We start from the raw sequence: 72089 nt of genomic DNA on the forward strand, positions 1-72089 counted from the left end.
GAAATAACCTTCTAATAAATAAAATAAATAAATAAATTCACCTGCATACACCCCAGCGTCAGTGGGTAGGGTCTGACACATCCCACTCTGATGAGTCTAGTGTCAGACCTAAGACAAAACGCTGGTTAATAGAGCAAACGCCTGAAAAGCCTTACACCTGATCTGTTTTTTGACATGCTCTATTGGTGGAAAAATATCTAATTCCCTCCTTGGGAACTTAGAATTTCCATTATTATTTTTCTCAGGAATTTCTGTTGCTGCACTTCCAGGGCTCTCAGTGGGGTCTTTTTAGTTAGGGATAGGCATTCTGCTGCGTAGAGGACTGAGGTCTGACTACTGCATTATAGTGTCTCAGTTTTACATTCTTTGATAAATGCTTTGAGGCATACAGTTTTCTGCAGGTGTGATAGGCCTTGTCTATTTTGATTTTCCTTTGTTCAAAAGCCATCTTTTCACTTAGGTCCTCTGATATCCACCCTTCGAGGTACTTCACATTTTAGCTCCCTTGATATGCTTTGTATCACCGACTCCCATTGTTGTAGGGGCATCTTTGATGTTGGTGATAAACTCGGTCTTTCCAATGTTGATCAAGTGACCTGCTTTAGCTGCTATAGAATGCAGTGTTTGAAGCTGTGTAGTGGCCTCATGCATGTCGTTTGCTAATAAAGTAAGGTCATCAGCAAAGGCCAGGCATAGAATCCTCAAGTTCTCTGCTTTAAACCCCATCCTTAATCCGGTGTTCTCAGGTAATGACCTGGTCCATTCTCTTGTGATCTTTTCCAGGACACAGTTAAATAATATGCATGATATACCATCTCCTTGTCTCAGCCCTGTTTAGATTGTGAAGATCTCTGATAATAGACCTCTAAACTAACTGTGGAAGTGGTGTTGTGAAGGGTAGCTTGCACCAACCTATTAATTTTTTTGTTTAGTCCCAGTTCTCTTAAGGTGTTTGAAGGCTTGGTTTCTCAGAACCGACGCATGCGAGGTGCGAGGCCCGCCTCGCACAAATCCAGACTACACAAGCTTATGCAAATGGTTTCTCAAGCTGCGCGGTGCGCAGTGTGCGCAACCTCGCAGTGAGACCTCGCAGCGTCACCGCGCACTGATTCGTCCGGCCAGATTTGTGCGAGGCGACAGCAGTGCGAGGCAACATTATTTCTGTTCTTGTTTTTACTGTTTTAAGCAACACGATGAGCTTTATGGACGAAGTGGACGAAGAACTGATTGAAGAAGTTCGAATGCACCCAGTGTTGTATAACTTACAACACAAGAGCTACAAAAACAACGTTGTGAAAGACAACTTATGGAAAATGATATCACTGAAGTTGGATAGAACAGCTAATAAATGTTGCTAGTTTTATGTATTATACGATGATCTTGAGAAGGAAAGAGTTCGTAAAATTAGAAACTAAAAAAAACGGAGGTACCAGATGATTAAAGTTAATTTACTGTCATTTGGAACCTCCTTTCTTGGGATTCTTTGCTTTTTTATTGATGTGGTAGCTGCCTCTGTGGATTGGTGGTAGGGTGTCTATTATTATTATTATTATTATTATTATTATTATTATTATTATTATTATTATTATTATTATTGATGTTACTTATAACAAATATAATGAGTTCAGTTTCAAAGGATTAAATAATTAACAGATTTAGAAATGATATATCAACCAATAAATCCATTACTTTAATATCAAATATGCCAATATATATAATTTTACAAAATGTGACTTCAGTATTGTTCATTTAATAAAATCACGTGTTTTATTTTAATAACGGTGTTCATTCTGTTATTATGATAATTGGGTCACAGAAAAAGTAAACTATAGGTAAACAAATACATGTTTGTCCGTTAGAAAAAAAACTTTCACTCCACCCTGTTAGCATATTCTCTTTGTCATGCCGATTCTCTCTCCCTGCTACAAAAATATTTCTTGAAGCTGTCTCTTATCATGAAAGCATCATGTGTAGAATTACCTCCGTTGTCAGCTGCCAGAGGAATCGTGTTTTCTTCTGTTAATTCCAAATTGACAATAAAGTGTTCATTTGGGCAAGGAATTGCGGAGAAGGTTGTGGACGATACAGGCTGACATCACAAGATCATCAACAGTTTCCATTGATACTGCTATAGGGGTGAAGACAACCCTCCAGTACTGACACATAATCCGCTTCCTCTTCCAACATTAGCGCACAGGTTGCGAGACATATGCTCGGCAGCTGATCTGCTTTGCAGCCTGGGAAACCACGAGCCTCGCAGCATCATTGGGATGAAAGTACGCAACGTCGGCCTCGCACCTCAAACCTCGCATGCGTCAGTTCTGAGAAACTAAGCCTTTAGAGTGTGATTCTATCCATGGAGTCATATGCCTTCTGAATGTCGACAAAGCTAGCTACACATTGTCGGCATCTTGTCTTGGTATATTGAATGATGGTCTTCAGATTTTGTATCTGTTCAGCACAGACTTTGGAGTTCTGAACCTTGCTTGATATTCTTCTAATTCTTTATACAGTTACCTTGTTATGTGCTGTTCCAGAATCTTGGAAAAGACTTTATACGATACTGCAAGGAGTGATATTCCTCTATAGTTGCTGGGTTCTGTTTTGCTTCCCTTCTCGTGGATTGGGTGGATAACGGCTGATGTCCAATCATGTGGGAACCTTTCCTTAGCCCATATGTCTAGGATTAGTGTTTGTATGTGCCTGAATGTTTTCTCACCAGCTTGTTTCAACATTTCTGCTACTATTCCGTCTTCTCCAGGGGCTTTGTTGTTCTTGTGAAGTTGAATGATTTCTTTTACTTCTTCATAGGTGGGAGGAGAAATGTCTGTGGTGTCCAGGTTAGTTGGTTGTCTAACTGGGAGGCACTGCACAGGTTCTTCAGCATTCAAAAATCCTTGAAAATAATAAGCTAGAATCTTGATGCAGTCATCATCATTGAGGCACAGTGATCCATCTGTTCTCTGGAGGTGTAAAGTTTGGGGTGTAAACTGGGTTGTCTGTTGTTTTAGACCTTTGTATAAGTCTCTGAGTTGCTTCTTCCAAAATCCTTCTCGGCTTGCTTAATCAGTTCTTTGTTGTATTTTCTTTTCACCCCTCTTATGATGCTGGAGGTGTTCTTTCTTTGTGTAATAAAGGCTTGTAGGTTGGCTTTGTTTTTATGATGGTTCCCTTGGAGTCATGTTAGTCACCTGGGTTGTACTGTATAGCCTCATCACGTTCATTAGACCACCATGGGTGCTTGTTTCCTTTAGGTCTGTTGGGGATCGTCTTCTGAGCCGCGTCTGTTGTAGCATCCCGAAGTGGGTCCCATTTTGTAGTGGTGTTAATCCTATTGATGTGTTTGTTCAGACTCTCTTGGTAACTTGCATTGTCTTCTTTAAGTTTGGTGATATCAAACTAAGAATCTTCTTTTTCTTCATAAGCATAGCCTTGGTATTATACAGTGGTTTCAGATTCGTCTTAACCATGGACCATGGACTCGTAAAACCTTTATGTTCATAATGTCGCAGTGGTGCTTCCTGTCTATTGCTATGTGGTCAATTTGGAACTCGCCCATCATGCTGTTTGGGTTGCATCATGTCATAGCCTTCCTAGGTAGGGGTGTAAAAGCCATAGACTTCGAGAGTAATCCATACTTGGTGCACAGACTGATTAGCCATTCCCAATTCTTGTTGGTTCTCTTATGGGCATCTTCCTATAATCTTCCGGTATTTCTGTTCTCTCTTATCTGAATATTGAAATCTCGTAGCAATATCATCGTATGATGATGTGGGATGTGGTCTAGGGTTTCCTCAAGGGTGTCCCAATACTGATCTGTACTCTCTGGGTTTTTCTTATTAGAGTTATTGGTAGGAGCATGGAAGTTAACCAGAGAGTATCCCCTATTGCTAGACCTGAAGGATAGTACTGAAGTTCTATCATTGGGTTAAGAGAAGCCAAGTATGCTAGCAATTAGTTTGTGGTGTACTGCGAACCCTGTCCCCAGGAAGGGTACATTCATCATGACTCTCTTAGCAGGCTTTGTTCTTGAGTCTCCATGGCATCTTCTTCTCTTGTAAGGCTGCAATGCTGATGTTTTGTCTTTCAGGATTTCAAGAGTGTGTTTAAGTTTCCCAGTCTCGGTCAGGGAGTTAATATTGATCGTAGCTAGGTACGTGATGTTCCTTTTTTCTTTTAGTTCTGACTAGGTCACATGAAGGCATAGGTCCCCCAGAATCTGATGACCTATGTGCCCCGTCATGAACGGCGGTGGATTGGTTACCACCTGAGAATCTAGCATTATAGATTTGTTCTTCATGTTTAATACAGTCTATCACACAAGTATGTATAGTTGGTCACCCGAAAGTAACAAGTTGTTGACTATCAAGGTTGTAAGCCTTGAAGCCCCCAGCAATGATTGGCTCGCTGACCCAGCTTCCCGCTGAGATTGGTTACCCAACCTTCCACTGGGTTGCTCAGTTTAACAGGGTCACCTCTTGTAGGTTACATGCTGGAGTTGGAGTGAAAGAGGCTAGTTGGATTCTGTTGCTGAATCCAATATTTTATGCTGCAGATACCTGGCAATGACGCATTTCACTCCCATTTGCCCGGAGCCACAAAGACTCCTCCCAGGTTAATTCCTTGGACCTTTATTCCTTTTATTAATTATTTCTTCTTTTTTACAATAAAGTGCTTTTGGATTATGTTTGTACCAATTTCCTGTGCATCAGACACACCCATAAATACCAGTTGTGCTGTGAGTTATTTCTAACATTATATTGTTTAAGATATTTAGGACCATGGTTAATGCTCATCAGCCTATCTGGATTATCAGTTTTCATTTGTCTTGGTGAAGAATGCATTTCTTCACTATTTGGACCACCTGAATGGTGTTTCGAACACAAGCAGACTGGCTCTCAGGACAGATTGTTCCAGTTCCTTCACACAGAAGTTGACGCACACAAGCATTCAAAGTTGCGGTAAAATTATTTTTCCTAGCTTGTGACTTGAGCCCAGATCCTTTCTGTGTGGTTTAAATTACGGTGAGATGGAGGGAATTACAACTCTCTGTATGTGCATGAGGCTGCTATCGCTTCTACAGCATACCTTTTAATGATATTGGTGGATTTGATATCCTGCAATGTGACTGCCTTGATGGATATAGGTTTTGGCACGGAAATTTCATTGTATCCATAAACTTAACTGTCTATAATATTTCTGTTCAAGGAAGGAAACCAAATCATTCGCCGCAAATGACAGCTTGCATTCTCCATCATGATTAAACATTTTCAGTCACGTGATAGGTTCTCTACAAGATGTACTGTAGTATGCTTGCCTTATGACGTTAGTGCCTTCAGCATGCAAATCGGTATGAGCCACTCCAGGTAGAGCAACAGAGGGAAGATGAGGAACAGGGAACTGTTGCTGAGATGTGTGAAGTAGGAGGAAGGGAAAAGGTAGGAAAGGGAAATAAAGAGTAGAGGATAGGAAAAGACAGGTGGAACAGGGTCATGGGAGGGAGAAAAGAGAGGAGGAAGTAGCTTCTGCTGCAATCAGGAAAGATAGGGCTGACCAGGAGCAGAGGGGATCAAAGGAGATGGGTAGGGTTGAGGCTCTGATCATAGGGGGATTCCATCATTAGACACATGGGGGAAGTGTGTGGAGGAAACGGAACCAGGGTAGAGTGTCACCCAGGAATTAGGTTGAGGCAGATGCTGAGAAAAGTACAAGAGAAGGAGGAGGGGAAGGAGAAAGTGGTAGTGTTTCATGTTGGTACCAACAATGAAAGGCAAGCTGATATAAGTACCAACATAGCTGGGGATGTGTGGGATCTGCTAAATGCAGCACAGGTAAAGTTTAAGAAAGCGGAGATTGTTATCTGTGGAATACTATGTAGGAGGGATACTGACTGGAGGATGATTGGAAATTTAAATGAGACTATGGAGTGGGTATGTGAGAAACTGGGAGTGAAATTTCTAGATCCTAATGGGTGGGTAGGAGATAGGGATCTGCGCTCAGACGGACTTTACTTAAACCACAGTGGCATGTATAAGTTAGGAAATTTGTTTGGAAGGGTAATACGGAGGTACGTTCAGGTAAACGGGGTTGTCTAGGGAGCAGTGGTAAGGGTACACAGATCTGGAAGTCAAGTAGGGATGACATAAAAATGTTAGTGTTGAACTGTAGAAGTATTGTAAAGAAAGGAATAGAATTAAGTAATTTAATAGATATATATTTACCAGATATTGTAATAGGAGTTGAATCACGATTGATAAATGATATAATGGATGCAGAAATTTTCTCACGGAACTGGAGTGTGTATTGCAGAGATAGAATAGGAATGGTGGGAGGGGGAGTATTCATTCTGGTGAAAGAAGAATTTGTAAGCTACAAAAAAGTTAAAGATGAGAAACATGAAATACTAGGTGTAAGGCTCATTTCTAAAGATAATAGGTAACTAACTTGATGTCTTTGGAGTGTACAGACCGGGAAAGGGTAGTGCTGACACGGTTTCAGAATTATTTGATGAGATAATCAGCTATGTGGAAAACAATAAGGAAAGGAACGTGATTGTAGCAGGAGATCCAAATTTACCAAATGTCAATTAGGAAGGAAATGTGAATGACAAGAACAGGACCAACAAATGGCAAATAAGCTAATATGGGAAGGACAGCTGATTCAGAAAGTGATGAAACCAACTAGAGGGAATAATATCCTGGACGTTTTGCTGATAAAACCATATGAGCTCTATAGAGAAACCAAAGTAATAGATGGTATTAGAGATCACGAAGCTGTTTTTGTGGTTGATATGGTTCATAAAGCAGGCATGAGGCAGTTTTTAAAAAGTAATTATAAGCAGTGGAAAATGGTAAATAAGGATATAAATAGATTCTGGGATGGGTTTAAAGAAATTGTTCAGGAATGGAGGGGCTGCCTGGCCGAGGCGGTAAAGGTGTGCTAGGTTCGCCCGGAAGGACGTGGGTTCAAATCCCCATCAGGAAGTTGTAAAATTTAAGAAATGAGATTTCCACTTCCAGAGGTGCATATGGCCCTGAGGTTCACTCAGCCTGCACCAAAAATGAGTACTAGGTTAATTCCTGGGGACAAAGAGGACCAGGCGTAGAGCTAACCACTCTACCCCATCACGTGCCGAGGTTAACAATGGTGGAAGCCTTTACCTTCCACTCCTCCAAGGGCCTTCATGGACTGTACGGAGGTGACTTTGCTTTGCTTTGCTTTTTTGTTGAGGAATGTGAAAACAGGTTTGTACCTTTAAAGGTGGTAAGGAACGGTAAAGACCCATCTTATTATAATAGAGAAATAAAGGGACTAAGAAGGAGGTGCAGATTGGAAAGAAATAGAGTTAGAAATGGCTGTGGAAGAAAGGGGAAATTGAAGGAACTTACTAGAAAATTGAGTCTAGCAAAGAAGGCAGCTAAGGATAACATGATGGCAAGCATACTTCCCAGTCATACAAATTTTAGTGAAAAATGGAAGGGTATGTATAAGTATTTTAAAGCAGAAACAGGTTCCAAGAAGGACATTCCAGGAATAATTAATGAACAAGGGGAGTGTGTATGTGAGGATCTTCAAAAGGTAGAAGTATTCAGTCAGCAGTATGTAAAGATTGTTGGTTACAAGGAAAATGTCCAGATAGAGAAGGAGACTAAGGCTAAAGAAGTATTAAAATTTACATATGATAACAATGATATTTACAATAAGATACAAAAGTTGAAAACCAAAAAAGCAGCTGGAATTGATAAGATTTCTGGGGATATACTAAAGACAATGGGTTGGGATATAGTGCCATACCTAAAGTACTTATTTGATTATTGAATGGAGAGTTGCCATAGTAGCTCCTGTGTATAAAGGAAAGTGTGATAGTCATAAAGCTGAAAATTACAGGCCAGTACATTTGACATGCATTACATGTAAGCTTTGGGAAGGTATTCGTTCTGATTATATCAGACATGTATGCAAAATTAATAACTGGTCCAATAGAAGGCAATTCAATTTTAGGAAAGTTACTCCACTGAAGCTGAACTTGTAGGATTCCAGCAAGATATACAAGATATCTTGGATTCAGGTCAAATGGACTGTATCGCGATTGACCTGTCTAAAGCATTTGATAGGGTGAATGATGGGAGACTACTGGCAAAAATGAGTGCAATTGGACTATAGACAAAAGAGTTACTGAATGGATTGCTATATTTCTAGAAAATAGATCTCAAAGAATTAGAGTAGGCAAAGCTTTATCTGACCCTGTAATAATTAAGAGGGGAATTCCTCATGGCAGTATGATTGGACCTTTATGTTTTCTTATATATAAAAATGATATGAGTAAAGAAGTGGAATCAGAGGTAAGGCTTTTTGCAGATAATGTTATTCTGTATAGAGTAATAGATAAGTTACAAGATTGTGAGCAACTGCAAAATGACCTCGATAATGTTGGGAGACGATCAGTAGGCAATGGTATGATGATAAACAGAGTTAAAAGTCAGGTTGTGAGTTTCACAAATAGGAAAATTCCTCTCAGTTTTAATTACTGCATTGATGGGGTGAAAGTTCCTTTTGGGGATCATTGTAAGTATCTAGGTGTTAATACAAGCAAGATCTTCATTGTGGTAATCACATAAATGGGATTGTAAATAAAGTATACAGATCTATGCACATGGTTATGAGGGTGTTTAGGGGTTGTAGTAAGGATGTAAAGGAGAGGGCATGTAAGTCTCTGGTAAGACCCCAATTAGAGTATGGTTCCAGTGTATGGGAGACTCACCAGGATTATTTGATTCAAGAACAGGAAAAAATCCAATGAAAAGCAGCTCAATTTGTTCTGGAAGTTTTCCGAGAAGAGACTAGCGTTACAAAATTGTTGCAATGTTTGGGTCGGGAAGAACTGGGAGAAAGAAGACGAGCTGCTCGACTAAGTGGTATGTTACAAGTAATAAATCTCATTGTAGACCATATTGGACATCAATTATGAACATTAAAACAAGAATAATAGTTAACACCACCTTTCCAATACTTATCTTCCCTTATATGTAGGAAATAACGGCTGATGTCTCCAGTCAATGCTCATCCAACATAAGATGTAAGCAATCTTAGACTCCCATTTTGAACACCCTATTTTCAAGGCCCGAGTATATCTTTTTCCATTTTTCAGACTTCAGGACATGCACTTTGCATCCTTCTTTTCCAGTTTGATCTTGAACTCCTAGTAAAAATAAAGACACCTCTTATTCAGCTTTAACCATTGTTTTGGATGAAGTGGATATTGGCCTCCACCTTATAAGCAGCTTTAGGCATGATCAATCCAGTTTGAAGTGTTACTACTCCATGTCTGCTACAATATGTGATTTTTCTTGCCCGACTCACGTATCTATACAGGAGAGAGATTTAATTATTTCTTCATTCAAAAGAATATAATAATCATTTTTGTTATGTATGAACATTCTTATTAACTGACTGGTAGCAATGCGTATGATTATTACACTGCCAGCTCTGTGTTGTACCTTATGTTTTTAACCTCTGGCAACACGATTACATGTTTTTTTCACTTAGCCATGATGAACACACTTATATATTTTCACTCTTGTTTTATGTTTGAACATTATGATTGACTGACTGGTAGCAATGATATCCAATGATTTTAATTATTTCACTACCAGCTCTGTATTGTATTTCTGTTTTTATTCTCTGTTTCAACTCGATTGTGTTTTTCTCTTAGCCATGTTGTAACATTCTATGTTTTTTTCACACTAGCTTTAAGCCTATTTGATTTTCTAAGTGTAAATGTTGATTGTTAGGGTAGCATATATTTTTAAGGACAGTAGGTTCGGGGCCCTGACCGAACTTTAGGCTAAGATTTATTTCGGCTGATGATGCTTATGACAGTTAAGCGAAACATGTCCCATCTTACAATGCCTGTTATAATGTTTATTTCCTAAATATAAGGAAAGATAAGTATTGGAAAGGTGGTGTTAACTATTGTTCTTGTTTTAATGTTCATAAGTGCTATGTTCCAAGCTGTCAGCGGAGACATGGCGTGGAAAGGCATTAGTAGGCGAATAAGTTTGAGTGGCGTCTTTAAAAGTAGGAAAGATCACAATATGAAGATAGAGTTGGAATTCAAGATGTCAAATTTGGGCAAATATTAATTTATAGGAAGGGGATTGGGGATTGAAATAACTTACCAAGGGAGATGTTTGATAAATTTCCAATTTGTTTGAAATCATTTAAGAAAAGGCTAGGAAAACAACAGATAGGGAATCTGCCACCTGGGTGACTGCCCTAAATGCAGATCATTGATTGATTGATTGATTGATTGATTGATTGACTGATTGATTGATTGAATACAAGTTCCATCATCCCACAGTCTCTTCACAATGTCATGAGTACAGGACTTGCTGCCCTATGTGCTTGACGTGGAAAGAACCGATAACGATGATGAACTCAGTTTGTAAAACCCTTACATGAGGATGATGCTGTAAATGAGCAGTCATCACCATCATTACAATTCGTACGTGAGTCAGACAATTAACAAGAGACCAACCCTTGACTCAGAAGCACGAAAATAAATGTTGGTGGAGAGCACCTCTAGCCCGAGGAAAACCCAGCAGATGCGGGTCACTTTATCACGCCATATGCCCTATTCATTAGAGTTACTTTTGCAGTAAATGAATTGAGAAATGAAGCAAACCAATGCGACAAACAGTTCCAGAGAAGACTTGGATTAAAAATATGTGTTTGTGATTGATCAGAGCGCCACTGCATTGGCGCTACGCCACTTCCTGGGGTTGTTTATATCGGGAGTGGTTGGGCACCTTCTTGTGCATTCGGGTGAGCGAGTGCGGGACTAGAAAGCAGCATGGCTGCCGGACTATGGTGAAATGTACTATGCGGACAAATTCTGTAAATATCTAAACCATCGCGATGTGTAGATAGTGTAATAAACCTAGTATATGTATATTTAAGTACATTTCACCTTTCTATGTGTACGAACCAGCACGTGGTTCCTTGCACCACATGTTCTCAGGGACCTGTCTGAATGAGGTTGGAACATGGTCATACCAGGCCGGATTTGTGAAAGTGCCGTAATGTTACAATATTACGTGGTCCTCCGGTGTTTGTGAGCATATGTTTCGAGTGCTAACAACCTGTGGAGATAATATTGGACCACGTGTATCATCATCCCTGCGGCATGCTGAACTAGATGAGGCGACAAAGGATACGTGCACATCAGAACCTTATACCAGAGGTCAGTCATACATTTCGTTTTTCCTTTCTTTCCTAACTCATATCATGGAGTCTAATGATAAAAACCTGTTAGTGAAACAACGAGCGATCATTAAAGGGTCACTGACACGTATCAGTAAATATGTAGACAAGTTTCTGGCAGGCTCCAATATGAATGCATTACATAGCAGGTTGAAACAATTGCCTTCACTCTGAGAAAAATATAAGCACGTTCAATGTAAACTCAAGATTAATGACGACATGAACTACCAAAATCATTAACGGGATATGGAACAGTTCAAAGAAAACTATTACAATTTAGAGGTGAGAATGATTACACTGATAGAAAAGAGTGCAACCCCCGAGCAAAATATCGATCAGTTATCTCAGCATTCTTGCGGTAATTCCCAACAGAATTCCATGTAAATACGATTGCCAGTCATTAATATCCCTACATTTCATGGGCAGTATGGGACTTGGACTCGCTTTCAAGACACTTTCCAGGCTTTAATTGTTGATAATTTAAAACTATCACATGTTCAGCGTTTTCATTATCTACTTTCAGTACTGAACAGCGAGCCTCATCAATCAATTCAGAACATTCCTGTTTTTAACCCTAATGTTTTAGTAGCTTGCAAAATCGTATGCACGAGGTACAACAACAGAAAATGATAGCAACTCAACTTATCAAGGCTCTATTGCCATTACCTACATGTCACAAAGATACAGATTCAGACCTTAGAAGTTGAACAACCACTTAGCAAGCAATTTAAATGCTATTCAGAACCTCAACCTTTCAGTGCCTTTACACAAAGCCTTATTCCAGCAGCTGATGTTAAACAAGTTAGATCCCGCTACCGGTAAAGAGTTTGAAATGAAAGCTCCCAGCGATGATTTTCTGAGACTCGCTGAGGTATCTTCCTTTTTGGAAAAGAGGGAACAAGCATTGGAATTGACGATGGCAACACGGGAACAAAGAGGGAGCACAGCAAATCCACCTAAGCACTAGTATGTGAGAAACAATGAAAGCCCAATTCGAGTTAACTCATACGTACCTACAAGCGGTTGTGTTACTTTTGTGACTTACATCATCCATTACAACAGTGTGAAGGATTTCTGCAAGCTAATGCAAGACAACGGTATGATTTTGTCAAAACGAGGGGTTTATACTTTAACTGTTTTAGACATCATAGTGTCAACGTGTGCAAATCTGATAACTGTAAGACTTGACAATGTAGACATCACACTTTCATTCACTTCGACAGTGCCACACACATTCAAACGACTACAAACAAGGATACCCAAGCTAGTAGAGGTACCGGTATTAGAGACGACAAAAAGGTCAGAGTAATGCTAGTTACTGCACACTAAAATTCAAACCACAGTCTCAAGTAATGCTGTCCACTGCAATAGTAGAAGTTGCAGACAACAATGGTTGCATTCACCCGTGCTGAGCTCTACTTAACAATGGATCACAATCACATTTCATAACCGAGTCGTTTGCGAGTAAGCTGAAGCTGAATTGACATAGAAACTGTATTCCAATTAGTGGTATAAGTAACACCGCTGTCACTGCATCTCAAAGTGTTGACGTTCGTATCATTTCTAATGTGTCCATATTTGAAACTGTTATATCATGTTCTATACTCCCTCACATACATACACCCATAATCATTATAGACTGTTATGCCTTTCAGCGTTCAGTCTGCAAGCCTCTGTGAATTTACTAAACGTTGCCACAATCCTCGATTTGCCACTAGTCTTGTGGCCTCATTTAGTTCTATACCTCTTATCTGTAAATCATTAGAAACCGAGTCTAACCATCGTCGTCTTGGTCTCCCTCTACTTTTCTTACCCTCCAAAGCAGACTCCATTATTCTCCTAGGTAACCTATCCTCCTCCATTCGCCTCACATGACCCCACAACCGAAGTCAGTTTATGCGTACAGCTTCATCCATCAAGTTCATTCCTGAATTAGCCTTTATCTCCTCATTCCAAGCACCCTCCTATCATTGTTCCCACCTATTTGTACCAGCAATCATTCTTGCTACTTTCATGTCTGTTACTTCTAACTTATTAATAAGATATCCTGAGTCCAGACAGCTTTCGCTCCCGTAAAGCAAAGTTGATCTGAAAACAGACCAATGTATAGATAGTTTCGTCTGTGAGCTGGCTTCCTTCTTACAGAATACTCCTGATCGCAACTGTGAGCTCACTGCGTTAGCTTCACTACACCTTGATTCAATCTCACTTTCTATATTACCATCCTGGGAAAACATACGACCTAAATACTTGAAATTATCAACCTCTTCTAGCTTTGTATCACCAATCTGACATTCAATTCTGTTGAATTTCTTACCTACTGACATCAATTTAATCTTCGAGAGGCTAATTTTCATACCATACTCATTGCACCTATTTTCAAGTTCCAGGATATTAGACTGCAGGCTTTCGGCACAGTCTGCCATCAAGACCAAGTCATCAGCATAGGCCAAACTGCTTACTACATTTCCATCTAAGTGAATCCCTCCCCGGAATTTAATACCTTTCAGCAGATGATCCATGAAAACTACGAACAGCAAAGATGAAAGATTACAGCCTTGTCTAACCCCTGTAAGTAACCTGAACCAAGAACTCATTCTACTATCAATTCTCACTGAAGCCCAATTGTCAACATAAATGCATTTGGTTGATTTTAATAATCTACCTTTAATTCCATAGTCCCCCAGTATAGTGAACATCTTTTCCCTCGGTACCCTGTCATATGCTTTCTCTAGATCTACGAAACATAAACACAACTGCCTATTCCTCTCATAGCATTTTTCATTTACCTGGCGCATACTGAAAATCTGATCCTGACAGTTTCTCTGTGGTCTGAAACCACACTGGTTTGCATCCAACTTCCTCTCAACGACTGATCGCACCCTCCCTTCCAAGATGCCAGTGAATACTTTGCCTGGTATACTAATCAATGAGATATGTTGATAGTTGTTGCAATCCTTCCTGTTCCCTTGCTTATAGATAGGTGGAATTACTGCTTTTGTCCAATCTGAAGGTACCTTACCAACACTCCACGCTAATTTTACTACTCTATGAAGCCATTCCATCCCTGCCTTCCCACTATACTTCACCATTTCAGGTCTAATTTCATCTATTCCTGCTGCCTTATGACAATGGATTTTTTTTTAACCATCCTTGCCACATCCTAAAGCATAATTTCACCAACATCATTTTCCTCCTCCCCATGAGTTTGGTTGTTTGCAACACCTCCAGGATGATTTCCTTTTACATTGAGAAGATGTTCAAAATATTCTGTCCACCTCTCCAGTGATTCCCTGGGATCTACTATGAGTTCACCTGAATTATTCAAAACACTGTTCATTTCGTTTTTCCCTCCCTTCCTAAGATTCTTTATTACTGTCCAGAAAGGTTTCCCTGCTGCTTGACCTAGCCTTTCCAGGTTGTTACCAATATCTTCCCATGACTTCTTTTTGGATTCAACAACTATTTGTTTCGCTCTGTTTATTTCATCTACGTACAAATCCCTGTCTGCCTCGGCCCTTGTTTGGAGCCATTTCTGATAAGCCTTCTTTTTACGTTTACAGGCTGCTCTCACTTCATACTCATTGCACCTATTTTCAAGTTCCAGGATATTAGACTGCAGGCTTTCGGCACAGTCTGCCATCAAGACCAAGTCATCAGCATAGGCCAAACTGCTTACTACATTTCCATCTAAGTGAATCCCTCCACCAAGATGTTCGTCTTTTCCCATCTTTATACACAGTTGTTCCTAGGTATTCCCTTGCTGTTTCTACTACTGCATCCCTGTATGCCACCCATTCACTTTCTATATCCTGAACCTGCTTACTGTCTACTGTTTGAAAATTCTCACTAATCATATCCATGTACTTCTGTCTAATTTCCTCGTCCTGCAGATTTTCTACCCTTATTCGTTTGCAGACAGATTTCACTTTCTCTACCCTATGCCTAGAAATACTTAGTTCAATACAGATCAGATAGTACACTTTATAATCTCCTACTTCTTCCTCATTATCTCCCCTTACACGAATATCACTTACTCCTAGCACATCCAGATGCATCCTCTTTGCTGACTAAGCCAGTTCTAACTTCTTTCTTCCATAAGCCCCATTAATATTGATAGCTCCCCATCGAATTCCATTTCATTCGCCAAGTTGTTTCCAAGGAGTCCCTCGCCTGTCAAATGGGAGTTTGACACCATTACTCCCATCGGTCCGAGGCTTCCTTAAAATTTTCTGAGCTCGGTAAATTCATGAAGCAGGATGCTACTCTACTTGCACATAGTCCAAGTGAGGATCTCTCCTCTAACGGGTTATGGACCACCGGTGAATTGTATAGTCCTAGCCGCCTGAGTACAAGGAGGGCCACGGCTCAGAATATGTCCGAGATGCCCACTCCCATTCCATAGCAACTGGTATCCTGACTCTCAGGACCACTTACTAGGCCACTCAGCCATTGCCAATGGTTCACGAACTAGGACGTGACTACAGTAACCCACAAACATAAACCATACTCCCTCACATAACAGGCGATATTACAGCAAAGCATATTGATCGTAAATCGTGGATCCTGCCTGAGGATATCACATTGGTGGATCCTTACTTGAACAAGCCAGGACCAGTGGATATGATTGATCGATCGATCAATCAATCAATCAATCAATCTGATCTGCATTTAGGGCAGTCACCCAGGTGGCAGATTTCCTATCTGTTGTTTTCCTGGCCTTTTCTTAAATGATTGCAAAGAAATTGGAAATTTATTGAACATATCCCTTGGTAAGTTATTTGAATCCCTAATTCCCCTTCCTATAAACGAATATTTGCCCCAATTTGTCCTCTTGAATTTCAACTTTATCTTTATATTGTGATCTTTTGCACTTTTAAAGACACCCCTCAAACTTATTCATCTGTTGATGTCTTCCCACGCCATCTCTCCACTGACAGCTCGGATCATACCACTTATTACAAACCATCACTCTCATTTTTGTTCCGTATTGAAAACAGTGATCTCACTTAGTTTACAAAAGGAATATATTTATTACCCCACCTATTCAGTACAATTAATACCTCGTAATGTGGTTAAATAAACATAGTAATTTTTTTTTTTTTTTTGCTATTGGCTTTGCGTTGCACCGACACAGATGGGTCTTATGGCGACGATGGGACAGGAAAGGCCTAGGAATGGAAAGGAAGTGGCTGTGGCCTTAATTACCTTAATTAAAGTACAGCCCTAGCATTTGCCTAATGTGAAAATGGGAAATCACGGAAAACCATCGTCAGGGCTGCCAAGAGTGGGGCTCGAACCTGCTATCTCCCGAATACTGGATACTGTAAGTAAACTCTTTCAAGATTAAAATTATTGTGTCCACTTTTCATTACAGATATATTTAATCACTGAAAACTATATTTGTATTGAAAAGGTGGACACAATAATTTTAGTCTTGAAAGAGTTTACTTATTGTATCTTCAATACGGAATAAAATGAGATTAGTTACTGGATACTGGCCGCACTTAAGCGACTGCAGCTATCGAGCTCGCTATTTCTAAATTTTAAGGGGACATGTTTTGCCCTTCTTTCATTGGGCATCATCAGCCTTATTTAATAAAAAACAAGCATTGTTTAGAGGACATTGACATTTATAATTTATAAAAATTGAACTGTGATTTCTTAAGGTAATATAACAGTAAAGAATGGTAGTTATAAAACATGATGTTGAGACATAACATATACAACACATGTTAAAATCATTGTAAACAAATTTAAAATATTTGTCCAAAAGAAAATTTGTGTCATATAAAATTCTAAAAACAGCACATGTCTGACACTGAAGTGGATCCTCTTGTTAAGAAAATTCAAGCATATGCTTGCTTGGAACAGTTGTCAACACAAATCTTCAATAGACTAGAATGGTTGAAACATTGAGGATGAATTATGTTAATTTTTTGTGAAATGGCGCTAAAAATATTGGCCACGAGAAAAGGCGAATGTTTTGAATTATTAAGTTGATTGATCCAAAAATTATTGTAATATAACCAATGCAAAAAGACGTTGATGTGCTGGCTGAAGCTGCTTTTGAGACGAGTATATCAGAGTATTTAACGGGTATGTTTGACTGTCTCGTGAAAGTGTAGTCCCTCTAGAAGATGTAGAACATGGAGGAAAAGAATGTGGCTATATCATTCGGCATAACTATGCCTATCTTAATGTATTAGCAGCGTTGGTCCAACGCAAACAATGGATTATGGAACACTGTTCTTCCTTGGTGCAAACAAGGAGTGGCGCAGCCATCTTTACGTCGCAAAAGCGCAACCTGAACTGATCTGATAATGCAGAAACCTACCACAGACGTAGACAAGGGTGCCATCTAGTGGCTGGTGAGCACACAACATAAAGACAATTACAGCAAAATTGCAGATGCTTATTGATTCTTATTGACTTGCCCTCGTAGATCAACTGGAAGAGTGAAGTGGCATAGAGTAAGGCGTGAATGTATCCCACCAGTCTAAGGACTGATGTGTGCGTCAAACTCTTGCCCTGTTTCTCTGGGGGGATGTCTATGAAGTGAGATGAACCTCCGTAGCGACTGTTAACAACTGGATACCTTTCCTAACATCAACCTCATCAGAGGATTTAATGAGATGAAATGAATCATGTGATATATGATAGTAGCAAGGGAGAATGTGAAACCCGGTGCCAGCACATAGCCCACTCGTCTCGAATAGTACTTAGGAGTCTGCTCAAGGCTTAACATCATCATCTGATAGCAGTGTCATATGCCGTCACTCCATATGAATGGAGCAGAGAGATTTGCAATTGAATCAAGACTATTGACATGCAATCTAGTGATTAGAAATTGTATACCACCCCCTACCATCCATCAGTCTACTGGTGAAAATGTCTTCAGCCTACAGAACTCAAACTGGCTAACGATGGTCTTAACAGTCAAGGCCATTAGGCAGGCAATTACACCAAAAATATATTTTTCAAAAATTATCTTGGTGGAATGAAGTAGAATGTTGAATTTTGTTTTCAGTTCAAATGAGTACCAGGGCAGCTCCATAGAATATTTCCATGAGCATGTGATACCAGTACGTTGTTTTTTTAATCAGTTGAATTTTTTTTTTTTTTAATTTTGTGTAAGACTACTGTATTCTGAAAATTCATGCATACTGTTTCATCAGCGGACAGAAATTGTATGACATTGGGTGTGGATACAATCTAATATTCAACAGTATCCATAGAACAACCCAGTGACCATGTACATTGCAGATACACCCTACAGACAAGTCCATCTGCGAGATACTTGAAAGAAGACTGCGGAAGTACCTCTAGAAGAGTAGCTCCTCAACAAACATATCAGTCGCAGAAAGGAAGATCATGTAACGCACGGTGGACAAAGTTTTTGGGAAAAGAATGACAGTGACCAATGAGTCCTTAATTATAAGAAAGTCCATAGTATCGAATAGATGTGATACACTTTAGGAGTCATTGACAGGAGACCAAAGAGACAACCGAAACAGCAATGGACCGATACTTTTCATCAAGATCTGAAGTGCATCAGTCTACAACCAGACATGGCCCAGTAAAGAACTAAAAGTAGGCACCAAATCTATGAAGTCGACCTTGCCACCAGGTGGGACAAAATGCTGAATTAAAGAATAAGATGCAATGTATCATTCTAATAGACAAGACAATGTAACACATAACCAGGTGTATGCATAAGTCTTTTCCGGTTTCACTAAGAGATGGCACCAGTGAACAGTACACAGCGCATGAATTTGACACATACGTCAGTTTGTTTATCCAACATTAACCTACCAACACACACAAGTTGAGTCCGCCAAACACTAGCATCTGTGTTGTATCGTTCGGTGATCATGTTTTGCGGACGATGTTATTCTGTATAGAATAATAAATAAGTTACAAGATTGTGAGCAACTACAATGTGACTTCGATAATGTTGTGAGATGGACAGCAGGCAATGGTATGTTGATAAACGGGGTTAAAAGTAGACTGTGAGTTTCACAAATAGGAAAGTCCTCTCAGTTTAAATTACTGCGTTGATGAGGTGAAAGTTCCTTTTGGGGATCATTGTAAGTATCCAGGTGTTAATATAAGGAAAGATCTTCATTGGGGTAATCACATAAATGGGATTGTAAATAAAGGTTACAGATCTCTGCATGTGGTTATGAGGGTGTTATGGGGTTGTAGTAAGGATGTGCAGGAGAGGGCATATAAGCCTCTGGTAAGACCCCAACTAGAGCATGGTTCCAGTGTATGGGACCCTCACCAGGATTACTTGATTCAAGAACTGGAAAAAATCCAAAGAAAATCAGCTCGATTTGTTCTGGGTGATTTCCGACAAAAGAGTAGCGTTACAAAAATGTTGCAAAGTTTAGGCTGGGAAGAATTGATAGAAAGAAGAAGAGCTGCTCGACTAAGTGGTTTGATTCACAATTAAGTATTTATTTATTTTCCACCTAGTCGATACAATGATTGCTTAAGGCAATTTTTAATGGTCAAAAGTGCGATACGGACCATGAAGCTGATTTTATAAGTGGTTTGATTCGAGCTGTCAGTGGAGAGATGGCGTGGAATGACATCAGTGGACGAATAAGTTTGAGTGGTGTCTTTAAAAGTAGGAAAGATCACAATATGAAGATAAAGTTTGAATTCAAGAGGACAAATTGGGGCAAATATTCATTCATAGGAAGGGGAGTTAGGGATTGGAATAACTTACCAAGGGAGATGTTCAATAAATTTCCAATTTCTTTGAAATCATTTAGGAAAAGGCTAGGAAAACAACAGATAGGGAATCTGCCACCTGGGTGGCTGTCCTAAATGCAGATCAGGATTGATTGATTGATTGAATGATTGAATAACATTAATTATTTTGTTAATAAATGAATAAACAATAAATAATCGTACCAAAACAGTCCTTGACACACACAAATAAATGCTGAATGAAATCTCCTCGACATCACAGTTAAATTCAAATTGGTCAAGAACTGACCTTATTCTAACAGTCTGGCACTGGTTCATTGTTCATAGTGTGGTAGAGAAAATCTAGCACGAAATGTGAATATCTGCTCAAAAGAGAAGAATTGTGTGCAACGTATTCAAATACCGTTTCACACAGCAAAACCAGTGAAAGACACCTTGAAATCGCTTGGATGAGACATCCTTCCGCACCTGCTGTACTGTCCTGACCTGGTGCCATCAATCACCTCTTCCATCAATGGGGCACATGCTTGCAAAGCACCACTTCAGCAGTTTCGAGGAAGTTGAAAAATGGCTCGATGAGTGGTTTGCCTCTATCAGAGGGTAGAGAAAGGTCCTCCTATTCAATACCATTAGTTTAATATAGTGTTCTATAGCATTGGTACTGGTTTCAACCCTACATGCATTGAGTCATCTTCAGACATGGTCTAATTCGAAACATATTTATATACAACCAATAATAGAGAATATAATTTAGAATGTCTTAATTTAAAATCTAAGTTGGTGAAGACTGACTACACATTTAAAATTGAAACCAAAATTACACATGAAAACTGCTGCAGTTGGTGTTTAACCTTGTTGTCGTTCTTATACGAGTTGTAACCAAATGGTCTTGAGTCGATCTGGGAGTTGGTGTTCCTTATTTGTATAGTTGAACCATTTGATTTATAAATGATGTCTTTTTGAATAGTAACATGAGTAATGGTTTATATGTAGCTTGAAGGGGATCATTCACAATTTGAATAAGTATTCCTTTTCATGAGATATAGTGATCTATTGTTTAATTTGGTTGGAAGTGAATGTCCCTCATAAAATTGTGTGCACTTGGTACATACACCAAAAGGCGGATCTTTCTCTACCCTTTGGTAGTGATCAATTGTCAGTACGGACCACGAGAATGGTTTGCCGCAAAAAAACAAGCAGTCTTTCTGGCAGTTTTTCTCACCTGAAAGATTGGGAGAAGTGTGTAGAAGATGAAGGCCAATATTTTGAATAAACAAGAAATGAATTTTCCTTTTAAATTACATGTTTTCTTTACCACAAAAACCAGCAAAAACTTATGCATACACCTGGCCCCTGTAATACATATGTTCCTTCATTCTTTTCAAACTTCTTCTTCACTCGACAATCCACCATAAAATATCTCTGACTACTTTTCATTACCATAACATGATTCCATTCTTAAAAGTCACGCTGCATTACTTGTGTGTGGGAACGTGACAAGTTCTCAATCAGCTCGATTTTGTTTCCCAGATTGAAGGGCCATGTTGACAGATCTTCAATCTTGATGTATGAAATATAGGGTAAGAATAAAGACAAATGAAGAAAGGAAAAGGGAGGGGACTAAAAGATAAAGATTAATACAGATAGTAAAGTACTAGAAGCATAGAACAAAGACTGGAGGAGAACATGTTGCGGGGTTAGAATCTTTCAGTTAATGAGTTTTGTTAACTTCTTGATAACTATGAATGTTATGTGAAAAATACCAGCGTGAGAATGGCTGATGAGTTTTGTTTTTGTTTTTGTGTTTGATGTAATAAAGATGTGGAGATTGTTCTTGTTGTTTTACGTTTTCATGTTTGTGCGTATTTCCTCTCTCTATTGCTTCCTTTGGCCATACTGACTTGTCACTGTAATAAAAAGGAACAAACAAGTGAGATGTCAGCTCTTATATAAAGAGATGGGAACATGAATTTGCTTTACGTTGCACAAACACAGATAGCTCTTATGGTGATGATGGGATGGAAAAGAGCTAGATGTGCTAAGGAAGTGACCCTGGCCTCAATTTAAGGTAAGCTCCAGCATTTATCTGATGTAAAAATGGGAAATCACGTAAAATTATTTTCAGGGTATCTGATGGTGTTTAAAGAAAAGATCTAGGTAAGTAGAGAAGAGTAAATGTTAGTGTTACATACCCGATGTGCCGCTGAGAAGCTAATTGTTCGTGTTGACTAACTATGAAGGAAGCTCAGCTGGTATTCTGCGCATATGTTTGTGCATTTGGCGGAGGGGGAAGCAACTGGGAGGGTGGAGCATGGGCGAAGTTCATGTGCAGAGGAGAATTGACGGAAAGGTGGGGGGTAGAGTGGAGGGGCGAGCTTGTAATGTGTTGGAAGTGTTGGCTGATATGGCACCAATTTAATAATAACATCTCGATTACACGTAACTTCCACTCCATCCACCACAGCTTTTAACAACACGCTAGAATCCAGCACCAACATGGCGTGCCACTACAGCTCCACTTCACAAACAGAAATGAGGATGTCTCGTCCTAGCCATGACGCTCCGACTCTGTAGTAGTGTACTTTCTCATTTAATCCCTCCACTGCGGATTATGCCAAAAAACAACTCCATTCTATTTCACCAGGCTAGCATCACAAAAACAAAAACAAAACTCATCAGCCATTCTCACACTGGTATTTTTCACATAACATTCATAGTTATCAAGAAATTAACAAAACTCATTAACTGAAAGATTCTAACCCCGCAACATGTTCCCTGAAAATACAATTATCAACAAATAACTGCTATCATTGTTGCCATTCAAAATGCACCATGAACTCAACGACCCTCCATTTCGACTACACCGAAATTATGCCTAAAGATTATGACACCCAAACAAGTTTCCTCCCACGCCAGCCAAATTCACGTTGCTTTTGGAGCCATATTCATGAACCTGGGATTTCAACCAGACAGCTTCCAGTATGACTATTGGCAATCTTAAAAAAAACGTTGGAATATTTTTCCTAGCATTACAATAATTATGAACTGAGATCAAACCACACTGCATATTACTGTGTAGTTGCCTTGTCAATACTACAATCATCAGCCAACGTGATGCACATTGGTGCCAGATATTTTGTATCCTTTCTCCCCAAACTGATTCCTTGTAAATATGTATATATATATATATATATATAAGCTTTATAATTTCCCAAGATTTTCTAATAGAGTAGCGTTACTGATTCTTCAGACCACCACTACTGGACACTGCAAAAATACCCTGTGGATTTACACAATGGTGCCGACTACTGTGTCTGTAAAAAAGTTAATATAACCCCTTTTAACTCCATATATTAATGAGCATTGGTTTCTCAATGAACATGTTTCTTAATGAAATTTTAGTAACATTTATCAACATTTCTGGTAATGTAATGTCAATTCCTCATATGGGCCACTGCTGGCAGACACTGTCAAATACCCTATGGTCTTACCTATTAGTGCAAGTCACTTATCTTTCCCTTAGACTGTCCCATGTTAATATGTTAAGTCATCCTTTGTAGGATATACCCTAACATTTTGAAGCTGTTATCCTTCATAGCTGGTAATTTACAGCCAACGGCTGATATATTGTTATTTATATCATCAATGAACATCGTTTTTCTCTTGACTATCCCTACTGTAATATGTCAATATTATATCTTAGTATTTACAATTTCATTACAAATCAGGTACCTGATTTATGCTTTGACGTAATATTATGACTGATGATGCTTTCAAAGAAGGGTAAAACATGTCTCATATGGAAATAAAGATAAATTCCTAAATTTTTAAAATTTCTAATGTATTGAATAGGTGACATAATAAACTATTTAGCATCCTACAAATGTATGTCTGCCATTAGAACTGACTGGGGACAGAAGCTGGCAGCCATGCCTCCGCTTATATCATTTAACCCGTCAAAGCCCAATATCACCTACAGGTAACAGTTAATATTAATATCATTTCCTGCTCATCAGGCTGCTTTAACTTCTCTGCCTGTTGGAAGTATTTAAAGAAATGTCTTACAATTTGAAATGGACCATTTTTGAACTCGCAGCCTGTACTGGTCAGTCAGCTGTTGCTGAGTTAAAAGAGGAAACCGACTGGATTGGAGTGGAGAAGCAACTGCAAGTTATTATGGTATACAAAGCGTGTGATAAACGGTAATTTTATTTTGTATTTTATGCAGGTAAATTGCTTAATTTTTCAGTAATGAAACTGGCACAATATTATAATTTAAGGATATGTTATTGCCATGAAAAAGCATGGTGTCACTTCTAGGTGGCATTGGTCACATGAAGTAGGCCTTTTTGTCCAGTTTCAATTAAGAATAGTATTCGATATTCACTTCGAGTTTTCACCCTCTTTTCAGTCACACTGGATGAGGTACTAGAAATGTTTGAAGATGGCAGTAATAATGCACCATCTATACATGTCACTATGTTTCCTCCAAATGACGGACATTTTTTGGATGAGGAAAGTGGCGATGAAGCAACTAATTCTGTCGATCTCAATCCCCTTCCTGATAGAATTTTGAGGTTGACAGTGGAAATAAATGAGATATCAGCAGGACAAAGTTGGACAATATCTAGGACAAATAAACCAGCATCTTCTAGGAAAAAATACAATATGTTTTGGGCAGCTACAGAGGGAAATTTTATTTTCCGATTGGGTGAGGTGACGTGCATGAGGAAACTTCTGAATTTGACACACCGCAACTGTCTCCAGTTGTGTTTTGTGTTACTGTTCATTGAAGACGAACAATCTCATTGTGAAAATGTCCAAACTATGTGCTCTGCTCAGGAACCATGTGTTAGATATAAATTTAGATGATATAAGTATTCATTACAGTAAATTAATCAAAATTCTTTCAAGGTCCACCTATTCAATACAATGACATTTTATTGTGATTCAATCACATGTCATATGGTCAAATGGTACTAGTTTCAGCATCTATGTGCCATCATCAGCCTTAAGTACAAATGAAACAATTATATATGTTCCTAAAACACATTTTAACACATAATAAAATGCATTAGATTAATGATACATGAGATAAGTTAAAATTATGTTACAAATGATTGCTGTAATATAACATTCTTAAAATTCCAGCTGTTCGTCAAATAGTTCAGTCTGTGTACATTCGAGATAAGTGAATTTGTGCTGTTGTATGCTGTCTATGTGAGTGACACTTATTCACTTGATGTTAGGTGGTTCTGGGGAAGTTTACTTTAATCATGTAAGATCATGATATAAATAAAGATGAATTCCCACTTCAATTTAAACGTTGAGCAGCGTGTTGAATGTGTTGTTACACAGATGGAGCCGAACGAAGTGACATATGGTATGACCAGCTAAATAAATTTGCAAATCTATAAGAATGTTTTGAGAATTAAAATCAGATGTTTTAAATAACTTACTTTCCAACAGCATGAGAAGAAGTAAATTTCCAGAAATTCATCAGTATTTGCATCCTTCAGGTAATATAAATAACCCCTCCCCCTCCCTCAATGACAAACTTTGCAAGGTATGAGAGCATTTAAAATTTCTAAATCAAAACTTTGGACAGTGATTTGAGGATATCTATTCAACTGATCTTGCAGTCATTCAGTATCAAGCAACATATCCACGTAAAACCTCTAGGCCTACGCTTCGGCCATAAACTGTAGACAATTGCTACACGATAGCCTTCAATTCTTACCGAGGCTCTAAATGGGCTCAGCGTCCGGGACAGCCCGAATATGCGTTAGGGGCAGCAGTTGTCTTCGCACTTGAAAGTAGACTACTAGAAAGCTGCAAACAGTAACTATACTGACCAATGTCACCTACAGGTGACACCCCTGTATTTCGTTTCTGGAACACGTTTCCTGTAGATTTTTAGTTTTGCATTGTTTTTTGTAATGTACCTAACATAATCTGAAAGGAAATACATAGATTTATTTTGTACATTGTGTTTGGGCTTTGACAGGTTAAAATAAACGGTGATCCTATTGGAATAGGATAATGTGGTTGTATAAATCACTTTTAGGGATCAAACTTGGTATTTATTTATTTATTTATTTATTTATTTATTTATTTATTTATTTATTTATTTATTTATTTATTTATTTATTTATTTATTTATTTATTTATGAAAATGTAAAATGTAAGATTGTGTAAAGTATAAGTTCCGTTGGGTGACAGTGTTACAGGCACATAGGTCAGTATTGGCAAAATGCAATAGTTTTATCTTTACTTCTGTAAGTACCTTATTTTCTTATTTGATTGTGGGCACATATTTATCTTTATTTGTGTGTTTGGTGAATTTTGCTGTGCACATTATGGTGAGATTAGATTTATGTTCTACGCATGTTCGTAATTTGGACTTTATGTTGAAGCTGTTTACATGATATCCTATTGCTTGTCCGGTATGGCGTATGCATATATATCACGTATTTCGAGTATGCATGGATTTGAAAATTATTTAAAGGTCGTTCGAGGCCCGATGGAATTGTACACGATTCATAAGAAGCGGTTTCTTACCAGTAGAATCGTTGGCGAGCGCTCGGCGGTCTTGTCTTGTCTTGTCTTGCGGATATTTATTTGGGATTCAAAAAATTCTTTCCCAGTCACAAGATCATTAATATATTACACTTATATCACAAAAGCACACGAGTACATCACTAATGCCCTATTTTAGCATGATCACACTTAGATGGATGCACTTAAAGAAGAAAAATTATATCGGGTATGAGGATGTTCATGGAGGTATTACATTCGATACTGAGCAGGGACACAAAGAACTTAGTAAGCTGGAATAGGAGTAACGTGTTACACTGTACAAGATCGGAAAGTATCTACTCACCCTGGACATTTAGAAGTGCCACCTCACAAACATGTCGGAACAAAACAATTGAAAAACTAAATCATAATTACAATTTGATGTGAGTGTTATCAAGGTACTCGTTTAAAATAGTAATGATCGTAGGCGAAGGTTGGTGCAACAAAACTGAAAGTCGTGTGGGAAAAGATACTTGAACTTTGCGTAGTTTCTGCATTAAAATAGTCTGGTGATGTGCATATTGGGGGCAATGAAAAAACAGGTGGTCACTATCGCCTTCAGATTCTCCACAGGAACAAGTGGGGTCGTTCGTAATGTGAAATCGAGTTAAATATACTGGGGTTAAGGCATGATTAAAACGTAGTCGGATGATATTAGTAATGTGACGTCGTGTATACGTACCATTTGCAAACCACGGCAGTGTGGGAATACTCGGTTGAATTTGATAGTAATGTTGGCCTTTCGTACGAGCAGATAATCGCCATTGTGTGCACCATGTGTGTTGAGCTGCAGTTTTGATATGTGGAAAGAAGTCGGGAATCGGAATTTTGATTTGTAATATATTCGCGGTATCTGCACTGGCGTCTTTCGCTGCTATATCGGCCATATCGTTGCCTACGTGCCGATTATGCCCTTTAATCCATATTAGCGTTATAACAAAACCGGATGTTTCAAGTCGAAATAGAAGAGACTTGACTTCGTAGACATATGTATTTGTATGAGGGGCGAATGAATGCAGAGCTTGTAAAACACTTTGAGAATCGCTGAATATATTTATTTTTTTGGATTGCAACTGTTGAACATATACGAGGGCTTGGTATATGGCATATAATTCTGCTGTAAAAATAGTTAAATTATTAGGTAACGGATATTTAAAGCTAATGAGTAGTTGTGGATCGTAAAATGCTGCTCCGACTCCAGTATTTGATTTTGACCCATCGGTAAATAGGTGGTAATCTGGTGTAGTTATGGGACTTTTAAATTTCTTATGAGCATATAATGTGGGATAAGGTGCAGACAGTGATTGGGTTGATGCATCAGAGGGGGCAATGATAATAGAAGGACGGAATGTTTGAATATCATAGTGGTATGAATACGTATTAACACGTGGTGTACGAAATATAGTCTCAGTAAGATGGTGGATTTCAGCATAAGCCATATATATGGCGGGATACCGATGATTGGGAGGAGGACGCTGCTGATAATATTCATATAATAATTGTAATTTAGGGACAATAAGGGAGTTCGTTCTACTAATATGTTTAAGTAGGAATTTTTGGGAAAGTTTTATCCTGCGAATGTACAGTGGTTCTTCCGTAGTTTCTACTAATAAAGCATTAGTTGGTGTTGTGCGAAGGGCACCCACACTGATACGTAGTGCTGAAAATTGGAGACGATCCAACGCTAATAAACTATGTTTAGAGGTTAAATCAATAATATGGGCGCTATAATCAAGTATGGACCGAATGGTTGCATGATATAGCTGTAGTGCTGACAAGGGGTCAGCACCCCATGCACGTTTCGTTACCGTTCGTAAAATGGTGATATAACGATCAGATTTCCTAATAAGGTGTTGTATATGAGTTTGCCATGTGAGTTTTTGATCGATATATATTCCTAAATATAAGTGTTGTGAAACCAAGGGAATGCTATAGGTGTCAAAGTTAATAGGGCTTTTATCAAAGGTTCGTTTATGTGTAAAGATCATCGCTGCACATTTAGGTATAGAAAGGGAAAGTCCATGGGCCGTTAGCCACTGAAAGACTAAACTTAAAACCCGAGATATTGTGTCTCTACAAAGGTCAATGTGGGAGTCAGCACAATAAATAACATAATCATCCGCGTAAGCTAGAATACGGGCGTGTGGTAGCACAAGAGATTCGAGCTCTTTCATGTAAAGGGCAAACAAAATTCCACTGAGTATCGATCCCTGTGGTAAACCTTGTGATGTGTAACGGCTATCAATTGTGTGTTGGGGAGATTTAATAGTTAGCCGGCGGTTAGTAAATAGTTGATTTAAAATAGAAATGAATTGGATGGGGAATCCAGCACTAAATAATTTCTCCCAGAGAATATGCAATAACACAGCATCATAGGCACCTTTAATATCCAAAAAGACTGCTACGATAGATTGTTTCCGCCATTTTGCTACTAAGATGTCGAGTAAGAAAATAATGATAGGGTTTTGTGTACTATTACCCCGTCGAAAGGCAAACTGATACTTGGGTAATAGCGAGTGATATTCCAATACCCACGCCATTCGTTTCATAAGGATTTTACAAAAAACTTTGCGTATACACGATCCCAGAACTATGCCTCGGAAATTGTCAGGTTCAGTAGGTCGTTTTGTTGGTTTCAGGATGGGTGTGATGAAAAACTCGTTCCATGATGCTGGTACATGCAATGTCTCTAAAATACTATTATAATATTTGAGTAAATAAATTTTGACATGGGGGGGTAAGGCCTTGAGCATTTGATAAGTAATTGCATCAGGTCCTGGTGATGAGCTATTGACGGTACATAATACAAAGTGTAATTCATTATATGTAATTGGATTCAAAAGGGAAATAAAAGAACAAGAATTATTCTGTGAGGTGGGTAGAAAGAATGGATGTACGGTAACAGGGGCAAGGGTGTATAAAAAATCTTCTAGAACTTGTCGCGGATAAGCAGAAGAAGTTTGGTATTGGAAAGTTCTCGTGATCATGCGGATCGCGTTCCAAAATTTCGTTGCTGGAAGCTGTGGAGTTAATTGAGAAATAAAAGATTGCCAAGCTTTTCGCTTTTTTGCATTAAAGACGAGTTTTGTTTTCGCGATATGGTTTCGCAATTGAAAATAATGCTGCTGCGTCATCGATTGGCGATATTGTTTGAATAATTGTTTGCGCTTATGAATAAGATCGTGACATTCTTTGTCCCACCATTTTAGTTCGTATTCCTGTGGATGGGTCGTCACTTTTAATGGTCGGCACGGATGAAACATGTTTAAATATTGGGTTAAATAAGGGAGTAAGAGGGAAAAGGAAAGAGGGGATTTATGTTTCTGCTGTAAGATATAATTGAGGTATGATTGATAGTTAGAAACATTGAAGTTTTTATAAGATCGGACGTTACTTATACAGGAGGGTGTCTGAAACTGGGAATGTGGTGGGTGAATACCATATGTGATGAGAATTGGGAAATGGTCACTACTGTCGGAGTTTTTATTATGGACACTCGAGTTTAGCCTTTAATTACAAACGAACCAATAGGCCTATTGCAATGTGAGTTATACCAATATTTTCCTTGTTTAATCCTACATTAGCGTATATAAGACACATTGTTTTTGACTTTCATTAAATATTTTTTATTTGTGGTTATAATAAATATTGCCCGGGTTTTTGGCTTCTTCTCTAGGAAGCGCTCACTTAGGAATATATACAAGGAAAACTACTTGTCTGGTGGTAATGAAATTTTTATATGTTATAACCACATGTATTTGTAGTGTAATACTAACGTTTTAATTTTTTTCAACCACCCCGAAAAAAGTTCTTATCATTTTTCTAAAGCAACTCTTTCTCAGCTCAGGATGAACGTACAACAGCAAACTTGGGCTTGTTTTGAAACACTCAGTCATGGTTATCAGAAACTACAACAACTGTAACCGTACAGTTTGGTACCGATTTTATGAAGAGCAATATTGAAAGGAGGTTTTGTGTATGCCGAACTGTGCGATTAACAGCAGGCCGGGTGGTGAAAATGGGCGCAGTGTTGCCGCGTTCAGTAGGAATCATGCGCGCAACGAACACAGCTTTTCGTTTACTTTCAACCTTTAATTATTTTATTTCCTCTTATAAATTCCACTTCCCATCACCTTTTCTCATAAGGGCTTTGGACCTTCAAAGGCAGGTTTAAAAGTGGTTGACTTCCTAATTTAGAAATATCACACTGTACAATTTTTACAAGAGTTATTTGCATTATTACTTACAATATTTAATTCTATCAATTTTCTTCATCTGAAAAATCACTGTGTCCCGATGAATCGGTGCTGCTGTCATTCATGTTGATTATGACTGGCTCGAAATAAGGGACGTTTTCAGTCAGTCCATTTTTTTCCCAGTAGTTGTCTTCAGTTTTCTTAGCGTTTTTAATGCATTGTTTCCAGAGTTCGGGGGGTCACTGGTTTCCTGTTTAGTTTTTTGAATCGGAATCCCAAGCTTCGAACTACTTTCAAAAGCGTAGAAATTGACATATCAGGAAAATCCGGCATATTTTCTAACAGTTTCATACGGAGGCTTTTAATTGTGGGAAATATCTTATTCATATAAAACTCGTGCATATTTCTTCGTATTATGCCCAAAGTAAAATCATCGAGATGGATTTTCGGACGCCCCTGTCTCACACACTGCTTCTTTCTTGACCTGGATGGCGTATTTCCATCATTCTCCTTTGAAGCGGCTCCTACTCCCTTCATTGACGACAGCGATAATCCAATACACTCTGCCACCTTCTTGTAGACAGGGAACCTCTTGTCCTCTAGTTTTTCCCCCTCACATTGAAAGAAACAAATAACACCCAAAATCATTGCAAGTTCACCCTCTGATAACGGCGGTCTCGGAGGCATCTTGAAGTGACGTGGCCAACATGCAGAACATAGGACAACTGAAAGTAGCTTGCGGATAAACCAAGGTCATGGGCATTCCATTGCACAACTGCCCGGGGCGAGTGTACTGTGTTCGTTGCGCGCATGATTACTACTGAACGCGGCAACACTGCGCCCGTTTTCACCACCCGGCCTGCTGTTAATCGCACGGTCCGGCATACACAAAACCTCCTTTCAATATTACTCTTCATAAATTCGGTACCAAACTGTACGGTTACAGTTGTTGTAGTTTCTGATAACCATGACTGAGTGCTTCAAAACAAGTCCAAGTTTGCTGTTGTACGTTTATCCTGGGCTGAGAAAGAGTTGCTTTAGAAAAATGATAAGAACTTTTTTCGGGATGGTTGAAAAAACATTTAACTTGAGTATTACACTACAAATACATGTGGTTATAACATATAAAAATTTCATTACCATCAGACAAGTAGTTTTCCTTGTATATATTCCTAAGTGAGCGCTTCCTAGAGAAGAAGCCAAAAACCCGGGCAATATTTATTACAACCACAAATAAAAAATACTTAATGAACGTCGAAAACAATATGTCTTATATAAGCTAATGTAGGATTAAACAAGGAAAATATTGGTATAACTCACATTGCAATAGGCCTATTGGTTCGTTTGTAATTAAAGGCTAAACTCGAGTGTCCATAATAAAAAATCCGACAGTAGTGTGAGTATCAGATAATGTATGCCAGGTGGTGACAGGGGCCATAGTGGTGCGGCAGAAAGTAAGGTCTACTGCGCTGGGTGGAGATCCAGGCGGAGTTAAACGGGTCGGGGAGCCGTCATTTAAAAGAAACAAATTCTGATGAGTTGAAGTAGTAAGTAAATTGGAACCTTTGATTGTATCCACCATACATCGCCATTCAGTGTGGTGGCAATTAAAATCACCGAGAAGAAAAAGATGTGGAAATGTGTCAAATTGTTGGATAAAATGCGTCCATTGATTCTGAGTAATGTAAATGTGGGGAGGGCAATAGATGTTGATGAAACAGGTATTATGGTGTACTATTCCTACAGCATAAGTGTGCGGGATGATATATTGTAAAGAGAAATGTGTAACTGATAAGGAAGTATGAACACATGTGGCAACTCCATCAAAGCCGTTACCATCATGTCGGAAAACTTGATAACCTCGTAATCGAAAAATGAAATGTGGTTGAAACCACGTTTCTTGTAAACAGATAAAATGAGCTCGTGTTTCATTCAGCAAAATTTGTAACTCATGTCTTTTAGAGGCGGCACTTCGACAATTCCATTGGAGTAAGGTAATCATGCTAGTATGTTCATGATAGAGTCTCGTAGCTTATATAATACATGGTGAAGTTGAGGCTCATGACGCATACTTTGGATTAACATTACCAGCAATTGCTGGATTTCTTGTTGAAGGCGTTCCTTGGAAGGAGGATAATGTATATCTTGAAGGGTTGTAGAGGGTTGCTGCCTAGCAAATGTGGGTGCACTTGAGGGATATGCTAGTGGCAGAGGTTGTTGCATGGCACTCGTTGACGGAATCGAATGTACTGGAACTGAAGGTTCGTTTCGCAGAATGGCCATGTATCCTTGACGGTCGAAACCGTGTTCGGGTGTAGGAGGGGGAGATTGCATGATTACTTGGGTGAACGTACGCTTACGCGGGTTGGGAGTCGAAGGGGATGGGGGATTTGACGATAGAGGAGGGAATTGAAGGTCTTGTTGCTCGGAATGATAAATGGGAAGGGCGATGCGGGCTTTAGCTTCGGGAAAAGATATGTGTTCAGTGCTCATTAATTTTTAATGGTGACCTGATATTTATGTTCTGGACAAATTGATGAACCTGTGACATGGTTTTTTTTACAGTACGCACATTGCGTAAATTGCTCCGTGCATGCCTGGGTTTCATGTTGTTGCGCACATTTCCCACAACGAGCGTTTTTCGCTTGACATTGTCGAATTGTATGCCCATATCGCTGGCATTTGCGGCAGCGAACGGGTGAAAAGATATAAGGTTCAACTTCCATGTACACCTTATATAAGGCGACATGGGAGGGTAATGTTTGTGATCTGAAAACAATTTTTACTGAACCCGTAGGCAGGTATTGGGTTTCCCCATCTTGAATTGCACGGCGATTAAGTCGTTGCACGCTTTTAACTGGTGCCTCGGATTCCAGGTACTGTAGTATGTCCTCATTCGATAAACCTTTTTCAACTCCACGAATAATGCCTACTCTTAACACTTGTGATGATGGAATGTACGCTTTAATTTTGAGGGTTTCAAGCATAGGATTACTCAGAAAGACGTTTGCTTGAGAAGCCGTATGAAAGGTAACTTGTAGTCGATTACGTCCTTTACGTTGGATCGATTTGACATTGAGTTTGGTTTCATAAAATCGGCGACCAAGTGCCATAGGGTGTAAATTGGCGATGTTTTGCTCGTTTATGGATTCAACAAATACAAAGAAAGGTCCATGATGAAAACGATTATAATATTCCGGGGTAGAAGCCACTTGGGATGCCTCGGATTGATTGTTAGATTGTTCAGAATTAGAACGGTCTACCACTTCGGTATTACGCCTCTGTACATCAGACTCAATGGACTGAGAACCTTGCTGTCGTGTCGTATTGCTGGATGAATTGGTTATGGGTTCCTCTTCCATAGGTACTACAATTTCACGCTCCACTCGTAAGGAATTCCCGGTTACCGCCGACGTTCCTCCACTGTCGGTCTCCATAGCTTGTCACTCCCGCACCACACGTGAACGAAAACACAAGTGGTTACCACTACCGCGCACCTCTAACTCGCACAAGTAGAGTAGTGTACCGTACCACTATCACTGCGTGACTGAATAACACTCACTACAGTCACCAGTCACTACTCGTGGCTCGTTCTGAGCGCTCGGCGGTGATTATCAGACTGAGTGTTCATCTGAACTGCGTTCTCCTGCCATCTGTGAGTGCTCCGTGAAGTACTGAGCAAGACCGACTACAATATATCAGACCGTAATATCAAAACCAAGATGGTGGACGTCGTGGGCGCAGTAGCTGCCGACTGATGAAGGTTAGAGTAGCACGCAATAACTTCATTTCGACGATAAACCAACTCACGATTTTCGGAGATGTCGGAATTTAGTGCCGCAGGAGTTGTTTTACCTGCCAGTAAATTTACCGACACGAGGCCGACGTATTTGAGCACCTTCAAATACTACCGGACTGAGCCGGAATCAAACCCGCCAAGTTGGGGTCAGAAGGCCAGAGCTTCAACCGTCTGAGCCACTCAGCCCGGCGTCACATTAAACTATTGTGTTGATACCATCGAAAGAGCTACACAATATCTAGTTCAATCAGCCAGAAATTACGAAAAGATCACGAACATATTTTGCAAACGGTGGTAGATAATTTAACATGATAAATGTAACATCATAGGGAAAATCACTGTTGCACCGATGAAAACGCTTCGCGAGCAAGTACTCATCACATATAAACAACTAGAATCACACATACTGTGCTAGAATAGATGGACAACCCCACAGCAAAAGAGAACAACAAGCTGATTATTTCGAAATTTCATTTAGTCAAATAACGTTTTCTCTTAGATTACACTTCGCTGGATAGATGGAAACACATTATAAAACTGTTAAAATGATATTTATAACATCATTTGGAATGTTTAAATATAATTTAAGGTTCGAAATTCCTCAATTTATTCACTCTCATAAGAACTATGAAACATAACGTGTTGCCTTAGTTTCGAAATGGTGGACAATTTCTAATGTTCAGCACTCGATGAAAATGAAGTACACCCGAAATGATTACGCCAGCTCAATGAACAGCCCCGGTGATGTTAAGCCTTCCTTACTGGAAACTCTTAAATCGTATGTTGACATACGATAAAGTAGCACTTCCAACCATGATGGTAAACTTAGCAATGAAGCGTTCAGACATGGAAAATATAATAGGATTTTCCCCATTGAAGAATATGAGTAAAACAACTCTATTGACTCTAAACAATGATGTCTTTAACCTACATGGACGAGCTACAATTTGGTGTAGACTGCTTGATAACAGATATCCACAGCATGAATCGGAAGGTATTGGTACAATAAAACCCCTTAGTTACAAACAAAGCTAATCCCTGCAAGTCCCCCTGTGGGTGGGGGCGGTAGAATAACACCCACGGTATCCCCTGCCTGTTGTAAGAGGCGACTAAAATGGCCCCAGGGGCTCTGAACTTTGGAGCGTGGGTTGGCGACCACGAGGCCCTCAGCTGAGTCCTTGCATTGCTTCCACTTACTTGTGCCAAGCTCCTCACTTTCATCTATCCTATCCGACCTCCGTTGCTCAACACTTGTTCTTTTCAGACCCCAACGGTATTACGTATGGATTCCTAGGGAGTCTTTCATTTTCATGCCCTTCGTGCCCCTTGTCTTCCTTCGGCCGATACCTTCATTTTTCGAAGTGTCGGACCCCTTCCATTCTTTCTCTGTGATTAGTGTTATATAGAGGATGGTTGCCTAGTTGTACTTCCTCTTAAAACAATAATCACCGCCACCACTATCCCTGCAAGTCACTATTTCTTCTGTGTAACAGTCTACAGATTGCTCCATCTGTCACACTATAAGTTTTGTTATACACCAAGATCTAGCCAAATGTTCCCGCAGGCAAGCACAGATTCTTTCAAAATACAATTGCATCTAAATCACACGACACTTTGAAGCACATAGACACCATATCAATTATCACTATTAATTTTTTTTTTAGGAATACGAATAGGTCCACCATTTAGAATTAGAAAAATAGTTTTCCCTAATCTCAGATTTACTGTCAGATGACATATGCACACTACTGTTTTGTAGAAATATTCACGATGTATGTTCCTGATCCACTTCTCTCTTAATGTTAAGTTATTTTATATTTGTATAGGCTACTAAAATCATCGTACTTCTTTGTACGATTTGCTATTGAACTATTGAACGCTTTGTACCATTTTGTACACATGACAAGTAATGAGTGTGTCTTATCTGATTTACTATACGATGTTAGTGTGAGAAACACAAGAAATCTTAAGGTCATTCATATCAATTCTCAGTCTCTTGTCGACTTCTCCCATATATCTGAGTTCCGGCACATTTTTGGCAAGAGTTCGTTTGATATTATCGCAGTCAGTGAAACATTTCTTAAACCTTCAGTACCAGATTCTGCCATCTGTCTCGATGGGTATAATATTTTCCGTAACGACAGATTAAACAGAGCCGCTGATGGTGTTGCAGTTTATTTGAAGAATAGCATAAAATGTAGTGTACTTAGTAAATCTCCTGGAGAGTACAGTAAGAAACCTGAGTACATAATCCTTGATATAGCCCTTTCAGATACTAAAATTCTTTTCGCTTGTATATATCGTCCACCAAAAGTAGGGTTCATGAATACATTCCTGAATGATATGTATTCTCATGTTATGAATTATAAATATATATTCGTTGTGGGCGATGTTAATGCTCGGTTCGGAACTGGGGCGTTTGAAAGCGAAAAAATACGTGATGTGCTCAACGCTTGTAACCTCGACTGCCTTCCATTCAATCCAACCTTTCATACTGCCACTTCCGATAGCACTCTCGACATAATCTCATCGAACTGCAATGAGTTGGTAGTAAAATACGGACAGGAACCAGCTGCCGGTTTTTCTGGTCATGACTTGCTGTATGCTGTATTCACTTTATCCACGCCAAAACAAATTCCTAAAACTATTCTTGTTCGAGACTTCAGTAAATTTGACGTGAACAATTTTCGTGCTGACGCTGAATTACTACCCTGGTATATGTTTTTTCAGTCTAATGACGTAGATCAAAAAGTATCTCTCTTCAACAGCTTTGTACCTTTACTCTATGACAAGCATGCGCCACAAAAAAGAATTCTCGTAAAACACCGGTCATCACCATGGTTCAATAAGCGTATTAAGGAATTGATAAGGAAACGGGACAGAGCTAGGAAGAAATTTATTAAAACTAAACTTCCAGATGATTACGAGCAATTCAGGATCTTACGTAACGAGACAAAACAAGTAATTAGGAACACTAAAGTGAAGTATACGTACAACATCTTCCGTAATTGTAAGAGCACCTCAGCTTCTTGGCGTGCTGCAAAATCTCTTGGTATTAGAGTCAGTCACTCTCTAGATAGCCAGATGCCTGTTACTCCAACTGAATTAAGTGAATATTATATGACATCAGTCTCTAACTCCAACACTCCGAAAGTATCAGAGACTGCCAAACATTATAGACATCTCACTCCAAGTAACAGAGATAAATTCTATTTCCTGTACGTACACCCTTCACATGTAGAAAAAGCAGTCAGATCAATACGAACTAAAGCTAAAGGTCCAGATAATATTCCAATATCCATGATTTCTACCTGCATGGACATATTTCTTCCTGCCCTTGTGCACTTATTTAACTTCTCTCTACAGAATGGAGTTTATCCCTCAGAGTGGAAGCGTGCCAATGTACGTCCTGTGCCCAAAAAGAAAATACCAACAGTCTGTAGTGATTTTAGGCCTATCAACATCCTCTTTGCACTTAGTAAGGCACTAGAAAAAAATGTTCATGAGCAGATATGTGAATATTTGTCTAAATACAACATTCTAAATCCCTACCAATCTGGCTTCAAGAAGGGCCATAGTACTACTACTGCTCTTCTGAAGGTTACAGATGATATACGCGCGGCCACCGATAACAGGCAGCTTACTATCTTATGTCTCTTTGATTTCTCTAAGGCATTTGACTCTGTTAATCATGAGTTGTTTCTTGCTAAGCTCAAGTCAATTGGCTTCTCCCAGAGTGCTCTGTCGTGGTTTGAATCATATCTGTCAAATAGATCACAAAGAGTCACGTTCGTTGACGGTCGATTCTCTAGCTGGGAATCAGTAAACTGTGGCGTACCACAAGGATCAGTCCTCGGTCCTTTATGTTTTTCTATTTATATTAATGACATATCTGAAGTCTTTAAAAGCAGTAGCTTTCACATGTATGCGGATGACTTACAAGCTTACTTCCGCTTTTGTCCCACTAACGCATCCTCTTCTATAACGCATTTTAACCATGACATCTCTCGATTGATTGAATGGAGCGCAAATCATAACCTCCAATTAAATGTGGCTAAGACCCAGCTTATTTGCATAGGTTACACAAAACTCCTGAAAACTGTTGACCTCAAATCCCTCCCAGCAATAAAAATTCTAGAGACAGATATTCATTACAGTGACACCGTTAACAATCTAGGTCTAATTTTCGACAGAACCTTATCCTGGTCTGATCATACGTCAAATGTAATCCGAAAAGTTGTGTCATCCATGCATATTTTGAAACGTAACGTGTCATGTACACCACCTTTCATGCGAAAACTACTTGTTCAAAGTCTTATATTTCCAATAATTGACTATGGTTCAGTCGTATACAACGACTTATCTGAAACTTTGAACATAAAACTACAGAGGGTACAAAACGCATGTGTTCGTTACGTTACAAATGCCAGGCGTGATGAACACATAACACCCTATTACATACAGCTACAATGGTTGAAACTCCATGAACGTCGGGAAATCTCAGTAGCTGTTGCTACGCAGAAAATTCTCAAACTGAAGACACCATCCTACCTTTATAATGCATTTAAACCTATGGAGTCGGTACATAACAGAGATAATAGGTTTACAAAAACCACCCTTCAAATTCCCCTTCATCGTACCACTAAATTTAACAAATCCTTTGTTTGCACTGCATCACGTATCATTAACGTCTTTAATCTTCTCCGTTTCGCAAGTAACACTAACTGTACCCAACTAAAGCAGTTCTTAACATCTGTCTTTCTGGAGGAGTACGCAAGAGGCTGAGATCAGGCATTCTTGTGTCGAACAATCAGGAATATGTATATTTCGAAGAAAATTGTTTCTCTGCTTTAGCTTTATATTCTTTAAACCTGTGTAGTCCAGAATAACAGAAGGGCTTAATGATTTACTTTCTTACTTATTATATAATGTATGTCTTAACCTTACTGGATTTGGTATCTGTATTTTCATTTTTTTAAGTTTCTTGTTTAGTTTAATACTTTAATATTATAAAAATGTAGTTACTGTTTTCATAAATCTGCATTGTATTATAAGAAGACGCTGCATAAAGGGGCTTTTCAGTCTCAGTGGCATGTAAATGATGATCAATAAATTCAATTCAAATTCAATTCAATTCAATGTTTCATTCCTTAGCGAACTTAAGAATAGATGTATGAGAGGCATTGCCATAGTTCGATTTAAATCTGGTTCACAACACGATCAAAACAAACATATTCTCACATGACTGCGTATAATTACAGATCTTAGTGACCACTGACCCATATAAATACACTCACACACTTATATTCTACATAGAAACTAATACTTATCGTCAACTTACATGAAATTACTCCGACTGAATAAGAAAACAAAGACGAATAGGATCACCATTATCGGTTGGAAAGAGATCTTCCCTAACCACAAATTTTGGTTACACACATAGCCTACGATAGTTTGGTCTTTGACTTCCAAATTTTCCCGGTGAATATTCCTTATTCATTTTTCCTGTAGAGATCTATCTTCAGGGAATTTAAAAGCTTCAGCAACGGTATAATTAGATCTACAACCACGAACGCAGCAGGAACGACCCACTTTGTGCTATGTTACAGCACGGCAATATAAACACTCAATAAACACTATTATACATTAAAAATACCATCAAATAAACGTCTAGCAAAACACCATACTGATAAACCGTTATAGATTACTATTTTACCAAACATATACTTTATACTTCAATAACTGGATCAAAATAAGACTCTTTAACAGAATGTAAACACAGATATGAACCAACCACATGTCTCAAAAGCTCGCCCACGAAGTCGCCATTTTCCTCCCAATCGATAGTAACATTAAGGTCTGATATATTGTAGTCGGTCTTGATGTGTGGTTGTGTTTTGTTTTTCTAGTTGTTGTTTGAGATCGGTGAAGGAAAACTCTTGGAATCTGGTCACAAATACTTGATTTTAGATAAACTCAATCAATAAAGAGAAAAGACGGGCGAGATGAGGCTGATTTTCGACCCCGGTTAAGTTTGTTGCCAACCGGCCACAGATTCTGGTTGGACTTGTGGTTTGTTTAAACATCTTATATTTACTTCAGAGAAATTGTAAGTACCCTGCATGATGAAATCTGCATGAAAACCCTTTCCTACCGAGGCATCTCCAGAATGCTCAAGATATATTGTTTGGACTGAATAAGTTAAGATTCGAACTGCGAGTATATTTTAAACTACGTTTATCAAGAGGAATTTCTTTGATCACGCGGTAGCCCTTAATCTGGCGTTAATAAGATGTAATTTCTCCTAAAATCGGGACGCAGATTTCTTATGTATATTGTAAATTTTCATTTCAAAACTCTTCTTGTAACACCAAGTTAAGCGTTATTTGGTGGATCACAGATGAAAATCGGTAAGTTGGAGTTGTTTGGTAGATGTCTATCTGATAAAATTTGGAAGCCATATTTTAATCGTCACACGTGATCCGTTTCTATGGGAACTGTGGTAAACAAACATGTACTCCCTGTATTGATAAAAACAGCTGATGGCTGCTGATTGTATCTTTGATTCGATATGACGACTCGTATTGTACTCCAATTTACTAACCCTTAAATTGAAACACGTCTTCCTGTTCCTGTGGTTTAATTTATTGATGATTTTGTTCTATTTCGCCTAAAACTTGGTAACATTAATTTACCCTTCGGTTATTTCAGTAAATTCTTATTAGAAGTGTAGAGAAACAAGTCTCAACTTACCGTTATTTAATTCACTGCTACTCATCTAATTTAATTGATTGATAATTTTGGTTTTCAAGGATTCTGATCCAAAGGATTATTTCTTATATTTTCAAGGGTCGACCCAAGTTATATTATCTTTTCTTTTAGTGTGATGATCATTTTCTTCATTTCCTTTAATCATCGTATTGTAAGTCCGAAAGTTATTACTGTTCTTTGAGAATTGAAATCCTGTTTCATTAAAGTTAGTTTAAATTTTTAATCTGTCTTTTCCTTATAGTCAGTACATTCTCTTGGTTTTGATTCACATAGCCTCTAGGACCGAGTGTTTGTTTTTCACGCTTCTTCTTCTTAGGACCTAGTGGTAAGTAATTCATTTCCGTAGTTTACTTGAGAGGCCCAGTGTTGTCCAGCTGCTACGGATTGGGAAGGTTTTGGAGACACCAAGGTAGAGTTGGCTCCTATACTGTAGTGTTGTTACACCGGATACCTTATGGTTGCTGTGGTTCTTTCTCATTTTATTTTACCCTGTGATATATTTCATTCTGCTGATTTTGCATGTGTTTCACAGTACGTTTTCCTTCACGCTGGTGTTTATTGCCACTTATTTTATTACTGATCGTTTCTTGTAAATTTTACCAGCGTTCGTGTTAAATTTTTATTTGGTCATTTTGTCTTGATTTATTTCTTTTCATTCGGTAAGTTTAGTCTTCATTTTGGGCGGTATGTTGAACTATGCTCCTCGTAAGGACTGGTGTCAACAGTTTTTTACTTAATATTATTATTGAATGAATTAATGAAAACCTACAACCTGTTTTCCAGTCATTGACCGGGTCAGGGATGTAATGAATGACGCAGATAAAGGCTATTAGTACGATGAGGTCGCCACTCCCAAAGTGTTAATATTATTATTAATATAAATTTTAAGCTAGTTAGTTTATATTTAAAGCTTACAGTTAGTATGAACTCATTTCATATGGTAATATTATAAGGTAATTATATCAAGAAATTATTCATTTAACGCATAATGTTTGGTAAGATAGATAAATTAAAAGGGTCCACCTTTTCAATACAAATTACGTTCTTAGTTCAATACGGACAAAAACTGAAATTCTTAGATCTAAATTAATGTTTGGTAGAATTTTAGGCAATTCTTCGTGGAGGATTTTATAACGTTGGGTTTGTTATCTTTGCATACATTGTCGTGGTATCTTATCTTGCCTCATGCTATTCCGTAACTGTGCCATTGTTGCTTATCTTATGTCTTCCTGGACTTTACGTAACTGATTTATTACTATTACCTTATGTGGTGTATGGAGTCTGCTCTTGTGTGCCGTCGCTAATTGAGGACGGTAGATTGTTTGCTCTTTACGAGAATGTGTGTTGGACACTGGGTGTATATTGACGCGTCAGATTACCTGAACAGACTATGAATCTTGATTTTTCTTGTTTCCGTTCTGGTGGATTTTAATTTTGGGTTGACTTTTATTCTGTTATATGTTAATATTATTCTTTTGGAGCCTGCTTATGTGTAAAATATGTTTTCCTTCTTCGAGGTATTGGTTAATTAATTTTAATTTGGTCTGATGTGTTACGGAACGTGTTTTCTATCTGCGTTCGGGGGTAAAATTCCTCCACTAGGAATTGTCCTAAGAAACGCTTTTTTATATAAATAGGTGGTAAAATGTAATACATTTTCAAGTTAGGAGCTCCTTACGTAGTTCTGTGAAATTAATATAATTATTTGAAATATATATTTATTTTAAACCTCCTTATGTAGTTATTCAGTAAAATTTATATATTTATTTGAAAGATATTACATTTATTTTAAATTTCTTACATAATGGTTCTGTGAAATTAATATAATATTAATTTCAAAAATTCGACATTTATTCAGATTTCATCGTTTTCGTTCTTGTTAAAACAAAAAGGAGTTTATTATGTGAATTAAGATTTGGTTTCTTCATATTTTAAAATATGTTCTATTGCCTTGTTATATAGCAAAAAACTTTATGTTACTCAGTTGGCAATTGCTACATTTCCTAATTAAATTTGTAGCGTTATTAACAAATACGCTACCTGTGATATACATGTATATATATAACCATCTACTGTCTACGCGACATATATTTATATGGTGTCTCTCATCGGAACTGGCATTTTGGTAAATTACTAATTCCTCTACGGACATTATGTTCACCGGCTAAGTACTGTATTGAGCCGTGATTTTCCCGTTCATATGGAACTGTTATTCTACTCTATGGAAAGACTAAAACCTTGAGTCTGGTAGACTTGGTGATTTTAAAGCGTGAGCGCTGTGAACTGTTGGAATATTGGTCATATTTCCTGTCTAAACGTGGCTATTGTGACCTTTCGGAACACTGTTTATTGCTGGGTAATACTTCTGCATGGTATTATTGCATAGTGGAACGATACATGGACTCATACGCCATCTGTGAGAGTGGCTAGGAACTTATCTTGGTGGTTCAGCGGTCTCCGCCAGAGCGTGTAGCGGGGTCGAGACTGTGTCGCGCCTAGTGACAGTGTGTGAAAGGGTCTTTTAGCTGTTGGACTCGCTCGTGGCTGGAAGCCAAGCCATGTTTAACGGCTACTCTGTAACCAAAATGTTTATAAGGGAATCTGTAGGTATCGGATGATTAAGGGGAGTACACCTCGCCTAACGAGGAAGTATAATGCTGTACCGTAGTTAAGTATATTCGTTTTTAGTATGTAAGTTATTCTTTAATTTCTTATTTGTGAAGTGCCGTGGTAGTGGGTTGTAGCACGAGGATGTTACCTGAGCATTACTGATCACCACAAAAGTTCGCCTTTTGGTCTTATTAATGTGTATATATCATTTTGGTGTAGTTTTCTGTATTCTATAAGTGTATTTATTGTAAGTGTAGTTAAGCTTCTGCTTGATTATGGTGTTCATATTTGAAGTGTGTGCTGCGTAACGGCGAAGTGCAGTGTTGCCCTAGGTAACAGTCAAAATTCGTTTCTGCCTTTTCTAAATTTGGTGATTCTTTTTGTTTATTCTTGTTTCAGATGTATCTACGCGTGTTTTCGTGTGTTATTTGATTCGTGTGCTGTTTCTTTTGATAAATTGCATCTTCATTTTACCGTGTTTTTTGTGGTGTACACTATCTTCTGTTCTCTCTGGTATTTTGTTCCCCTTCTGTTGTTTGTGATTCGGTTCGTGTGATTCGGCCTCCCGTTACTCGTGTTACGACCTAACTACTACGATTGCACTGAACACCACCCATTTCTCTTAAAGGGCATCATTATTATTATCATTATTTTTATTATTATTATTAGTTGGATTTTTCATAGATTTTTATTTAATTCATACGTATGACTAGGGAATAGGATTGTATATTTCTTGCATTTCTGCGGGTGGTTTTATTTTATTATTGCCCTATAATATTAGGATAACTACATTTATTACTACGATGAAATTCTTTAACAATGTAAAAATTTGAAGATTTAATTGAGGGTTTTGGGCACCCCTAGTGTGGAGTGATTGTTGCTTGGGCTTATCTACTCTTCTCTGTATTGTTGCCTATCTTATCTTATCGCCGTGTGGCAGTTACGCAACTGTCATAAGTCATTATTGTCTTGTGGGCATTAGCATCGGCTGTCGCATGCCACTGTCATTAGTATGATGTTTTGTTTTGCGGTATTGAGGCAAAATCGTGTGTTTTTCTATCTTGTAATGTGGGTTCCGCCTCATTAAATTGTGCTTTTCAGGTCGTGTTGTTACCGATTACCACATCTACTATGTGGAGTGATTTAATTTATATATATTTGTGTTGATTTTATTTTAACTATTGTACGATATGTGTTTTCATATTGGTCGATTGTAGTGTAAAGTCCCGTTATTTTCTTGCATTGTTTGTTTACGTTATGTGAGTTTGTGAGAAATGATCCTTCCGCTGGGACGTGTCGAAGCCCTCTATTAAATAATTCATTGTAAATTTTATTAATATTTTATGTTTGTTCACGAACACTTATAGTAATTTATTTAGTTAGCTGACTGGTGCACCAGAATTTTATTTTACAAAGAAGAATTATTTTAAAGAATATTAATTTTATTTATATCTAGATTTGTTACCTGTTTTATGTTCGTGGATGCCAAAAGGAACATAATTTTATTTTTTTTAATTCATTACGTTAATTGGGGTCTAATGATTTTTCTTTTATTTTTAAATAATATGTAAGAATGAATTTTCTTTTAAGTATAAATTAATTTAAAATTTTATGTTGGTGTTATTTGGGCGATGTCTGTCGCAATTCCTAATGATCCCATCCTCTAAAAATTTTTTTTCTTTGGGTTTGGTCCTGCATACTTCCATTTTGCCTTTGGTGATGTTGTTTACTGTTATCTTATATGAGCACGTCCGAATGACGCTTGTCATTTTCTTGTATTGTTTGCGGGCGTTGCAAATTGAATGTAAATTTTATTGTGATACTTATACTGTTCCTTTTTTTAAAAAATAAGGTGTTATAATTTTTTGGAGCGTAGCTTGTCTGGAATCCCCACAGATCGTAGTCCTCTTGTTTTGGGGTATGGGTCCTTCAGCTCAGATATCATACTTCCACGAGTGTGTTTGGTAAGCCATTTTCAGTGATGCTGTGTTATATTATTTTGTTGTTTCCTTGTAGTGCTACGTCACCCTATGGCGTTTACTAGCCGAACTTAATTTCATCTCAAGTGTAGGGTCGCGTTGCACACTTTAGGAACCTGAGTTTGCCGCTCTTTAAATTGACAATTTCCCAGAGTACGTTTGCTGCACCACAACGTTACCGCCTTCCAAAAGGCAGCATTTACCCATCAAAAGATAAAGAGCGTCTTAGTTCTATAAAAACTTTACCATAGGACATCGAGTCTACAGAAAGTTCCAAAACAATTAATAGAGCGAGTTTTTCGAAGGTCCAGGCCTATCAAAGGCACCACCTTCATATTACAATTCACACAGTATTTACTGTCTTAGACACACAACAATCAGAATACTTAACCTAGAAGAAAGAAATTAAATTATACAGAATACCCATTCTACCGGGCCTTGGTGGTAAGAAAAAACACAGGTTAAATTTACTGGCCCAAAAATCAAAATGATGCGAACGCAGTCATTTGCTCTCCTTGAAATTTGCATACAAGATTAAAAACAAATTTGGGCTTCTGACCCGAAGTCACAGAGGCTAGTCCTACTCTACTTGAGGTGACTATATAGAGAAAGTTTAAGTTACAAGGTTACAGGTAGAAAACGGTTACAAAACATAGTCACCTCAAATACAAGTTATCAGGGGAGTTGAGAGGGTGTCACACTCTATATTCCCGAATTTTGGCCACGTTTCTAGGCTAGTTTTGGGATTTACATTTGAAAATGAAGTTTACATGATATAAGATTGGAAACTAAACGTTACATAATTAAAGACAGGAAGCCTTCCCCTCGAGCTAGCTGCCATTACCTCATCGCACTGGACTGCTGAATGAAGGGCGAAACGTGTACTATTAGCACACTCAGTACACTGGATGATCATGAAAACAAGTTAGCTCGAAAAATTGCCAGCTTTTGTACCCCGAGAGGAAGGTTCTAGAGGGATCCGGACTAAGTCCTGACACACACACAATTTTTATTGGCAGATCAAATAAGTAGAGGAAAGCTCTGACAAGTTGAAAATTAACTACACCAATATCTATTTAGTTGGTTACATTTGAAGTTCGCGGAAAGAAATCGAATTGGTGACAACTGTGATACACCAAAAAACAGACAACAATCAACTCAGTATTGTAAACTTTAGAAATAAAAATTACTTCAGAATATTAATAGTTCCTCTTCACACTAGAGGGCATAACATTCGTTCTTTTGATAGAGACATCTATGAGGAAAAGTCCAAGCTCCTTGCACAAGAGGTTGAACGTTTATAATGAAGATGGCATTCTTCAAGGCGCTTGATTTAAATGAACGGAGCGGGTGTACCCTCGCGGTACAGACGTCCTTCCCTTAAAGCCTGTCCTCACAGTTTTTATGATCGGGTGCCCTTCCTAACGTTAACTACATCAGAGGAGTCAAAGAGATGAAATGAATGACGTGATATTTTATAGTATGAAAGCCTATGCCGGCACATAGCCTACTCCTGTCAAATAGCACCAAATGATCTGCTGAAAGCTGAATGTTCCCATCTGACAGACGAATCACCATCAACAGCGTCATATTCCCTCACTCCATATGAGCTCTGCGGAAAGGTTTCGAATTCAATCTAGGCTTCTGGCAAGCAAACTAGTGATAAGAAATTGTATACCACCACTTCCCCAACCCTGCCGGCCAACATTCTGATGGTGAAAACTTTTTCGACCAACGGGACTCGAACCGGGTAACCACGGTGTCAGACCGTGTAGACTTCAACGTCTTTAACGATCATTGCCACCAGGCGGGCATTTATTTCTCTTTAAATTTGTTTGCAAATATTCGATCATGTCATATTGTTGTGTGCCTTTTGGTACTTCAGACAGGGAAAGGAGCAAAGGGATACCTTATATCATTTCACGAATTCCTTGTAAACCAAGATAAAACTAAGGAGAGGCTCAAAGCAGTTTCTCACGATAACCCTAACTCTGCTTCCTGTGTTATCTGTAGCCTTCAATTCAAAGAACATGGTCTTTCATTTGTAGGCAAAAGTAGTAGAGTAGTTAAGAAAGGTTCTGTACACCAGTGTTTTCTAACTATCCTAGTTATAAGGTGAATAGTACCAAGAGTACTAGAAGGAAAAGACTAAAACAATACTACCAGAGACATGAATGAAAACCTACAACCTGTTTTCCAGTCATTCACCAGGTCAGGGATGAAATGAAATGAATCTTATATAGGCTATTAGTACGATGGGGTCGCCACTCCCAAAGTGATTTACTAAATCAATCAAGCAATACTGATTGCATTTAGGACAGTCGCCCAGGTGGCAGACTCTCTATCTGTTGCTTTCCTGGCCTTTTCCTAAATGATTTCAAAGAAATTGGAAATTTATTGAACATCTCCCTTGGTAAGTTATTCCAATCCCTAACTCCTCTTCCTATAAATGAATATTTGTCCCACTTTGCCCTCTTGAATATTGTGATCTTTCCTACTTTTATAAACGCCACTCAAACTTATTCGTCTAATAATGCCATTCCACGCCATCTCTCCGCTGACAGCTCGGAACATACCACTTAGTCGAGCAGCTCTTCTTCCTTCTCCCAATTCTTCCCAGTCCAAACTTTGCAACAATTGTGAGTGATAGATGAAATGAAATGATATAGGAGAATGTTGCTGGAATGAAAGATGACAGGTAAAACCGGAGTACCCAGAGAAAAACCTGTCCCGCCTCCGCTTTGTCCAGCACAAATCTCACATGGAGTGACCGGGATTTGAACCACAGTATCCAGCGGTGAGAGACCGACGCGCTGCCGTCTGGGCCACGGAGGCTCCACTACCAGAGACATAAGTATGTTGTTGTTGCTGATGGAGGGGGGTTTTGAATGTTACCCAGTCGCAGAATTATGGGGATTATCAGCCCTTTTGTTGTTTAAAACACTTTCCAGACGAAACACACTTAATATTATCTGTCTCACTTGTGTACTTTTAGCACTCATGTATACACATGTGGATGTCTATAAACCATGTACGAAATCGAAGAACAGTTGTTGTAATGTTGATAACAAAAGGATGTAGGAGTGTGAGACCAGTGATGAAACTAACAAAAGATCAATTGTTTACAAAGTTAATTTTGTATGATCCAGAAACTGGTTTAAAAGTGTAATTATACTGGGAGAAGGTTCGAATAGTAAACAATGAACGCTTGTTGGCAAAGGTATTGTAACAATTTGATGACTACCAATAAATATAATCATGAATGAAAATATATAAATAAATAACAATAAAATAAAACATAAAATACTTGAAATGAATTCAATTATTAAAAATATTTAATCGAAATGTCCGTAATATGGGCGCCAGAGTTCACCAAAACGGATCCCTCGAATTTAGATAGAGCATGATAAACTTTATATCCCAGGGCGTGTACATAATGCTGCGTACTGGTACATCTGCTTCAGGCCTTGCCTAACCTTCTGAAAACGGCTAAATAGGTAGGAACTGCACCTAGGTTCATCAATAACTCCACTGATTCTAAAATATCTAACTATCTTCTTAATAAAATCCGTGCATGAGCACCTCATCAACACACCAAAATACACTTATAATACACAAACAAAAGATTGCTGGAAGACTCCATATTTACAACAACAACAATTAAAATAGTGGGAAAACGAAAGCGAGAACTAAGCTACCATTTGTAGTTAGTTCATTGAACAATGTACATATATGTGTATCAGAACTCTTCACTGTCTCTGTATCAACACGACTTCCGATTGTCATAATCGGCACGTATAATATCACACAAATACTGTACCTCGTGATACTGTGTTCACAGACTTTAACACCTGTTGTAAAGATATATACATTTGAGCAACACACACTTGTCGATCCTGAACATAAATTATGAAAAGTCTGAGATAGCTTTCACCAACATATCATGCCAGACCGACACAAGTGCTACAATACCTAATGCGTAAGCACTCCACAATTTGTCGATCATCCACTTTCCACGAATATAATAAGACTACGTTCCGCGAACGTTTGAAGTCCAGTTCAGTATAGTGCAGCAGTCTCACTCCAGTACCGTGTATCAGCACTACTTCATTCCCGTACCGTGTGAGTCGTTTCCCGCCGTGCCATCAGCATTCCCCTTCCTCTCACATGATACGCCTAGATTGATCCTGGCCAGCCAATCATGAATGATCCTCTTGTCAAGCCCATGCCCTGAACTACTTCTTTGTCCCAAGACATAAACAAACTCTCTGGGGTGTTTCACATGAGTCATGGAACTTTCTCAGTACAACATCAACAAGCTCATGTGATTCTGGGCTATTCACATGATTCATCGAACTTACCGACAACAACAAGTACATCTCATAAGACACTGGGATGGCCGTATGAATCATACAAATTACCAGAGTCCAATGTAGCAATGTTTTCCCACTCGTTGTTCAAAACAAATTACTCATACTACATATATGGAGATCTCCCAGCTTACAAATATAAATGACAAAATATACAAATAAAATACAGATAATAATAATAATAATAATAATAATAATAATAATAATAATAATAATAACAATACATCTGATACTGACAATAATATCTCTCACTTCTACATATAGTGCGAGGGTGTGATATATGTACTATCACAGTATGTGTAGTTTTATTAATTGCTTGCATAAAATGAGATGAGAGGATCAATATTGAGGGCATTGAAAAAGCAGATGGTTACTATCGCCGTCAGTATTTCCACATGTACAGTATGGGAGGTTAGAAATGTTAAAGCGATATTTATATAATGGGGCTAATGCGTGATTAAAGCGCAATCGTATAATGTTAATAACATGTCGTCTGGTATAGAAGCCCTTTAGATACCAAGGTTTCAGTGGAATATATGCTTGTAATTGATAATAGAATTTGCCTTTGGTACTCGAAGTATGTTGCCATATGTTCTGCCAAGTTTGAAGAGCATCACGTTTGAGAATTGGAAAATAATCTGTAAGAGGAGTCTTTACCTGAAGCGGATCAGAAGGGGAGTTACTAGCTGCTTTCGTGGCGAGATCAGCTTTGTCATGACCAGAGTGTGCTGAGACATAACTATAGTAATAGGCACGTAAGGCAATACACTAAAAAGTAAATATCGCCGCCCGATTCTCTTTTTTCTCTCATTTATTGTAATGTCCGATGTCTGCCGCCTAGTTACATATTTAAATCACCAGACATAGACATAACAAAGTAACTTCAGTGTAAGTATCGATAATGAATGTTCCCCTAACCTAGTGAATGGTACAAGTTAAAATGAAATTAATCAAGATATTTCCACGCTCAATGAGATTTTAAGGAAATAAACACACTTCCTCACTCTAATTAATGTTGCATATTTCAGTTTTTATGGTGATGAACAGTAGGCGTACTATAACTAAATACAGTAGTGACAATACGCGATACTTACGGATTTAGCCTTGTTAAAATGGGAGACAATTCGACGGTATCGCTCCTAGTGACTTGACCTGAGAAGTCGCGCTAAATTCAAATACCAATGGAAATGCATATAGGAAAATGGATAAATAAATTACGTCTAGAAAGAAAGTATTATTAAGATATTAACTTCGAAGTTGCTAAAGCAATTCTGGATAAATGAATGAAAAATTATTTAAAAGGTTATTATTTAAAGACTGAAATTCGACATATAAATAAGATGTGAAATGGTCTGCTGTGAAATGGGTTGAGCTTTCATTTGTGCATTACTTAGCTTTAGCATTCCTGCCTGAACTTTTACGGTTAGATTTGTCTTTTTCCTCATTTAAAAAGCATTGTATCATCACATTAAGACACTTGTCAATCCTTACACACATGATGCAGTCAATTAACATTTAAAAGCTGGACAATTTTCCTCTTAACGTGAGGCTACTAACAGAAAGAAATTCTATAAAATCCCGGCTTTAATTTGAGAAGAGGGATAAAGGAAAGAAAAGTATGAATATGTTGTCGATAAGTGGTGCTTTGAGGAATACTTACGTACAATTAGAGTAACATACCCTTGGCTGTATAGTAGAGGATATCTAAAGTCGCTGGCCTGGAAATGATCTGAACAGATCTTATAAGTCTTATATAAGCGTAACGTCCCTTCTTTCTTGTACACCTTATGCAAATCACTTCTATGACATATCAAAACCCACAGATCACACCTACAACAACACATCGGTATTGAAGGTTAACTGCTGCACTATACAATAAAATATGCGTATTATATTTTAAGCCAGTTAAAATATGGGTCGAGCAGGTCAGAAGATCATGAAGTACTATAAAAATATATTTGTCACTGGAAGAATATGTATGCAAACACAATATTACTTACATTTTCTTGTCACGAGGGTAGCGGAAGAAAGATCGCGCATTCTTCTCTACTTCATAGTTACTGCAGCCAAACACAGCACATACCTTTCCCCTCATGTTGAGAGGAGATATCAAGGAATCGCACACGCTACTATTTAATTGTGTCAACTCACTGAAAACGCATAAATAACACCAAAAACTTCACGCACAAATAAATACACGTGCTCTTATGACAGAATCAGTACGGTAGTTCTCAAGTCTACCCGCTAGAGAGAGCTCTAATAGCTGTCCCTCGATATCTCGCTGAGTGTCACGTATTGTCTCTACAGTATTTGCTATAACTGTATTCTTGAAAAGAGGGGCGGGTTAAACGATGCAATTTATTTAATAAATCTTTGCAGTGTGATTTTCGAAAGTTCCAGACATTACGTAATGCTTTTCCTCTCTTTTGCGCGGACGTTTCCTTCTCTCTACAATAAACAGTAAAGGAGAGGTTATTAGGCATATTTTCAGCTTGCAGGCTGGTTATCCAGGAAACATCGGAGCACTAATGTGCTAAGCCACGTGAACGGAAATTAGGTAATCTTTCAAGCTCACTGCGGAATTGAGAATAATAATGTTACTAGTTCTACCAACTGCTTCTATGGTTTTCATATACGCCGAGGTGCCAGTATTTCGTCCCGTAAGAGTCTTTTATGAACCGGTAGATCTAGACATGAGGCCAGCGTATTTGAGCACTTTCAAATACCGCTGGACTCGAATCTGCCAACCTGAGCTAGTCATACATTCTCTCCTTCACTCGCTTAAATTAATTTTAAACATTTCTTGCCTTTATTCTGATGTACGCATTACTATAACTGCATTCTTAAAGGGAGGGGGAGGGAATATATATTGTATAATTCATTGCGATTTCTGTAAGTTCAAGGACTTACCACATAGGACATATCTGTCCTTCCTTTTAATAATGATGCTAATAGCTTTACATCCCACTAAGTACTTTTACGGTTTTCGGAGACGCCGAGATGCCGGAATTTTGTCATGCAAGAGTTCTTTTACGTGCCAGTAAATCTACGGAAATGAGACTGATGTATTTGAGTACCTTCAAATACCAGCCGTCTGATGAGCCGCTCAGCCCGATGTCCTTTTTGCTTGGTTGCTGTCTTCTTTCTTCAGTAAGCTGTAGGGGATGGGGGCAATTTAAACATGTTTTCAGCTCACAAGTTGGTGTATCTCAAGCTTACAACATTACGGAAATCCAGGAAATGTACAGGAGCACTATGAGTCAAACAACATTACCAGATTTTTAGATATATATTAGCTTAAATCACATGAAGACAGGTTGTGAGGCAAGAATGGGATAGGAAAGAGGGCTAGGATTTAAAATGTAAATAAGCGTACAGCCACAGCATTAGCCTGAAATGAAAATGAGGAAATAAACTTCAGACCTGCCGACTGTGGGGTTCGAATCCATCATCTCCTGAAACCAAGCTCACAGCAATGTGATCGAACTGCACAGCCAGTTTACTCAGTTTCCTATGACGCATATTAGGCCTACCACATGAGCGACCCACTTACCTTTAGATGGATCTTCAATTCTTCAATTATACATGTATGAAGGAATATCATGGACCTTAATAAAGGTTACTTCCCTAGTTGGTTTTCTGATTGGTGCACGTATAACAAATACCGTATATTTTGGAAAAAAAATACTTTTATTTTTTATTTATTTGTATCATAAAGAAGTCATGTTGTCATAGCAAAAAGAATATGCAACGGAAAAAATGAATCCAAAGAGATAAGCATAATTTACTGTATTAAATATTAGTTTATTTACATGTTAAGGAATATGTAATAGTAATAATAATAATAACAACAAAAGTGTGCAATAAGGAAAAATGAAATAAATACAACTAAATATAATTTACAACATCAAGAGCCATCCCCTGGTCACTGAATTACAAAGCAGGGGTATGAATAAACATAAACAGGAATACTAATATTTAAAAAGCAAAAAAGTCATCTCCGTATAAACCATGAAGGCCATTGGATGGGTGGAAGGTAAAGGCTTCCACTATCCATAACGTTGGCACTTGGTGGGGTAGAGTGATTAGTTCTACGCTCGACTGCCTTTGCCCCCCGCCCCCCAGTTGTTAACCTGGTACTCATTTATCATACGCAAAACATTCCTTCCAAATTACGTTAAATCCCTGTCACTTATATTATTATTATTATTATTATTATTATTATTATTATTATTATTATTATTATTATTATTATTATTATTATTATTACTATTATTATTATTATTATTATTGTACCGGGCGGTACACCTCCACGCCGCTAATTTAAAATGTGCGCCTGTTGAAACTCCTCTGCTGGAGGAAGTCTGAACTTTATGGACGGTATTAATTTTCAAGTTTCTCAGAAGATGTCACTACCTGTAAATTTTGGAGTTTTAGAACTGTGTCATTTTTGATGTGTTTTTGTTTTGCTTGAAGTAAGAAGTGTGAATTTTCGCTTCTAGAGGACACTACTGAAGAACTACAATAGTGCACCCTAGTGCGAAGAAAAAGAACTGTTACTTGGAGAAAATTTTATTTCAAAAGTTTGTTCTTTGTTAAATTTCTTTCAGTCATTGGTTAAGTTGGCAATATTCCCCCGTTCTTTCCCCTTGTTTTAAATCTAGCCAATCCCTAATTTCTGAAATTAATTTTCCACCAATAATGTGTTTCTTCTCCATCTTGTGTAGGGGTTTCTCTTTATTCTCCAATAAAGTGATTGTGGGCGGGTGTTCTCATTCCCCTAACGCCTAGAACCTTCCGCGAGAGTATATAAACTGCTGATTTTAGGGTCTCTGCGCCACTTCTGTTCCATCTTTCTGTGTGTAAAGTACATAGCAGGGGGCGAGAAGCGCCTCTTTCTTCGGCAGCGGTCAACAACAAGGTAATGGCCAATTAATAACTTCCTTCTTTGCTAGTTCAGCAGTTTAACTCTCGGGGCGGGTCCGAAGCTTTTTCCATTATGTAACCTTCCTTAAAATGTAAAGAAACTTGTATCTATTTCATCTTTTAAACTGCATATCGGGATAGAGAGTGCTTAACCCTCTCGAGCTCCCAATCATATTGTTTTGAGGTGAACTTATTTTTCTCAACCTATTCTTCGTTAATATAATGTAAATTGTTCTTTTCTGAAGTCACCTCTGTAGTATGGGATTAGCCCTTGCATTAACGGCCTAGTGCCAAGTAGGTTTTGAATAAAGTGTATTAGGAGTGCGGAGAGCCTCCTTTCAAGTTGGTATTTTAGAGGCCATATAATTAACCTTTTCTCACTTAATAGGCCTCAGTAGATTGGGTATTTTACCCCTGTGTTTATGTCCGTTGAGGACAGCTTGAAGGTGGAGTTTGGTGTGGCCTGGGAGAGGCTTAAATTTGAGAGCGAGTGGCTCTTTGCCGGAAACTGAGTTTTGTATGCCTCGAGGAGGCTATACGGTGTAATTTGGAGCAAGTGCTCCAGGGTTTGATTGGGGTCTTCTGCCCCGTTGTTAAAATTTGTATATCGTAAAGTTGGGCTAGTTGCTCAAGAATTGTGTTTTCAGGGCTCGAAGCCCAAATCCTGTAAATACTGTAATTGTACTTTGTTGTCTTGCTACTCCGTACCTGCCATTCTTGTTATTTCTGAATTTCGGAAAGAAAATATAACCTTGTTAAATTTTACATTTAACTTTAATTCAGTAGTTGGAGACCTATTCACACCCGCACCTTCTTTCACCTCTACCTACCACGGAAATCTCCGTAACAATTATTATTATTATTATTATTATTATTATTATTATTATTATTATTATTATTATTATTATTATTATTATTATTATTATTATTATTATTATTATTATTATAGTTACCGTGGTTTGTGTGGTAGTTATGCGTGAAAGAAGGTGCGGGCGTGAACGGGTCTCAAACTACGGAATCAAAGTTAATGTAAAATTTAACAAGGTTATATTTTCTTTTCAAAAACAAGGAAATAACAAGCATGGCAGGTACAAAGTAGCAAGTCCAAAGGGTAGTTACAATATTTACAGGATTTGGGCTTCGTGCCCTGTCTTTACAATACTTGGGCAATCAGCTCAGTTTTACCCCAAACACAAGTTTTAACAGAGGGGCAGAAAACCCCATTCATACCTAGGAGCCCTTGCTCCAAATTACACTGAAAAGCCTCCACGAGGCATACAACATTCAATTTTCAAAAGAGCCACTCGCTCTCAAAATTTAAGCCTCTCAAAGGCCACACCAAACTCTACCTTCAAGCTGTCCTCTAAGAATATATACACAGGGGTACAATACCCAACCTACTGAGGTCTATTAAATGAAAAGAAGGTTGATTACATGACCTCTAAAATAACAATTTGAGAGGAGGCGAACTTGCACTCCTAATACACTTTGATTAAGACCTACTTGGCGCTAGGCCGTTAATACCAGGGCTAATCCCATACTAAAGAGGTGACTTAAGAAGAGAACAATTTGTTTTACGTTAACGAAGAATAGGTTGAGAAAAATAAGTTCACCTCAAAACAATATGAGTGGGAGCTCGAGAGGGTTAGCACTCTCTATCCCAATATGCAGCTTAAAAGAGAATAGATGAAAAGATCGTTACATTTTAGGAAAGGTTACATGGTGGAACGCTTCGCACCCGCCCCGAGAGTTAAACTGCTGAGCTAGCAAAGAAAGAATTTATTAATCGGCCACTACCTTATTGATGACCGCTGCCGAGGAAAGAGGCGCTTCCCGCCTCCTGCTATGTACTTTATACACTGAAAGATGGAACAGAAGTGGCCCGGAGACCCTAAAATCAGCAGTTTAAATACTCTCGCAGAAGGTTCTAGGCGTTAGGGGAATGAAAACACCCTCCCACGAGGATTTTATTGGTAGATCAATAAACCCCCTACACAATACTAAGAAGAAACACATAATTGGTGGAAAATTAATTCAAGAAATTCGGGATAGGCTAGATTTAAAACAAGGGGAAAGAAGGGGTTAATATTGCCAACTTAACCAATGACTGAAAGAAATTTAGCAAAGAACAAACATTTGAAATAAAAATTTCTCCAACAAAATAGTTCTTTGACTCCGCACTAGGTTGCACTATTGTTGATCTTCAGTAGTGTCCTCTAGAAGAGAAAGTTCACACTTCTTACTTCAAGCGAAACAAAACCACATCAAAAATGACACAGTTCAAAAACTCAAAATTTTCCACGTGGTGACATCTTCTGAGAAAGTAGAGAATTAATAGCGTAGATAAAGTTCAGACTTCCTCCAGCAGAGGAGTTTCAACAGGCGCACATTTTAAATTAGCGGAGTGGAGGTGTACCGCCCGGTACAATTATTATTATCTGCGAATCATGTGACCTTGCCGCGGTGGGGAGGCTTGCGTCTCACAATGATGCAGATAGCCGAGCTGCAGGTGCAACCATATCGGATGGGTATCAGTTGAGAGACCAGACTAACGAATGGTTCATCGAAAGGGGGGTAGCAGCCTTTCGGTAGTTGCAAGGGCGGCAGTCTAGATGATTGACTGATACGGCCTTATAATAATACTCAACATGGCTTAGCTGTGTTGATACTGCTACACGGCTGAAAGCAACGGGAAACTACAGCCGTAACTACCTCCCGAGGACATGCAGCTCTCTCTGTATGAATGATGTACTGATGATGGCTTCCTCCCGGGTAAAATGTTTCGGAGGTAAACTAGTCCCCCATTCGAATCTCCGGGTGGGGACTACACGAGAGGAGGCGATCATCAGGAAGATGGATACTGCCATTCTGCGAGTCGGAGCGTGGAATGTTAGAAGTTTGAATCGTTGTTGTAGGTTAGAGAATCCGAAAAGGGTGATTAATAGGCTAAAGTTAGATGTAGTTGGTATAAGTGAAGTACGTTGGCAGGAAGAACAGGATTTTTGGTCAGGCGACTACCGAATTATCAACACAAAATCAAACAGGGGAAATGCAGGAGTTGGTTTAATAATGAATAAGAAAATAGGGCAGCGGGTAAGCTACTACGACCAGCACAGTGAAAGAATTATTGTCATCAAGATAGACAACAAACCAATGCCCACCATAATAGTGCAGGTTGATATGCCTACTAGTTCAGCGGCTGATGAAGAAATCGAAAGAATATATGAGGAGATAGAAGATTCAATACAATATGTAAAAGGTGACGAGAATCTAATTGTGATGGGAGACTGGAATGCAGTGGAAGGCCAAGGAAGAGAAGGTAGTACAGTAGGAGAATTTGGATTGGGACAAAGGAACGAAAGAGGAAGTCGGCTGGTTGAATTCTGCACTGATCATAATTTAGTCCTTGCCAATACTTGGTTCAAACACCACAAACGACGGCTGTATACGTGGACGAGACCTGGAGACACTGGAAGGTATCAAATAGACTTCATTATGATTAGGCAGAGATTCAGAAACCAGATGTTGGATTGCAAAACTTTCCCAGGAGCAGACATGGACTCTGACCAAAACTTGTTGGTCATGAAATGCCATCTGAAGAAATTGAAGAAAGGAAAGAATGCAAAAATATGGGATCTAGATAAGTTGAAAGAAAAGAGTGTGAGGGATTGTTTCACGGAACATGTTGCACAAGGACTAAATGAAAAGGCTGAAGGAAACACTATAGAGGAAGAGTGGAGAGTCATGAAAAATGAAGTCAGTAGGGCTGCTGAAGAAAGGTTAGGAAGGACGAAAAGATCAACTAAGAATCAGTGGATGACTCAGGAGATACTAGACCTGATTGATGAACGACGAAAATACAAGAATGCTAGAAATGAAGAGGACAGAAAAGAATACAGGCGAGTAAAGAATGAAGTGGATAGTAAGTGCAAGGTAGCTAAGGAAGAATGGCTGAAGGAGAAGTGCAAGGATTTCGAAGGCTGTATGGTCCTGGGAAAGGTAGATGCTGCATACAGGAAAATCAAGGAAACCGTTGGAGATAGGAAATCTAGGTGTATGAATATTAAGAGCTCAGATGGAAAGCCACTTCTAGAGAAAGAACAGTTGTGTCAAGGTAAAGATGTAGATAATTTGGTTCTGGAACATGAAGAGGCTGTTGAAGCTGATGAAATGGGAGACCCAATTTTGAGGTCAGAGTTTGATAGAGCTGTGAGTGACCTAAATAGGAATAAGGCACCTGGAATTGATGACATTCCCTCTGAATTACCGGCTGCCTTAGGAGAAACCAGCATGGCAATGTTATTTCATTTAGTGTGCAAGATGTATGAGACAGGAGAAGTCCCATCCGATTTTCGCCAGAATGTTGTTATACCTATTCCCAAGAAAGTCGGTGCTGACAGATGTGAAAACTACCGCACCATTAGTTTAGTATCACATACCTGCAAAATTTTAACACGTATTATTTACAGAAGAATGGAAAAACAAGTTGAAGCTGAGTTGGGAGAAGATCAATTTGGCTTCAGAATAAATGTAGGAACACGTGAAGCAATGCTGACTTTACGTCTGATCTTAGAGGATCGAATCAAGAAGGACAAGCCCACGTACGTGGCGTTCGTAGATCTAGAAAAGGCATTCGATAATGTTGATTGGACCAAGCTATTTATGATTCTGGAGATGATAGGGATCAGATACCGAGAAAGAAGAATTATCTACAATCTGTATAAAAATCAGTCTACAGTGATAAGAATCGAGGGCTTTGAAAAAGAAGCAGAAATCCATAAAGGAGTGAGGCAAGGCTGTAGTTTGTCGCCCTTTTTTCAATGTTTACATAGAACAGGCAGTAAAGGAAATCAAAGAGAAATTTGGAAAGGGAATCACAGTCCAAGGAGAGGAAATCAAAACCTTGAGATTTGCCGATAATATTGTTATTTTATCGGAGACTGCAGAAGATCTCGAGTTGCTGAATGGTATAGTTGAAGTCTTGGGTAAGGAGTACAAGATGAAAATAAATAAGTCCAAAACAAAAGTAATGGAGTGCTGTCGAACGAAAGCAGGTGATGTAGGAAATATTAGACTAGGAAATGAAGTCTTAAAGGAAGTAGATGAATATTTTTACTTGGGTAGTAAAATAACTAACGATGGCAGAAGTTTGGAGGACATAAAATGCAGACTAGCACAAGCAAGGAAAGGATTTCTTAAGAAAATAAATGTGCTCAATTCAAACATTGATATCGGAATTAGAAAGATGTTTTGAAGACTTTCGTGTGGAGCGTGGCATTGTATGGAAGTGAAACATGGACGATAACTAGCTCAGAAAGAAAGAGAATAGAAGCTTTTGAAATGTGCTGTTACAGAAGAATGCTGAAGGTGAGATGGATAGATCGAATCACGAATTAAGAGATACTGAATCGAATTTGTGAGAGGAGATCGATTTGGCTAAACTTGACGAGAAGAAGAGATAGAATGATAGGACACATCTGAAGACACCCAGGACTTGTTCGGTTGGTTTTTGAAGGAAGTGTATGTGGTAAGAACGGTAGGGGTAGACCACGGTATGAATATGACAAGCAGCTTAGAGAAGATGTATGATGCAATAGTTACGTAGAAATGAAAAGGTTAGCACAGGATAGGATGGCATGGAGAGCTGCATCAAACCAGTCTATGGACTGATGACTCAAACAAACAACAACATTATTATTATTATCATTATCATTATCATTATTATTATTAATAATAATAATAATAATAATAATAATAATAATAATAAATACATTGCAAATGGGAAATATCCCAGTGGCTAAGGACACTTACAGTAATGTAATAATAAACTAAAGTTAACATTCTTACCCAACAACAAACAAACAAACGAGCAAAGAACAAACAAATTTTGACATTCTAAATCCAGCATCATCATATACAATTTCACACACAACTTAAGTATTTACAGTGCTTATGTTGGCCATATACACTTCTTTTTAGAAATTTCACTTTTTAAAGAGTCCATTTTGTAGAAAAATTATCCTAGTTTTAGAATATATATGGTTCATAAATATACCATTAAACTTTCATGTGGAAATAAATTATTTACTGTAAGAGGGCGCAAGCGTTTTGACTGACAGCTGTCATGTCTGGCGTATCAGCAGATCTATACAGCTCCTTTCGAGCCTAACTGACTTTCGCTTTCTCTTTCCCACTGGTTTCCGTCAAGCAGCATATCGTTCTTCATTTGTATCATGTTAGTGCATGTGCATTCCACCAGAATGGAACACCTGTCTGTGTTTTGTGAAAGAAGAAACATTCCAAACTTCTTGTGTGTTAGTGTGTATTCATTGATATAATGGGTTCCAGTTCAAGAAATAGTGCTAAAAGGAAAAGGAAATTCCGTGGTAATCAGTATTTCTCTAATGAAAATAATAACACTAATAATGTGAGTGCTATGGGTGAAAATACAAATGAACAAGAACAACATAACGTAGGTGCTTCATATAGAAAATTATCAACTGATGAACTTAGCGAGAAATTTAGAGGTGATGAAAACTGTAATTTTATACTACCGGTATTGCATTTACACTCTCTACAAATGTTACTGGCTATGGTAGCCTGTTCTGAGTGCTGCAATTATAATTTTATTTCTATAGTGCAAGACGTGTCATTGTGAAAGGGTTGGGCTTCGAAGCTGGTCTTGTGTTGTAAATTTTGCAGTCACATGACACAGTACATGTACACATCTCCTAAACAAGGCCAAGCATATGAAGTGAACAGAAGAATGGTATATGGTATGAGGCAAATTGGATGTGGTTATGCTGAAGCAAAAACGTTTTCATCAGTGACGAATATGCCACCACCTCCAAATCCCAATTCTTATCATAACCACACTAAGGAACTGTGCAGAGTAGTTACTTAACTTGGCAATGAGACAATGAAAGAAGCAGCAGATGAGGTCAGAGAACTTATTGGGGAGAATGAATGTGGTGTTAGTGTGGATGGTACCTGGATGAAGCGTGGTTTTTCTTCCCTTTTGGGTGCCGTCACTGCTATCTCAGTGGATACAGGCAAAGTGTTGGATACAGAAGTTTTATCAAAGGACTGCTTGGGTTGTAGGAAACATGCCAGAAGCGATAAAAATGACCCAGCACATCTCTCCTGGAAAGCAGACCATGCTGCTTATTGTGATATTAATTATAAAGGCAGTTCTCCTAACATGGAACCTGTTGGTGCAGTTAGAATCTTCATACGTTCCAAGGATACAGGGCAACTCCAATATACTCGCTACTATGATGATGGTGACTCAAGAAGTTATAAATCTGTTATTGAGGCTGACCCATATAATGGTAAAACTATAACTAAAATAGAATGCAGAAACGTTCAGGCACTGCTTTGAGAAAACTCGCTACAGATAAAAAACTTGGTGGCGAAGGCAAACTTACTAAAATTAAAATTGAAAAACTGAAAAATTATATTGGTATAGCTCTTAGAGAAAATACAGAAAGTGTAGCCAAAATGATAAATGTTATATGGGTCACTTTCTATCATCTTGCAGCAAGGAAATATTTTCCTATCCACCACAGATGTCCACCAGGAGATACTAGGTGGTGTAGTTACCAGAGGTCAAAGGCTAAGGGAGAACTACATGCTTGTAAAGTCAAAGAAGTCATCCCTTTTGATATTGTGCACTAAGTGAAACCTATTTATGAACGGATCACTGCTCCTGATATGCTTGCTAAGTGTCTGCATCGCAAGACACAAAATTATAATGAGTTGTTCAATGCCACCATTTGGCTGCGGTGTCCGAAAACCTCCTATTTTGGTCTCACCACATTACAACTATCAGTAATGGATGATGTATGTCACTTTAATTGTGGAAGACGAATAGAGCTTCTGGTAATGAAAAGAATGAAATTAATTCCTGGAAAGTACATGGTAGACTCAGTGAAATGTTCAGACCAACTTCGTATGTCAACATGTGCCAGAAAGTCTATTCCAGAAGGAAAGACAAGAAGGAAGTACCTCAGAGGCCGGAAAAAGATGAAGGAAGACCATACAGCTTCCAAGGAAGGACCTGTGTATGTCCCAGGAGGTTTCTGATGTGATCAAAACAGAATGTGAGTGAAGACGTATACTAAGTAAACTTTAAATGCGATTTACTCATGAATTTGTTTTTTGACATTTGATGTCATTCAAAGTGCTGTAACTTTTGTCAAAGAAATGGTATCTGCTTGACTTTTATTTCAAATTAAAGCTAATACATGTGCCTATGTTTCCTAGCACTAAGAAAATGATGTTCATAAACATGCAATTTTAACAACATTTTAAACAATTCTGTTAAACAAAATTTGAAGAAACGTAAATCGTAATTTAATTTTAAAACCCTTGCTTGTGACTAATTCAAACAAAAGTGGTAGGAAACATTCTCCATGTAAGTTAGAATGTTTTTGTTCAAGTTTCATGGATTTTGGTTTAAAAATGTGAGAGAGAGGAGACTTTAAGTACCCCAGTGTAAATAGCAACAAATATTTTTATGAACAATTAAAATAAAATTTGTGTAAAATGAACTTCAAAATTTCTTAGTTTGATCATGATAAAACAACAGAAAAATTTAACATTGCTAGAGATTATTCTTTTAAAAATTATTCCTAGTTATATGGCCACCTTAACAATACGGATTACAATATTATAGGTTGACCTTATTACTCACTTAACTTTATAAGTGGTAATAAAGTGAAGTTAAACCGTAATAACCCTACAATAACAACATTACAACAAGCAAGAAATACTACTAATTTAACTTTCTAAATCCAGTGTCATTACATACAACACACAACTTAAGTATTTCCAGTACTTAACACTACAAATTACAATACTATAGATTGAACTTACTACTAGCTTAACGTTACAAGTGATAGTAAAGTTAAAAACATTGTTAATTACCCAAGAACAACAACAACAACTACAAAAACATTAGTACAGCAAGCAATTCTCTGGAAAGAGAATACCATTAAAAAAACCTCCCAGTTTCAGAATCTAAACCAAGCAGAAAATCACAAATTCGGTGCCCGTAATTTACAACTTTTACTTTTCACTTTACACAAGCACTAATGGTCTTCTTAAATGCCTCGTCAGTCTAACCTAGTCAGCGTTCGGTGGCAGACGTATTGTGTGGAGGTGTCAGGAGAGCCGGCGTGGAATGTGAACGGTGGCCAGTAAAGTAATTCGAGAGGGAAGAGGAAGATGATTGGCGTGGATCAATATCGTGTGGCTATTGGAAGATGGCAGATGAAAGGGAAAAAGGAGATAGCTAGAAATAAAGGAAATATAATGGAAACAAGAATGACGGACGAGGTGATATTGGCGGCAGTGGTGATTATGATACTACTAGTTATAGGAGGAGTAGAGGTAAACCCCGGCCCGACTTCTAGTGGCAACATGAACTGGGAAGACGTGGAGGTCATTAGAAAAGTGGTGAAAGAAGTGGTGGAAGAAGTATGCCCGTTTGAGCAGATTAAGAATATGATGAAAGAGCAAATGAAAGAACTTGAGCATATAAGGCGGTTGATACAGGGAAAAACAGACGAGATAATGAGTAGAGTAGAAACCAACGAGAGAGAGATCATATCCCTCAAGTCAAAAATAAGGGAGATGGAAGGAGAGGTGGTGAAGTTGCGAGCGGGAATTGAAGACTGTAACCGAGAACGGAGGAAGAAATGCCTATTCATATATGGAGTATCGGAAGACAAAGCAGAAGATAAAGCACTGACAACATACAAAATTGTGGAAGTCATCCAGAAAATGATGAGAATTAATTTTAGCGAAGTCGATATTGATGGTGTAGAAAGGATAGGTAAAAAACGGGGTGATAGACCGATAAAACTGAAGCTATTCTCCACCTTGATGGCGGAAGTAGTGATAAGAAGTGCAGATAGCATACGGAGCACAAAAATTTGGATTAAAGAAGACATTGGTAGAGAAGGGGCAAAGAACATAAACACTCTGAAGAAACATTTGGCCAGGGCTAAATTACAGGGGTTAAGAGCTCATATTAAGGGTCAAAAATTAGTAGTGACCAACGGTACCTGGACTAGAATGTAGAAATTACGAGAAATGGAAGATGACAGGAATGACGAAGTGGTAGAGGGAAAGAGAGTGGAGGAAAGACAAGCCAGAGACTGTAAAGTGGGGGATGAAGGACATGGAGGCTAGGATAATAAGGTAAAGGAACCAAGCTCGCAGCATGAAGGAAGTAACTTGATAGATTTGTTAGCCATAGCGAACAGGGAAGTAATGGCAGAGATGAGGAGTGTGATAAGGAAGGAAACCAGGGAGACCTGGGCATTAACGAAGGAGTCCAGGACGGAGGCCAGTGGGAGAGAAGATAGAAGGATACAGGGAGAGATTGTGGGAGTAGAAACACAGGACGTAACAAGTGCAAGCAAGCGAAGTGAAAACACGACTGGGAAGCTAGAAGAAGAAGCAAAAGGTGCCCTAGTGAGAGGGAGAAGTCTGAGCCTAAGAGAGTTATGGGGCAAAAAGAACAGAGTAGACGAAGGCATAGTGACAAGAAGCAAAAAGTTAATGTGTAGCGAGAAGTAAATGGCTGAATACACGATAATAGTGGAGTGTGTGCGTGTTAAGGAGAAAGATAATATCTGGTGATGGTTGGTTTATGAGCTGCGGTCCTAGTTATCCTAGTTATAAGTGAGTGAACATGGCTTCGTTTAAGGTGGTGAGTTGCATGGGTTTTAAAGTTAACAAATATAGTGAATTAATAGAGGTTGAAGAGTGATCAACAAGAAAGAAATGTAAAGTGTAATAAACTGCACATCGGCACTACAGTGGAGATAACACGTAGTCAGGTTAGCAATATAAGTAGAATATAAGAAAGGTCAGTGTCTAAGAGAGAATGTGCTGAGTGCGAACCCGGCCGGAAGTGGAACAGTCTGTGGTCTAGTGCAAACTCAGCACGACACAGCACTGTACTCTGCTCAGTTATATGTTGCCAGTTTTAGTTTCACATTGCCATTAATGCCATACAGTCTATAGATGGAATTACCCTGTTGCAATAGTTCTTTTAGTCTTCGTTTATCCCTTTTCTTAATAGCAATATTGAGTTTTTACATTTTATTATTATTATTTTCAGTACTACTAGATTTCGTTTATCCCTGGTCTTAATAGCAATATTGAGACATTTTGAGGTTTTGTTTATATCTGAAAAGATGACATTGACTCATGGACATTTGATTATTATTATTTCCAGCAACTTTGTTTTTCCACATTTGGTGTTAGCTATGTTTACTATACGAGTATTATTTTATGTGTATAGCTTCTTAAGCTGTCTAGGTTGGGCACTATTATTTTTCTCCCTTAATGGATCAATAAGGCTTCATCGCTGTAGATCTGGAAGAAAAATAAAGGCTTTACTTAGTTACTTACTAAATGCCTCGTTACCAGAAGGGAATCTATCAAAGACTGTTGCAGGTAATTTATTCCAATCCTTTATGGTCCTGTTAATGAAGGAAAACTTGCCCACGTCCGTATGCTGGTTTTTGGCCCTAATTTTATGCTTTTGATCATTTCTCGATAAGTACGAGGGTGTTCCAACCTATTCCTAAATACTACTTCCGGCAGCCCTTCCCGTATAGCTCTTATAAAGACCACATAGGCGAGCTCTAGTTCTTCTAGATTCAAGACTTTCCCGATTAATGGTATCCTCCTATTCCCGGTTATGAAACGCATCGCCCTTAGTAGTATAATTGGACAGTTCGGCGGCCACCACCCCCACCGGCTCCCAGAGGCCACCTCCACCACCACCACAGCCAGAGGCCTCCCAGATGCCTCCTCCACCACCACCACAGCCAGAGGCCTCCCAGATGCCTCCTCCACCACCACCACCACAGTCGGAGGCCTCCCAGAGGCCTCCTCCACCACCACCACACCCAGAGGCCTCCCAGAGGTCTCTTCCACCACCCGCGGGAAATTTCAATTTGTAAACAAAGCCACGTGATTTTGACAGCTGTCATCGACAACAACGCATCGCTAACCTCAGTACTGCCATCATGACGGGCCTAAACCTCAGTAGTACCAACTTAACCTAACTAGCGCGAGATTTGAATTTGTAAACAAATCCACGTGTTTTTGACAGCCACGTGCTTTTGACGGACAACAACGCATCGCTAACCTCAGTACTGCCATCTTGACGGGCCTAAACCTCAGTAGTACCAACTTAACGTAACTAGCGCGAGATTTGAATTTGTAAACAAAGCCACGTGTTTTTTGACAGCCACGTGCTTTTTGACAGACAACAACGCATCGCTAACCTCAGTACTGCCATCTTGACGGGCCTAAACCTCAGTAGTACCAACTTAACCTAACTAGCGCGTGGTAAACAAAGCCACGTGCTTTTTTGACAGCTACCATCCGCCATCTTTAATCAACAGAGCATAGTGCTGCCCTCTTTAGTTTGAAATGTGGTGGCGGCAAATTCCACGTGCTCTTGTTTGGAAACAAAGCCATGTGCTTTTTTTGACAGGTGTCATCTGCCATCTTTAATCAACAGAGCACCGTGCTGCTATCATGCGGGTAATTTCGTCAGCTGGCATACGCCATCCTTAATCTACAGAGCACCGTGCTGCACTCTTTAGTTGAAATGTGGTGGCGGCAAATTGAAAAATTCCACGTACTCTTGTTTGGAAACAAATTCTATGTGCTCTTCAGTTGTCATTCACCATCTTTAATCAAGAGAGCACCGTGCTGCCCTCTTTGTGGTGGCGGATAATTTGAAAAATTCTTTTTTGGCAAGCAGCCATCTTTAATCCAGAGAGAACAGTGCTGCCCTCTATAGCTACTTACCTTTGAGGCGGTTAATTTGAAAAATTCTTTTCGACAAGCAGCCATCTTTAATCCAGAGAGAACAGTGCTGCCCTCTAAAAAATCTATTTGACAAGCTGTCACCCGCCATCTTACATCGCAAACCTCAGTGCTGCACTCTTTAGTTGAAATGTGGTGGCGGATAATTTGAAGAAATCTCTTTGACAAGCAGCCGTCTTTAATCAACAGAGCACCGTGCTGCCATCTTTAGCTACCGCCAACTTACATCGCTTACCTCGCTGCTGCACTCTTTAGTTGAAAGGTGGTAGCGGTAAATTCGAACAAGTTTAATCACGCATCGGGAAAGCTAGAGTAAGGACGTGCTGCAGTGATGACGTCATCATGCATGTTTAGACTTGTCCGTTTTCTTAAGAGTAAGTCGGTGTAAAGGAATGCAATAAGTATGCATCATAAAAACAAGAGTTTACATGTGCTGCTGTGATGACGTTCTTGTGCATATTTAATCCCGTTCGTTGACTACAAGCTTTAGTCTTCGAGAAACAGTGATAGAGATTGGAGTGCAAACATGACGAAAACATTAATAGTTGATGTGCAAAGCTTTAAACTAAACGGAAACAAATTTGTGTTTAAAGAGGTGGCTGTGTTAGATTGGAGTGTGTTGTGGGCACCAAAACATGTTAGTTTAGTATTTAGTCCACCGTTCCCTTACTGTTTGCAAACAGATGAAGATAAAAAGCAGACTCAGTGGATTGAAAACTATTTAGGTTTGAAGTGGGAAGAAAAAGGAATACCTTATCGTTTTCTACCTTTAATGATGAATGCACATTTGTCAAGAGCAGATCTTGTTCTTTTAAAGGGTTGTGAAAAGAAAGAATGGTTGCGTGATTTTCTACCATCATCGTGTGAAGTTATCGACATGCATGAATTGGGGTGCCCATCATTTAAAACTATTCCGAAAGAGCATAGTAGAGAAACAAGTAAACAGTCTTTACAACATGTATGCATGCTCTTTGATTGGATGTGTTGCAGTGCATGCCGGGAAGTGAACAACATATGTAAACTGCAATGTCGAAATAACCTTAGTGTAAAAGAAACATTTGTTGAGTAAAGACATCATGTCATTTCTAAGAGATACTAAGTGTAACGCAGTTGAAAAGGCGATCGTAAAGTTTTATGCATGAAAAAAGAAACTAAACACTTTTACTGAAGAAGTGTTAAATGCATTACCAAAGGCATTCTTGGTTAATGTAGCTGCGAATGCTGTAAAGAAGATTTGGGATAAGGTGCCTCGTGAGTGGACTCGAGATCCTGTTTTGTCAGAGCTTCAAACGAGTAGTTTACATCATGAACACGTGAGTTTAGGTAGAAGACCTTCTGTGAGACAGTGCCGTACATGTCAACTAATTAAACTGTATCACGGACCTAAAACTAACGAGTTGTCTTCGCTTATATACACTTATCATGGCTGTGGAGAGAATAAACAAGGAAAAGGTGAAGAAACATGCTGGGAGAAAGATGAGGAAGCATGTTGGGCGTGGACTCATCAATAGAGTGATTGATCTTCTTTTCTTCGTGCTTCATCTCCCCTGCGGCCCTAGAACACGTTCGCCTGACACGTAGTTACATGCTGCCTGCATAGAGCATGTCGTGTAGCTGTTAAAATCTGCTTCGTAAAGTTATTCTGTGTGTGTGTGTGTTATTACCTAGTGCTTTAGCTGCTCAGAAGATAGCAGCACCTGTCGTTGTTGGTGCAATAAAACGAAAACTGAGTGACAAAGGCCGTAAAATAAACAAAGGATAAAAATGTATATATATATATATATATATATTCTAAAATAAATATGAATTGTCAAAACATATTACAGGTGTTGTTTAATCCTACAGCATGTCCTAGTGACTTAGAAGAAAGGAGAGGTAGAGGATTAAAAGAAAACACAAATGAGATTTAAAGTACATCCTCTTTATTAATCCATGAATTAAAGCTGTTATTAAAACCAAGCCATTTAACATACAGTTTATTGCCACGACGTCGAATAACACGTTCAACTAAATAGTGATCAGGATATTTTGTTTTCTGCAGTTCTTCGATGTAGAAGCCTCCTTCAATAGGCTGTCCTCTGAGATCGCGAAGTAAATACGTAACTGGATTAGAAAGCTTAACACTTCTGATTTGAAAAAAAATCAGTGCTCCAGTTAGGTGTGTATCCTTTTGCAAAGATAGACTTGTGTTTGCTGATGCGAACAAAATCACCTTCTTTAAAGCGATGGCGACGTGGATCAGCTGTTTTAATTACAAGATGAATAGCATTTATACGAGGTGTATTCTTTGTAACAAGACGTAGCTTTGTTCCGATAGTGCGATGAGATGTATCGTTGTAGGTAGATAAAAATCTAGGTAGCAGATCAATCCAACGATATGAACCTTGCGCTGTAAATTCTCGCCACATCAGTGTTTTGAGTGTACGATTAAAGCGTTCTACAACACTTGCCTTGAGATTGCTGAACGTAGAGTAGTGTTGAATGCCAAGTAACTTGAGGTAAGAAGAAAAATCCTTGTTGTAAAACTCTTTACCTTGATCAGTTTGAAGAAGCCTTGGGCAGCGTTTCGATTCTTCAACAATATGTTTAAATGCTTCTTTAACTTGAGCTGCTGTTTTAGAACGCACGGGTTGTGCAAAAGCAAACTTCGAGTACACATAGATAACAGTAAGTAGATACTTATACCCCTTATTACTAGAGGCATATGGAATCATTTCTACTAAGTCTGCTTGCCAGAGATCATCTTTTCCTCGTGTAATAACGCGTCTGCGACAGTAGGTGCGACGTGCTGGTTTATGTAACTCATGTGCGATGTTTACCTTTACAGGTGAGATCTTCTCTTGACGCGCCATTACAAAATAATACCGGCATAACGTAGTTCTCTTTCTATTTCTAGAATTTCTGATCCGTGACCAGTGTGACCAGCCTCTTGCGATGCTCTTAAAACCTGTAATCGTTCAACGAGTAAGTTTGGGTCATTCTAGTATCTTACATCCACATACGGCAACAAAGGCTTGTAGATAACATCAAGACTACGTGCAGTCGGAAACAGCTTAGAAATAAACTCACGATACTTGTAACTCTTATTCGCATTTACAGCTTCTGTTCTCTTGTAATTACGTCGTGCTGCATCAGTAGCAAAAAGTATTGCTTTATATTTTTTAAGATCATCTTGTAAAATTATATCCTTGTCAGGTATTCATGAGAAAAGAAGTTCTAAGAGTCCTTTCGTAGGTTTATAGGTAACATCTTTTACAATGAGTTTGTTGTTATTAATCTTAACATTTGAATTTCCTATCCGGAAACAGTCATCTTCGTAGCGAATACCGTAGGTAGTGTCAATTTGTCCTGTAAAAAGTTTTTCTATATAAGGTGCAAAGAGAGATCCATAGGTATCTTGAATAAAAGTTCTAAACTGATTGCGATACTCTGGTGTAATCATAACCTCAGACAAAGATGGTAGATTTTGCGTCGATGTAGTAGGTGTTTCAGCAATAACATCTGTAATTAAAAACTCAACACGCTTAGATGGTGATGTATCATTAAGTTCCTCTTCTTCTTCTTGTTCTTCCTTATCTTCCTCTTCTTGATCTACATCCTGCTTCTTCTCTTCCTTATCTTGTTTATGCTTTTCTTCTTCATGCTTCTCTTTATGATATGATGTTTGCATAGAAACAAAACTTGAAGTAGACTGCGGTAATGAAGCAGAATTAAAAATTTCTTTGAGTGGTGTACTTAGTTGTGTTTTTAAAAATAAATCCGTGTCTGCTTGAATACGTTTAAGCTCCTTAAATTTCCGTCGAATATTGTTTCGAGCTTGGATGATATGTTTTGTGATCTCCTTGCTAGATGTTAACATGATGATGGTTTTTAATCAAGTAGTTACTGTAATTCTGTGTTAATGCATATAAAATGATCGAAACCCATGCGATATCGTCCATGCTGTACATCACTTTCTTTATCAATAACTAAAAAGCTGTAACAGTGTAATGACCAACATTTAGCACACATACGT

Source organism: Anabrus simplex, chromosome 1 (genome assembly GCF_040414725.1).
Source record: "Anabrus simplex isolate iqAnaSimp1 chromosome 1, ASM4041472v1, whole genome shotgun sequence".
Classification (NCBI taxonomy): domain Eukaryota; kingdom Metazoa; phylum Arthropoda; class Insecta; order Orthoptera; family Tettigoniidae; genus Anabrus; species Anabrus simplex.